The following is a 62,048-nucleotide window of genomic DNA, read 5'->3' as shown; positions in this document are numbered from 1 at the left end:
TCTTCTTATATCTATTAACCTGCTGGAATCTGAATCATAAACGAAATTTTTCTGAACCATTGGATTTTTTTACTTGCCAGATATTGTTTTTTGCCACCTTTTTGGTCATGTATCCCAATGACATATAGTGTTTTACAAATAACCTGAACTTTGTTACAAAATTCATTCATTTTACAAAATGACTTAGTATTTTTAGTCGTTGTATATAATGCCTGTCAAGGTTAAGGATTTTATAAATTGCCAGAAAATTTGCCTAAATTAAAAAAAATGCCTGTAACATAATTATATAACATTTGTCATGATTTCATAACACGAACGCACCACTTCGGCAAGGGTTTTACTGCCGGTTGGAAGAAGACCAAAGTGATGTAATTAGGAAGGTTTTGACAGTAAGAGTACAACTCTCCTACTTTCTTTTTCTTGTGAGACGGAGCCAGTTGATAGTAATCTGATTATCATGAAGTTCGGGGGATATCCCAGATCCCCTTCTTAGATGTACACGGTAGATGCTTCCTATTTTATCTCGTTTAGGTTAAATGTTTGAATCTCATCTTACGTCAATAATCTAAACAGACTCGTATGCAATGGCTGCTTAATAGCATCTTCATAATGAAAGACAAATACATGTTTACACAACAATCCAATTTAATGTAAATGAAATCGGTAACAAAAAATTTTGAACTGCTTCTACTCTTCCGTTTATATTTAAAAAAAAAAACAAAAGTGTTTTGATTTTGTTTTAATCTGAAGTTGACCCAGCTTTAAAAAGAATAAATAATTAAATGAATTCTCTATTCTTCATGCTTAGATGTATATTTGGATTGCATTATATTGAATAGTTTAATCGTTTTATCCCATTATTACAACAGGTAATTGAAACATTTCCTTTTGATTCCTTGAAACCAATGTTTACATTGAGAAATTATATTCCATGAGAGTTATGATCCCACAAGCAATATTGAATACACAGCAGGCAAACATTATTCATTTTTGCTTGTTCGATGATACCTCATAATCAGAAATGTATGATTAAACGGATTTCAAAATATTAGTTTTACAAACATGTTTTGTTTTTAATCTTTGCAAATGATTTCTATGATCCTAGTATTATTCGAAATAATTTAGATTCGCATTGGATAGAGTTTTTCTGTTAAATGTAGTTTTCCGGGATATTTCGTCAATCCCTTTGTTCGCAGATAACACCATATTTATATGAACTTTCAAAATCATGCCAATAGAACTCATAAGTGGATTCCATTCCAATACAATCTCCAGTTACACCTCTACTGTTCGGCTGAATGTTGTTTGTGTCACGGGTGTCCCAGTTATTGTACAACAGGGGTGTGCCATCCACTTGTAACCAAGACCCGCTTGCGAATTGTCCAGCAATAAAAATTCCAGAAATAAAAAGGTCATTATTTATTACATTGACAATGAAGTCCTGTTTTGTTTGGCTGTCTATCTCAATTATCGATGCTGAATGTTGAGAACATACTTGACCCGCGTCGACACAATGCATACTGTTGGATATTACCATGTAACACAGATTAAGGTTCCGTATATATATAAATCCAATATAAACATCACACCATGGTTTGAATATCACGTAATTCAAGTTATTCATTGGTAAAACTGTAAGTGGGTACGATATATACTGAATACAGGTCTTGCTTTGGTAAGTAATAGAGAGACAATTGTCAGACAACGCACATTCCGAGTAACATTCGAGTCGGGAGCGTACGAATGTGTTCATTAAAATTTCACTTGAGAGAAAAGAAGCTGTTTTTATATTAGGTCTGAGAAGAGCAAATTTAAACTGAAACAGCTCGTTTTCCAAACTTTTACTAATCAAACTAAACATAAGGATAAAAATCGCAGTTTGTGATACCATGATAGCTTTAAATGGAAATATTAAATCCGTTTTTTAGTCAAATTTTCACCACATCAAAATATTAAGCTTCAAATGTACAAATTTAAAACATTTTTTTAAAAAAGAAGGCCTATTCCTAAATTGCACATGCTCACACAAATAATTTGTTAGCAATTTAATAGCAAAAACAACAAAGACTAATATATATTGGTTTATGATCGAAGGTTGATAATTAGTAAAAACGTTTGATTGCATTTGACACAATGTACGTCGGAACTCCATCAATATAATGCATTTAGCATGAATTGGGGCGGATGTTTTTAATATATCTTAGTATTAATGATATTGGTTTATGTATTAACCCATCTACTTTTTCTTTACGATCTTTTTGTCATGTTTTGCTATCAAAATATTCTATTTACTTCTCATTAGGCCTTTTCCTGTTCTCTTGATATGCAACTATAAAAGATAAATTTAACAATAAAAAACAAACACTCCATTAATTGTAGGTCAAAGTATGTAGTCCTAGTTAAAATATTGACAATAATGTCAAAACATAGCACTCTGTAGCTTTATAAGGATACTTTAAACATCGATATGTTCCTCTCTGTTTATCATGCAATGAATGATTTGGTGTTATCTTTCAAAGGCAACTATGAGCCTGATGATATGATATTATGTTTTTCGACACTCTAAAATCGGTTGTTGTACTCAGAGTAGATGTCATACAACAACGTCATTCATTCTTAAAATATTTAAAGACATTGATCTGTTAAACACTTGTAAGAACATTTTATTTGAATGTTATCTAATTTGTTTACATTGTACAAACAATCCTTCGAAATGTTTGTATTTACAGAAATGTGCAAGCTCATTTTGTACTCCATGAGGGGCCTGATGGGGGGGGGGGGGGGGGGGGGGTCTCATCACGATTCACGAGTTGTTTTTTTTATCAATCACGATTCACAGAAAATAAATTTCCATGATCACGGATCACGAAAATATAAAAAGAGTATCCCCAATCAATCTCGATAACAGAGATTCAGAAGCTGGTTGTTTGTGTTGTAGATTGGTTCAATTAAGCTACAATCAAATACATTACTGGCTCATTACTTGTTTACGTGTTGAATTCTCCCAGGTTCTAAATTAAATCGTTAAAAACAGTCACATTCTGACTTCTTGTATTGTATCATATAATATACTGGCGTAAAATACCACGGATCCACGTCTGTGTTTTATCTTGAGACTAAACTCATAGACTATATAGTATATATATTTATTTTGTAAATAAAATTTACTGCTGAGCCTGATTGTTCTCCCACTCCTGCTGGTTGTCCCTTGAAGAAAACTAAGACATTCTGGGGTGTCAATAGCATTGTCCGTTTCTTCAGTGTCGTCCACATCTGATTCTGAATCATATTCAGAAACTTGATCGTAGTCCTTGTTACCTTCTTCAGATATTGAAGGAAATGTGATTTGTTCACTTGTGGCACTGTAAGTTGCATTTTTGTACATATTAAGTGGTAATGTGCCAGTGTTGTACATTGTCGTTTGCTGTCGTACTGATCTTTGTCGAACACACTTTCCAAAGTCCTGGGCCCACTCACGCATTTCTCTTTCCTGGTCTTTTGACAGCAGGGCTTTTGGTTTCAAGTGCTCCATAGCACTCAGGGACGACAATGGCATGTCATTTTCAGGAATAGGGTAATAAGAGGAGGGATGCGTAAAGTAGTAGGCAGCCCACAGAACACTCCTTGTTATTCCCTCATACACCGTATTGCTTAAGTTCCGGGCATGTTCTAACATTGTTGGTAATTGGCATTTGAAATGTCCAAGAGCAAGTAAGTTTCAACGCATACAGTGAGACACGACAACATGTTTATGGGAATTGATGAGTTAACTGACGTTATTTGACTTTGCAAATAACCCAGTTCACTATGGATCATGTCTACGGACTTCAAAGTTTTCGATGATATGGTTCCATCTGGTCCATTAAGTTGTGATCATGGAACTCTATATTTCCGTAATGGAAAAAAAATCACGAGAACGAAATATATGTCTCAATCACGAAGAACGAACATAAAACTCCAATGAAAACGATTCACGAACAATGCTTTCATCACGAATCACGAAAAATAAATCTGTAGAAAAACGGATCACGATAGCGAAAATGCGCCGATCACGAAGAACGAAAATAACCCATCAGGCCCCTCCTCCATCTTAACAACAATATATTAACGGTACTCCCGAGAAAGATATTGTGCCAAGATGTGTATCATACGTTTAGAATGGTGCAAATCAAATACCTGAGTTTTACATGTTGATGTGTATATACAAAAAAAGTAAAATAACAAAAATACCGAACTCCAAGGAAAATTCAAAACGGAAAGTATCTTATCAAATGGCAAAATCAAAAGCTCAAACACATCAAACGAATGGAAAACAACTGTCATATTCCTGACTTGGTACAGGCATCTCCTTGTGTAGAAAATGGTGGATTAAACATGGTTTTATAGCTAATTAAACCTCTCACTTGTATGTCAGTCGCATATAATTTCATTATATTGATAACAATATGTGAGAAAAACAAACAGACATTTCTCGTTTCTCGTTTTTTATATAGATTAGACCGTTGGTTTTCCCGTTTGAATGGTTTTACACTAGTAATTTTTGGGGCCCTTTATAGCTTACTGTTCGGTGTGAGCCAAGGCTCCGTTTTGAAGACCGTACTGTGACCTATAATGGTTTACTTTTATAAATTTTGACTTGGATGGAGAGTTGTCTCATTGGCACTCATACCACATCTTCTTATATCTATATAATAGGTAAAATTGTCAAAAATTAGGGTACAGTAGTCAACATTGTGTAATAAATCTTGATCACTATAAAAACAAATAACTATTTCAAAAAACAAAAACAAAATGGCATATAGACAATTTAACGAAATCTATAAGGCTATTGTTGTCAAAGGGGGTAAATTTTGAAATGTTTATAACGCTGCAAATGAATGAAATGATGCTTAAGCAACTATTTATTGATCAAAGATATCAATGTACTATTCGCCGACCGTGCGAGACCCTCGTGGGTAGTCAAGGTCGTTAAACACCCCTCTAGTAGCAGTATGTACTAGTCATTCAAAGAAAATGAAGAAAAGTTAGAAGTATTGCAACTTCAAAGTTCAAATGAATGACTGTTACCCTAACTCCTCCTTTTTGAAAAGAAAACTTTGCCATTTTGTGCAAAATATAAAATATGCTTGTGATTCCACGTAAAACATTTCTGAATAAATTTTTGGAAGGGATGTTCTTATGTTTTGTCCACGAACAACAGCAACGTACCGTACAAGTAACAAAGGGATTATATGTTTAATTGCTGTTCATAAAACATTCAAAATAAATCGAAAGACTATAATTTTCTTCTATCCGGCCTTGTTTGGCTAAGGTTTTGATGGGTGTTTTTTCAATGCTTTTAAATTTCGTCTTTTTAAATCCAAACCTGCTGACTTAACAATCATTACTTAACTTTTATGTATAGTCATGCAGACCACATTGTGACTAGTACACTTAATGTTATGATATATTATTTAACAATGTAGGAATTGTTTCAGGGTGAGGTCTCAATAATATCGAGACCCACCACATTATGCTGAAATACAATGTTTAAAAACGGTGAATGAATGCTGTTGACGACTTTACAAGAAGAACATGTATGGTAAACCTATTTGAGACTGGACTATGCTGGTCCTTGATACTAGCCAGAAATGACGTCCTTACGCGTTCATTCGAAACCAAGTATTTCAGTGTTTTTTTAATACTGTAATATGGCATACGATTACAAACTATGAAACATATCTTATATACTAGTATTCAAAGTCAAGCTTCTGACTATGATTTACATCTATGATACAGATGAAGTAATCTTAATCCTTCTATCTTGCAATCGAGATCAAACATTTTGGAAAGCAAAATTCATAAATAGTATACACCTATTGACTGGGTATGAGGGTAATAGCAAGTTTGTTGTCCCTGAGATACCAACTATTGCTCGAGGCTTTGCCTCGAGCAATAGTTAGTTTCAAAGGGACAACAAACTTGCTATTACCCTCATAACCAGTCATTAAGTGTTTTTTTATACCGAACAAAACAACTTTCTCAAAAGACTACATACACCACTTGAAAAAAAATGATTACATAGACATGTACAAGATGAACTATTAGGTTTTTTTTCCCTGTGTGGTATTTGTCAATAATCTATATACTGTAATCAAGACCAGGAATCCTTGTGTAAAAATTGCAGTATGTTTTTTCTATATAAAAAAGAATGAAATATTTGTGCTATTTCATTCCACAGACTATTTGCCAGTCAATAGTTTCAAAGACTATTACCCCGGTCAATAGTTTTATAAACATATTTCCCGTACTTTTTCATACTAATTTTTCATTGGACAACAATGACGTCATCGACTATTCTGCTTGGATTTGTGCGCTTGGCAACGTTAAACTCTGAAATATCGTAAACGTTATAATCTGTATGTATCTGTCGTAATTTCAAATTAATATATTACTTACCAGAAGCAATTGATAAAGAAAATCTACGCGACATATTTTAAGAACTAAAACATGTAATGTATTGTGTTGGTCTGTTGTCGTCTTCATAATCTGGGATTGCTTTGGTGTACGGTAAAATATTTTAGCTAATGTTTATCATTTGCACGGCAATTTTTACACAAGGAATCCTGGTCTTGATTACAGTATATAGATTATTGACAAATACCACACAGGGAAAAAAAACCTAATAGTTCATCTTGTAATCATTTTTTTTTCAAGTGGTGTATGTAGTCTTTTGAGAAAGTTGTTTTGTTCGGTATAATAAAACACTTAATGACTGGTTATGAGGGTAATAGCAAGTTTGTTGTCCCTTTGAAACTAACTATTGCTCGAGGCGAAGCCTCGAGCAATAGTTGGTATCTCAGGGACAACAAACTTGCTATTACCCTCATACCCAGTCAATAGGTGTATATTATTATACCTCAGTATGTTTTTTCTATATAAAAAAGAATGAAATATTTGTGCTATTTCATTCCACAGACTATTTGCCAGTCAATAGTTTCAAAGACTATTTCCCCGGTCAATAGTTTTATAAACATATTTCCCGTACTTTTTCATACTAATTTTTCATTGGACAACAATGACGTCATCGACTATTCTGCTTGGATTTGTGCGCTTGCCAACGTTAAACTCTGAAATATCGTAAACGTTATAATCTGTATGTACCTGTCGTAATTTCAAATTTCAAATTAATATATTACTTACCAGAAGCAATTTAAAAAGAAAATCTACGCGACATATTTTTAAGAACTAAAACATGTAATGTATGGTATTGGTCTGTCGTCGTCTTCATAATCTGGGATTGCTTTGGTGTACGGTAAAATATTTTAGCTAATGTTTATCATATGCACGGGAATTTTTACACAAGGATTCCTGGTCTTGATTACAGTAAATAGATTATTGACAAATACCACACAGGGGAAAAAACCTGATAGTTCATGTTGTACATGTCTATGTGATCATTTTTTTTTCAAGTGGTGTATGTAGTCTTTTTAGAAAGTTGTTTTGTTCGGTATAATAAAACACTTAATGACTGGTTATGAGGGTAATAGCAAGTTTGTTGTCCCTTTGAAACTAACTATTGCCCTCGGCTTCGCCTCGAGCAATAGTTGGTATCTCAGGGACAACAAACTTGCTATTACCCTCATACCCAGTCAATAGGTGTATATTATTATACTTCAAGAGTTTATTTTCTATATAAAATAAATGAAATAGTTGTGCTATTTCATTCTAGAGACAATTTGCCAGTTAATAGTTTCAAAGACTATTTACCCGGTGAATAGTTTCGTAAGTAGATTTCCCGAGCTTTTCCAACTTACTTTTCATTGGTCAAAAATGACGTCATTTATCATTCGTGTTTCTCTGACCTTTTCGCATGGTCAGGTAAAACACTGACATATCGAAAACAGGAAGACAACATCAGACGATCAAAACATAAACATAGTATGGCAGAGACAAGCAGATTTGCGTCATTAGAACCTGAAGATCTTACTAAAATACTTTATGACAGAGATTCGAAAAATGCAAAAAATTTAAATGGAGTAGCAAAACGGATAATCGGAGATTATTTACTTGAAAAAGACGGTTCATTTAAAACTATCCAAGACTTGGACCAGGCCTGTACAGAGGACGTTGTTAAAACACTCCGACAGTTTTATGGGGAGGTCAGAAAAACGGATGGTACTTTATATGCTAAAAAATCACTTATCACTCTAAGATTTGGTTTACAAAAACATTTCATCGAAACAAGAAAAGAAGACATTAACAGTGAACATTATAATGCTGCAAATGATATGTTTAAAGCCATGATGGTTCTACTTCTACTTCTACCAATACGCGGCCACCATCAATAAGTTGATTATTTTGCCACTTTTTGGATGCGCATTTAAAATTTAGACAAAAAAATTAAATATTGAATTGATTTGAATTTGTGCTATACATCATATATACAGTGAGTTTAAAAACATCTTGGCTTGATCTAGTTCATCTCATGCAGGTAAGTCTTGAATCATTCAAGACTACCTGTATTGGTGGCAGTATGTGGTAGGGCATTCCAGTCTCGTATCGTCCTTGGGTAAAAAGATTCCTTCCGCACTTCGGTCCTACAAGATGGTACTTGATATCCATTTGTGTTGATGTTTCTGGATAGCCTATCTGGTGGAATGAGAGTATTACTGGTGTCAACTTTCACCATCCCGTTGGCAAGTTTATACATCATTGTAAGCCTTGATGTTCTCCTACGGTCTTCGAGGGTTTTCCATTCTAGTTTGTTAAGTATGTCACTAACAGATGATGTGTAATGATATCTGTTTGTGACATATCTGGCTGCTCTCCTCTGACCATTTCCAGTCGGTTTTTGTCGTTTTGTTGATAAGGATCCCAGACTGTACATGCATATTCTAGAGTCGGTCTTACAAGTGACTTGTATGCAGTTTCTTTTATTGTGTTGTTATTGATGTTCAAGTTACGTTTGAGGAAGCCTATGGTCTTGTTTGCTTTAACACATATGTTTTTAATGTGTTCATTCCATTTTAAGTCGGAGCTGATGGTGCAGCCAAGGTACTTTGCAGAATTTAGAGATTCGAGGGTGTGGCCATGCAGTACATATTCTTTTATAATAGGCTTACGTTTTCTTGTTATGGTAAGAACATTACATTTATCTGGATGAAATGCCATTTTCCATTTGTTTTCCCAAATTGCCAATTTATTCAGATCTTCCTGAAGGTGGTCGCTGTCTGTGTCCGATGATATTGTGAGATATATGATTGTATCATCAGCAAAGAGTCTTACCCTTGATCGGATTCCCTCTGGCATGTCATTTATGTAGAAAAGGAACAAACTGGGTCCAAGAACTGATCCTTGTGGGACGCCCGAATCGACGTTGATTGTATCAGATTTTTCCCCTTCTACAACTACGACTTGTTTCCTGTCGGCGAGGAAGTTTTTGATCCACCTATTGGTTTTCCCTCTTATGCCATATTGATCCAGTTTGTGGGTAAGTAGGCTATGACTTACTTTATCAAAGGCCTTAGAAAAATCCATTATAAGGCAGTCAGTTTGTTTTCCTGCGTCCATGTTTATGGTGATGTCATTAATAAACTCAATTAATTGTGTTTCGCAGGACAGGCCTCTCCTGAATCCGTGTTGTAGTGGATACAGTATGTTGTGTTTGTCAGCATGGGTCATTATGTGGCTTGTTACGATGTGCTCCATGATTTTGCAGCAAATGCAGGTAAGCGAGACTGGGCGGTAATTTACTGCATCAAACCGTTTCCCTTCTTGAATATTGGGCTTACGTTAGCCTTTTTCCATATGTCCGGTAAATCACCTGTTTCATAGGATCGCCTGAAGATGGTTGTTAGGATTGGTGCATTGTCTATGGCTAATTCCTTCAGCACCCTTGATGTAGTGGTGTCTGGACCCGCAGCTTTAAATGGGTTTAGGTTGGATAATAGTTTTGCTATTCCGTTTTCTGTTATGTTCAGGTCTTGAAGTGTAGGGTAGTTGTTGTTGGTCATGTCACAACGGTTTTTGAATTCTATTTCTGTGAAGTTGGTTTTTTTCAGAAAAAGCTGATTGGAACTGCTTATTTAGTATGTTAGCCTTTTCAACTGAGTCAGGATGGAGTAGTCCGTTGTTCCTTAATGGTGGTATTTGGTTTCCGTCTGATCTTTTGTGCTTGATGAATGTCCAGAAACGTTTCATGCAGTTTGTCTTGTCTACTTTGGGATCAGGTGTTATTATGTCCTCTATATATTTCCAGTATGCTCGTCTTATTTCTCTCTGTACCAGTCTTTTCAGTTCTTTATATTTGGTGTTATGCTTAGCATCAGCTGATTTTTTCTTTTTCTTGTAATGTTTGTCTCTTTTCCGTATTAGGCGTTTGATGTCTGCCGTAATCCAAGGGTTACCGTCTTTTGTTCTAGCTGTTTTTTGCGGTATGTTGGCATTTATAGTATTTTCAAGTTTGCCTTGAAAATAGTCCCACATTTCTTGTGTACTACATTCATGATGGTTCATCTTGGTAATTTCAGTATTTATCAATTTGAGATCTTCTCTGATGTTTTCCCACTTTGCTTTTTTATATAAGGATATTTTCCTTGGCTTTTGAGTTTGTTTAGATGGTATGGTATTTAACTCTGCAAAGACAATGTCATGGTCTGATATGCCAGGTATTGTTTCGACTCTGTTGAAGCAGTTTGGGTAGTTTGTAATTATGAGATCCAGTGTGTTTGATTCTCTTGTTGGCTCCTCTACCATTTGTTGTAAGCCATGATCGTCCAGGATGTCAGTGAACTTATGGTGTATGTTTGTATGTTGTGTATTGGGCTTCAGTGATTTGGTTTTCCAGTCCCAGCCTGGTAGGTTGAAATCACCAGCTATGATGATTAAAGCATTTTTTATGTTGTTCGCTCTGGTTAGGCTCTTCTCAAGTTCTAAGTACCCATTCTCGTTGGATGTTTTTTAGGGTTGTAGTATGAGCTCAAGTATATGGCTTTGTGTCCAATGAGTTCAAGTTTGCACCAGACAATTTCACAGTCAGTTTGTAGTTCAGGTACGGCTGTTTATATATGTATCTGTAATAGCTACTAATACACCCCCTCCGCTACAGTTTCTGTCTTTCCGGAAGATGTTATATCCAGGAGGGAATATTTGACTGTCAGTGATCTTATTGTCTACCCATGTTTCGGGTCCAAAGATGATATCTGGGTTTGTGCTTTCTATGAGATTTAGTACTTGTCCTTGTTTACTTTTGATTGATCGGAAGTTAACATTTAATAATCTAAGTGGTGTTTCAGATTTCTTTGATGGTTTTCTGTTCTTGTTTTTATCCGGTGTTGAAGCATGTAAGGGTCTCATATTTTTTGAGGACGTTGGACTGGTAAGAGAGGTGTCAGACAATACGCTGTAATGGTTTGATGTGCTAAGTATTAATGAATAGCATAGTGTTGAATAGTTTGGACATCCACATGTGATACAGTCCCATGCAAGTGCACTGTCATTTGCATATTCATTATACGATTTAGTGTTCATCGACTGGCATGACACATGGTACCATTGATTGCATGTGTCACAAACTATTCCTCTATCGTCCCATGTTACTGGATGGTCACAAGTGCCACATGGATACACAGTTGACTCAGGTCCTGGGTTGAGATTTATGTCATTTGATGTTTTTATGAGTATGACTGCCAGGTATGCTAACAGTGATCTCTGTTTAGTGCTTTCGACTCTATCAAGACATCTTTTCCTAAATAGGTGGTAAGTATTAAAGGTAAGTATATCAGTTGATGTGTTCTGTTTTGCATTGACGAGTACAGGCATGCAAGTATCATTGTTGGTCAGGATACTATTGGTGTGTACCTGTTCGGTTATTTTGGCAAGTATGATTAGGTAAAACAGTATGATCATAGTTACCTCAGAATATGTGGTCCGAATTTCTGTAAGGTTAACCAAACAATCTTGGGATCTTGCTGAAAAAGAGTGCTGATGTTATGGTATATGGTAGTTATAGCATCACTTGGCCCGTGTATGCAATTTATAGTAAAGACTGATAAGATAAACTCACCTAAACCCTTTACTATAAATTCCACGGTTGTTGCTCCCTCTTCCAGTACATTCCTCTTGTGTTTGGTAGGTGCTCTTAGAAAAGAGTAAGGAGTTCTTCTTCCTCCACCCTAAGTGTAACAAGTTCAGATTCCTGTGTTATATGGTAACACTCACTGTATGTGTCTATCAATATTTGTTTGGCAATGACTAGGCTTAGGAGTTGTCCTGGATGTACTCCGTCTCTCTTGTTAATTGTAATCTTGACGGACCTACGTGTACTGCCTTTTTTACTTTTTCTGCCTCGAAAGAAGTATTTGCTGATGTTGATCGTGTTCTTGTTCAGCCTGTTATTTATTTCGATGATTTTGGTATTTAGGTGTTTAATTTGCCTTGTTATTTGAAAATCATCTGTTTTAAATGTTTCTGGATTGTTGTGGCCTTTGTATTTGCTATAGCTCACAATTGACAATATTGGACAGTCAATAAGTTTAATCTCTGCTGCTGGGTATTTTTCTACTATTTTAATGGCTCTGATGTATTGTTTTTCTATTTGTTCGATGGTCTTGTTGTCTCTGTTTCTAAGATATATATATTTGCCTTTTTTGATGGTCAAATCACAGGTTCCTGACCATAGATATATTACGATCTGATTATGGCGTTTTATTGCTTTTTCTATCCGTTCTTGGATAATATCAACGAGTTCTGATGTACGTGCACCTGCTTTACACCACGATTCGATGGGAAATTCGTTTTGTGCACAGGCGTTTCGAATTGTATAACCTTTACTGTCTGATATTAATATAGGTGTTCTTTACCTGAATCCTTTTGGTATTTGTGGTTGTTGGGCTATGTATTTTCTCAGTTTGCTGCTCATTTGAGGTCGGCACAGTTGTTTTTTTTTGCACCGGAAGTGAGGGTTGTCTCTAATGTAAACGATACAAAATTACCCGCCAAATGTCAAAAATGTTTGGTAGTTTAAATTCTGCTAAATACGATTTCCAGGTAGGAAAAGTTTATGTTTTGTATTATATGAATGTATAGCAATGTTTTGAGTAATACTATGATAAATTATTAAAGGATATATGGTCTTTGTCCTGTAAATTTGCTGAAAATTTTGAGCTGTCACAAAAAGTCGACTATTAACTAGCGCATGCGCATCCAATTTCGTAAGACTACTGGTGGCGATGAAGAAAGAAGGAAAGGCCACTGTTAATCACAAGGAGCCAATTTGTCCTGAAGACTTACAGAAATTATATAAACATGAACATTTTTCCCTTAACACACCTGAGGCATTACAGAAGAGAGTGTTTTTTGAGTATTTGTATTACTTCTGTAATAGAGGCAGAGAGAATATCCGGGATGTTCAAAGGGATGATTTCGAGTTGAAAAGAGACGCAAAAGGACTGCGGTATGTCAGAGTTAAGGTGGTACGGCAGACCAAAAATCATAGAGGGGACGACTTTACAGATGTTGATGATAAAGATGGCAGGTGTATGAAATTCCAGGTAAATTATTTATTGGTAATATTTAGATTAATAGATTAAATACATGCTGCTTAAACCATGATAAAGAAGTTCATGTTGAATCCATACTATAATGAGTCTTTCACATTTGAAGTTACTGTTCAACAAGTTAAGGTACCAGCCATAATGAAACTGCTCTCTTGGTTTTTTAAATGGCATTATTTTTTCTTGATGATGATCATGTTTCATCCGGACATAAAAGAATATACCCTACATGTACAGTTCTGCATGTTCAGTGTTTACATTGTAATATATACATTATAAGTGCGTACATGAATGCACATTTTAACTAAAAGTTTCAACTTAAAATTCATTACACCAAAAGAAAAAAAACAATCATTACAAAAAAGTACATTTGTAGCTGTGAATATACATTGTAAATTTAAAGTACATTGCACTTGACTCACTGATGAGACAGCATTATATATAAGACATGTACATGTATCTTTTTCAATGAGTTACACCAGTTGACCAGAGGTCAATCAACATAACGTAACTGACATCATCAAACATTGGTTTTTACTGTGAATAATACTGTAACATCAGCAATGTGACATAGGAAATTACGGGAAAGTGTAAGTTGTTTATTTCTTTTAACTGAAATTAAGTAAATTCAAAACTCTCTCAAAAATTGCAGGAACAATGTATAAAAAAAATCACACCAAAAAACAATTATCTGTAAAACTTATATTATCTATTAAAAGTGTCTATCCTTTTTTCCAGGGAGTGCCAATTGCCCTGTTAGATCTTTCACCAAGTATTTTAGTAAGCTGCATCCAGATAGAACAGATTTTTGGCAGCGGCCAAAGCTTGCATCTAAAACTACAATGACAATAGTCCAGTTGGAAAAAATACTCTTGGAAATCTAATGGCTAAAATAAGTGAAGAGTGTGGTTTGTCTCGACGATACACAAATCATTGCATACGCACTACATGCATAACTGTTTTGGATGAGGGGGGTATTGAAACTCGACACATTATGGGACTTAGCGGCCACAAATCTGAATAGCAGGTATGTCCTATTGCAAGCGTCTCAGTAGTACTAAAAAATATGAAATGTCAAACATTCTGAGTGAAACTATTCAGAGTGCAACAAGTTTGAATGGTGAATTATCAGAAAAAAGAGTTAAAACTCAGGATACAACATCAATATGTGATAATGGCTTTGACTTACTTTCTAATGATGTTGAATTTGGTCAAATATTACAGGACATTTCAAGCTATGAGTCAAATCAGACAAACATTCAAAATATTGTTCCCACCTCATGTAGTTCAACAGTTGGTGTAAATAATAACTTGTTTTCCATTGCCTGGATTTTCAATACAAAACATTAACAATTCCAATATACATTTTCATTTCGAGAAGTGAGTAAATTCAGTCAGTCAGTAACTTTAGTGAGTCAGTTATTATTCAATATGTTTCTTGTTATATTTTGTTGAAAATACAGTCATTAAACCATACAATGTTGTTTACTATTTTTTTAAGATACCATATGCATCAGGAAACTAAACTGGTGAAATTTGTCAATACTACTGTGCATGCACTTGTACAATGTACAAACAGTATGGTATAGCTCTGCTAATTTAGATGTGTCAGAAGGTGTTTGAAGATTTCTTTGAAAGTTGTGTTGTTCAGTATAATAAAACACCTAATGACTGGTTGTGCGGGTAATAGCAAGTTTGTTGTCCCTTCGCATACCAACTATTGCCCTCGGCTTCGCCTCGAGCAATAGTAAGTATCTCAGGGACAACAAACTAGCTATTACCCTCACACCCAGTCAATAGGTGTATAATAGTTTAACAATCAACGGGCCACTCTTGAAGCTCATGTTAAAATATCAATATTTTGAATCAGGTCATTCGTTAATAGATCAATTCCACTGTGACCGTGCCCATGCTTTTAGACTGTGTAGTTACTCACTTAGTTCTAAATACTTTGACGTTGGAATATATATATTTAAACTGAGTAAAATAAAGTTTACCAACAAATATTTCTAATGTCATATTCAAGAGATGTTCACATTAGCTTAAAATGTAACGACCGTGACTACTTGTCTTGTTCAGCAAATTCCTGGATCCAGAAACTGAATGTAAATTTCTATTCTGTGTTTGAATTTACAATTATAAAGCTCCGCGATCAATTTTAAAAAAACCACTCAAAAATAAGAAAAATTTCATTATAACTTCCGATCAGTTTTTATCGTAAGATGTTTCGTAAAAAGGGCCTCTGTTCTACAGATCTATAATTTATTTCACACCTCTCGGATTTTATTGACAAAACAATAACACGATTGTTTATATGCGGTTATACAGACTGGCTATAAGATTACAAAATATTCTACATTTTTCTATTGAAATTATTCAATAGGTTTTTATGATACCTATTTGGTAAAACACAAAAAGAGGCGAAAGATACAAAAAGGGAAATCAAAACTCACAAGTCAAAAAACAGAAACCGAAAAAATCATGGCAATTACAAAAAATGGTCAAAAGACGAACAACAGTGTCCAAAACACAACCTAAAATCCATCGACTGAGCTTCACAATCCTGACTAAAATCCAGGAGAGTAAGCAGGTTTTTGGCATCCGCGTTTCAAAGAATTGAAAGTAGGCATATATTTGTCATTTGCCTTTATATTCCTTAAACGAATCAAGAATATTTAACAAAACCAGCAATGTATACTCAGTGAAACATGCAATTATTTGTATTGGCATTTTGCATTTTGCACCCAGTATTTTAACTTGGTTCAACGGAAAAGATAACTATGGCACTCTACTTTCATAGGATTACATATCGCTGTATGAAAAGACTGATTACACCTTTATTTAAGGAATCGAACTTTTTACAATCACAATGAATATATATATAACAGCTAAAGTTGAAATTTTGCATTAGGAAATACCTCTTTTTTTTAAATTTGAAACTTGCCATACCCTGTGAGTATGTATAATTGTGTTTACTTGTAATAACATTAACGGTTCCAATTTTTCTGCACCAGATGTGCATTTCGACAATAAATGCCTCTTCAGTGATGCTCGAGGCCAAAATATTTGAAAATGCATAGCTTATTAAAAGGTGAAGAGCTATCAACCAAAAAAGGACAAAAAAGTATAGCCAAATCTGGGCACGGAATCAGAGCGTTGTATGAGGGAGATATATTCCTTAATTTAAAACAATTTCAAAAATTTTGTAACAGCAAATTTTGATAACACAAAATCCTTATTTTCAATCCAGTACCGAAGTACTCGCGACTGGGCTGGTGATACCCTTGGGGACTAACAGTCCACCACCAGAGGTATCGACATATTGATGTTTGGTTCGAATGATTCTTAACGTGAGCAAACTCTAAGAAATGTTTTAGCACTTTGTGATCTCTGTCTAAAAACTATAATAACCATTTCTTTTAAGATTTCTCTTATTTCCATTGGTTTAAAATATCCCTGTCTGATATTCACTACACATAAAAATATATTAAGTTTTACTATAAGATGGAGCACGCAAAAAGTTGGAAATTATTAGTGTTTCAACACCCTAAGGCAAAATTGACTTTAGATGGATTGGCTGTTATTTTTATGTCCATTTTGGTCATTTGGCTCTTCAACTGTTTCATTTCATATACATCGCTGGCTTTCAAAAATATTAAGCTTTGATCGTTTCTCCGAAAGGACGCATGAATTATAAAGTTTTACTGTAATGTTTTGGCGGTAGTTTAATTTTATTTGGTGATAATAATAAGTTTCAATATCTAATATAAATGTCTTAGTAAAGATAATATTGTGTGTACTGAATTTTCACATATATACCATATAGCCATATATACACATTTCATATGTAGTGAATACAAATTACTAATATACTATATTTAATGAAAGTTAGAAGAAATACTATAATTACTAGAATTTTGAGTTGTCCTAATGTAATAAATAAATGTAGATACAGTTTTCTTCGCAAATATAAATAAAACTTTTAAGAGACTTCTGTGTCGGCTTTTGTCGTATAAAAACAATACTCTTACACCAGGATACAATAACACTCTTGATAATGGAGAAAGCGGATCTAAATAACTAAAGTAATCAGCATCTCTAAGTGAAAACATCGAAACTGCTCAATCGACTTTTATTTCCTCTACAGTATGTTCTCATCCCAGAAAAGTGTTATAAAAGAAGTGTATATTATAAGTTATATGGTTTGCTATTGACACCATACGAATCCGCAATTATATCTTATGTAAATCAAATCGTTGGCAAAAACGATAAGCCGCTGCTTGTAATTCGTTTATACCTTTCTACATGTTATACAGTGTTTTCTCTTCGTATTATCTGAAATTAGCTCAGTTTATTTGTGAATTTTCTATCTGCCTTTGTTTGACTGAACAGTGAACGGGGGTGTACTTTAAGGTCTTATTTGGCCTCAAATATCAAGTCTATTAGTTCAAGAAAGAAAATATGTCATCAAGTGAACTGATAAATTGAAAAAGGTTGATTTTGTGACATTGTTCTAAATGAAACTTGCAAAAAAAAAAAACGAATTTAGGCTTAGGAAACATAGAAGACAGGTCAGACATGCATGTTATTCGCCACTAAAAAAGATAATGTTACACTTAACTGCGGTCAAGCTTAGCGAAAGGCCGTGCGACATAATCAGTCAAACAAACTTTATTAGATCAACTCGTTAAGGAACGAGTGTTGTCATTGGTCAATTCAAACCTTCGACCTCAAATAAACTCAGTTAAGCCCCGCCCAAGCACACCTGCTAAAAAACAAAACACGCGTACTATAAACGATCGAAAGTTGAATGATCACGTACATGATTGTGTACTTGATTATCTCAAGGCGTTCTAAATTATATACATGTGCATGTGAAATTTATTTATATCATAATTGTGTGCAAAAGTTCTAATAAGGTCCTTTTATTTTTAATTAAATTTTTTTTTTAACAAAGACTCTTAACAGTTTTCAAGGCGAAATATATTGAAACCAACTGTATCCTCTCAAGTAGTTCTGGACTAACCCCGTGCACCTTTTCTATCTGTTGAGTTACATCATCATGTGGTTGCAATGAGATCAAATTAGGAAATATGAATGAAAGGACTCGAGGCTGTTGGATAAACGTAAATGAGACCGTAATTAACTACACACATAAATAAGGTTTTGTGTTCAATATTCATATTCTATGGTAAGTAAATCACAGCCTCCTCCTCGACCCTTAAACTAATCTTGCGTATACTAAACCTTTTTTTTTTATTAATATGAAACTACATAGACATATGAAAATAGAATCACAAATGACAACTTAGATTTACATATCATTTCATGGCTTTTAAAAACTAGGAAGTTTTGGGATTTTATGGATTTGACTTTGGATAGTGTTTTTTTCTTCTTTATATTCAGTTTACTCTGGGACATAATATATTTTAGTATAATAGTCCCAGGTTTACTTAATTTTGAAAAAAAACGAATTCTAAGTAAATTCGGAGCAGGTAACCATGCTTTCTTTAGAGGAAAATGGAGATACCAAAACACTGGCCACAATGAAAGGAAATGTACTTTACACATGTTTGTAACTCCGGCGATGTAGGTGATGAAAATATTTACATAGGTTAACATAGAAAACCAAGTATTTTGTCAACGAACTCGCTGATTGGTAATGAAAAACAATCAATTGAACATTTCTAAAGAAATTGTGTTCATTCATTAAATGTATTATAAAAAAAAGTGAAAGGTGGGTCCCTCCTTGTACATTTATTTTGTCATCCTTAATTTCTTTATATTTCGTTTAACAGTTTATTGTACATGCATTATTTTGTACTTCATTTAAAATAAGCATACTAAATTTGTTAACCTTCAATTTTATGTCTCTCGGTAAATTCATTCAATTCCAAGTTTTGGGAGAAATGTGCAACCCATCATGAATTATTTTTATTATGAGATCTTTATTACATGTAGCTACAACATTGTCGGGACAATAAGGTAGGATATAATTGTATCCCGTCAGTGTGAAAGAAATTTAAAAGTGGTTCAATTATTTATCAGTATAAATGTGACACATGTATGTATCCTTATATTTTCATAATCCGGTACATGATAATTGGGTTGTTGCATGGAGAACATTTATAAATAAAAAAAAATATCACAAGGATAATATTTCGACCCCGTTATTTTTAAATAAGGCGACAACACAGCAGTACACAAACCTGTTTACGTTCGTAGTAAAACATAGTAGATTCCATTGTCGGTCACCTGTGTCAATTCACGTGCACACTACGATTGTTGTTGTATTTGAATGGGACGTTACAAGTTGTTTGTTTGTGATACGCCAGAGTGTTATCAATGAATTACCAAATGCTAAACTTGACTGCAGTTCAGGGTATAAGGTTTTCCTTGTCCACGCTAGCTCTACGTGTTTCCAGTCCCGAAAACCATTGTTAATTGGACTTCTTTAAATCGAAATTGTTAGAAGATTGAAACTTATGCTAATAGTTGCGTCACAAAAGGAACACCGATACATGTACGCAAAATTTAAAAAAATGTAATTTCTATCTATTCATTGTTTGACTATGATGAATTATAATTAATTGCGGGGTATTACACACTACATGCAAAAATTAAGAAATGGCTAGGAAAAGGGGTATTTTGGGGATTTATCGAACCTTCTTCTTTGGATAGCTTTTTATTCAATAGTTTGAAACATATCATCCTTAACTAAAATTATATTATTGAAAAACAAAATATAAACGTGCCTACATGCAGTAAGAAATAGTTTTCAGGAGTATTCTGTTAATCTTTTTGTTCGCAGATGACACCATATTCATATGAAGTTTCATAATCATGCCAATAGAACAACTGATTGGATTCCATTCGAATGCAATCTCCCATTGCACATCTACTGTTCGGCTGAATGTTATTTATGTCACGGTTGTCCCAGTTATAATCAAATTTGATAAAGATAAAGATTTATGTAAATTGGTTGATGCACAGCATTGCAAAACATCATCTGAAATGTAAAAAATCAATATTGGCAATTAACTCATTGACAAATGATATTTTCATTATTATGATATATTAAATTGAGGAGACAGTAGTTTTTCAGTGTTCGAATTTCGTAATTCGATTAGGAAGAGCCAAATCAAGATATCATTAAAAAAACTGAAGGGATCACATAAACTCCAAATGGAGCGAGTCCCGGTGGGTCGACAGGGAAAGCGTCTTCTGCTATGCATTTATCACTAATTCACGATCAGCATAAATGTCACAATCGGATATAGGGCACATTCGGTAAAATTACAGATCAGACGAATAGACCGGTTCCATAAGAACTAAGACCGCAAAAACATATCGCTAGTGAGTTGAGACACCGACACATCGTATCAGTCAATCAATTTATAATTGTGACCGTGAATCTTATAAGACATGTGATGGACCGGATGTTCCGGTTATTAATTTAAATAACAGGTGTTATCTGAAAATTCATGTTTCATGCTTCTTAACAGTTTCATTGGCAATTGTATTTATTTTTAATAAGGTACTTTTCAAATTAAAGAAACAAATATCACATTGTAGACTAAAATGAAGACCCAGTTTCAATAAAGGTTCTCTTTGGGCACTCTGGCTGCCTCCAATGATAAAAACTGAACGCCACGAAATAGCGCAATAGTGTAAAACACCAATCAATCAGTCAATAGTAGCAATTATGAAAAAGTAAATTGATATATTGTATCTCTTAATTATTTCATAAGTTACTTAAGTTCATCTCAGTCTATGTTTTATGATGCTTAAATCCCAAAGCAAGTTTAAAGATTTACTTGGTTAAGTTTTGCAGCTTAAGATTACAAAATGTAAGGTCATCTATTGGTATTTGATATATTACAGATTTCGTCTGAATGGCAATATTGTATGCAAAATTTTCTTTAACTTAGAGGTAATTCTTTTGGATGCGTCATTTTTAGTGATTTTGTAAGTACTCTGTAGGAAACTAATTAACTTGAAACTTACATTAATTTTTCACTTTGTGTAACAGCTGCAAAAAAAAATAGCAACATTTTCAGGCATAGGCGTTTTTGAAGCAATTTTGTGCTTCCTCGAAAATCATGATAATTTTTTATAAATCTGTCAAATATGAATACACATGCAAAAGGAAATGTACATCAATGAGGAAGCACCAACGACGAGAGAAGTCAAAAGTACAAACAACAATTGTGTATGACCTGTAAACAAGGCAAATGTATGCCACATATGAAAAAACATTATAGGATTATTTTTTTTAGAGATTATTGACATGCAAACTTGGATCGATTAATTAGCATCTGAATAAAACTCCTTATAATTCTCCACCAAAATGTTGTTTTTTTTAGTTTATCTAAACGTTATAAACATTAGGATTCAACTCATGTGTATGGAGCATGAAAAGATCACAACAAAAAGTAAAAAAAAAAAACAAATATACAGAACTCCAAGGAAAATTCAAATCGGAAAGTCCCTTATCAAATGGCAAAATCAAACGATCAAACACATCAAACGAATGGAAAACAACTGTCATATTCCTGACTTGGTACATGCATTTCTTATGTTTCGTGTAAAACACAGAAAACGACCGTGTTTACATGAAAAGGTTAGGACATTTATTTCGACAAGGTGGTATGTACAAGTGTAAACCAAAGAAAGCATTGTATAATGCCCTATGAAAAAATGCTCAAAGTTACTGTTAACAAGCGAAAAGTACTGATCATGCTCAATAGAAATCATACGGTCTAATACTGGTTGGTCTACTAAATAGTAGATGTCATTGCATTGCACATTCCCCAAACAAATACAAGTCTGTCCAGCATACGTAAGAATATTTATATTACATTCTATTTTATCTTGTATCAAATTATGTATTGTAAGAAAATAATATGCGTGTTTTATACATAGGACTTATGTGGCAAGTTGATGCTTAAATTTAGTTTTAGTAAAAATTATATGTATAGATATTACCTGAATTACCATTGATGTCCAAAAATGTTAATTTTGAAAAGTATACGACACTACAAAAGAAAATTTACAATCTAGTGACAATACTATATCACACTCAGATAGCAATAGAAAAGTTGCCAGTAATGTTTCAAAGAGAAGAATATATTAAGTCACTCGTTAACTTGAAGGTGTTAGACAAGCTTAAATATTTCAGATGATATTTCTCCTATAGTGTAATCATCTATCTTAAGAAAAAGAGCCGTAAGATACCAAGGAGACATTTGAAATGTATGAGTCTCCATGGGAGAAACCAAAAGCAACGCAGACAAACAAGTTCATTAAATACTAAAGAGCAACACGCGCATCACTATCTTGAACATATAAGGAACCTTTTACCAACCAAACTGCTCTGTAGAGGTGTTCTTCAACCGTCTTTAAATCAACGATTTATCCGACATTTCTGTTCTTTTTATATTGGTTATTTGACTGTTGTTCAATATCTTATTTACAGATGACGACGGATATTTTCCAATTATCGTAACCAGAATCCCGTCGTCTTTTCCTCGAATGTGAAATACCGATTGAGACTTATCACCAGCTTTGTGCTTACATGAGCAACACTGCGGGTGCAGGATCTGTAACCTTTCGAAGATTACCCCGTTTTGATAAGGTTCGTGTTGCTCAGTCTTTAGTTTTCTATGTTGTGTTTTGTGTACTGTTGTTTGTCTTCTTGCCGTTTTCCGTTTTTGCCAACTTATTGTCAGTTTGTTTTTGACTCATGTGTTTGGCTATTTCTTTGGTAACTTTCGCCTCTCTTTTGTAGGTATGCCAATCACATTGTAAATAGTGACCTAAATATAGTTTGACATTGAAATAAAGTACCCAATGTTTCTGGCTGAGCACTTAACGCAATAAATGGAATTTTGAAATCCATGCTGTTGACCTCAATGTCAAAATCTCTAGAACTATGTTAAAATCCTCTTAGACTGGACTATGATGATCATTGACTAAAGATTCAAGTATTGTATTTTAAGATTCTCATAAAAAAAAACTGTTTTATATGAAATAGTTAGCCATTTAATATTAAACAAATAGAATCCATTTGCGGGTATCCTCTTTTAAACGAGTCTGGACAGGTTCTAAAAATCTTAAAATGACATAAAATGAACTATGCGTAATTTGTGTAGTAGATTACCACATGGGACCATTATCTATTTCAATTTACTTCTATGCAAATGTAGAAGTTGTTTTCTTATACAATTAAGATTACTCAATTCATCTCGAATTTTGAAAATCCTATCATCAAATAAAAAATACATATAAGATCCGTGGATGCAAAATTTACAAGTATGAATCCATTCGTTTGACGTGATTTTGCCAATTGATAAGAGAGATTCCGTTTTGAGCTTTCCTTGGAGTTTGGTATTTTTGTTATTTTACTTTTTTCTGATATGTTTCATTCCCTGCGTGTTTACTTATTTAGTTTACGGTTAAACGATTATTATTAATGTTGAAAGGGTTTGAAAAATGTTTTTAATGGATAAAACTATGCGAGTACTGTCCATAAACTTCAAAAAATCTCATTGGCCATTCTCGTATATAATGTTATATGACTAGACCAGAGAGACTTATTGTGAAAAGTAAAATCACAAAAATACTGAACTCCGAGGAAAATTCTAAAAGGAAAGTCCCTAATCAAATGGCAAAATCAAAAGCTCAAACGCATCAAACGAATGGATAACAACTGTCATATTCCTGACTTGGTACAGGCATTTTCTTATGTAGAAAATGGTGAATTGAACCTGGTTTTAAAGCTAGCTAAACATCTCACTTGTATGACAGTCGCATCAAATTCCATTATATTGACAACGATGTGTGAACAAAACAAACAATAATAAACATAATGTGACTTATGTCAAAGTTGATATCTTTTGAAAACGTTTAATATGAATGGCAACCGATATGCAATCTTGTGTTATGTCATAATTTTTAACTTTTTTTTCAAATATAGTAAAGATCTCAAATAGATAAAGGCTTTTCCATAGATAGAATAAAATAATCTTTATTATAATAAACAACGAGACTCTTTTGACTGCTGGTTGAGTTTTTCTCTCTTGGTAATTGACATTTTGATCAAAACAAAATCTTGATGAATAATTTATGCTTAGGGTACTTTTTCTAAAACAATCGCACCACAAAGCAGGATAGTGATGTGGAGCTGTATAAACAAACTCTGTTTAATAAAGGTACAGTTGCTAGAAGGTCTCGAACAATTTACAATGTATTAAAATATCACATATTGCAACGTAATCAATAATACGTACCATGTCAGATATAAATCTATAGAAAGCACCATGAAATACATACTAAGGGAGGTAAATCCCATAAAATCTAACAGATTCTAATGTAAAATTTATGCATATTATCTGTCCTGATAAAACTGTCAAAAACTCGTTCCTTTTACTGCACCAATTATTCAATTAAGTTATAAAAAAGATCATTTTTATTATATAGTGTATAAGGTATGTCCCGTAATTTCGATTTTGAATGGTTCTTATGTGTACCATGATTTTAAGGTTAACTATACCCCTAATCATACAGAGCTTTAGCCAAATAGGTCAAATATTTTCGAATTTATGGTTTACTATGCTTTTCATCTTTGTATTTGATTTTGGCCTTCCATTTTTTTTTATTCGAGCGCCTCTAATGTTTCTCATAACACGCACATCTGGAGTATTAAATCATCAACCTGAATAAAGGTGTTTTATTATTGTTATCCTCCTGACACAGAAATGTTCCCTATATCGTATTGTTTTTATTTTTTATTTTACTTTTGGTTTTATTGGTCATCAAGATTATGTGTCAATCACCACTGGATAGAAATGCACATCTGGTACATCACATTTATTTTTTTCGGGATCTTATTATTTTGAAATTGGTTTATAAAATCCTTCAAATGAAATTTTATTTCTTTACTAATTTCAGACATTTTGGAATAAAATGAAGTGAAAAATCTGCTCACCTTTTAGATTAATGTTGTTAATGAAAGTTCTAAGAAAAAAAATCGTTGTGTTTATTGGAATATTATACGTGACATAATCATAAACAATCAAGCTAAAAATATTACTTTTATAATTACTCTATGACAAAACAAGAGATATCGAACATAATTATTCCTTGTTAATGAGAATCCATTTCGTAGTTGATATGTCAATTAAATTAAAAATAGCTCATGTGAAAATATTTCCAAGAATTGCCACATTAACCATGCTTTGTAATCATAAATATAAATGATTTTGTGAATGTAAATGACGGTAAAAGATATTTAGATAATATAAAAAGAAAAATTTTATATAATTATAATATTTCTTATAAATATAAACATGAAATAACTTTTTAAACAATTAGAACTTAAACGCATAGTGAAAGATAACGCTAAAAACTCTGTTGTGAAACCACAAGGCCCCTTATAAATATTTCGACTGCAAAAATTCGTGACATTGTAATTATAGAAATTATCGAATTGGGCATCTCGTGCAGTAAAATTGGTACCGTTAATGTTATTGTCATAATTAACATTGACAGAGCTCGAGAAGTATGCTTACATAAAAATGGTCGTCATTGCCAACCGATCTTTTTTTAACAATCTATGTACCTATTTGATCTATTTCCCAAAGACGATCCACAATCAATCTACACTACTAATATTGAGGTCGTATGTGTTGCTTCTTAGAGCAGCTTCATACAATTTGAGCAGGTTCATATGATTTGAGCAGGGTCACATAATTTGTGCAAGTTCATATAATTCTTTTCTTGTTATTTGATAATGCAACCAGCACTTTTGTAACATACATTGACTGTAATAGAGTTAGTATTAGAATTCAAAACAGGTCACTGCAATACCTCAATAGAAAAATATTTTCGTGTGAAAAATTAAAAGTAAGCAAGATTAATATTTGAACAAAGCTTTTAATTACCTTTGGAAATTGTATACAAAAAGGATTAATTGCTAGATAGACAGATTTGAAACCCTAATAATATGTTTAAAGTCTGACAAAATATTATATTACTGTGCAAGTACAGCTCTTTTTATCTCCTTTATTGTCAGTGCAGTTGTTATTGTTTGTAATGTTTGTCTGTTTCTTGGTTGTCTCCTTTGTATTCTTTTTGTTATTGGTACCATTGCTGTTCTCTTTCATATTGGTTAGGGATGTATTTCCCTTAGTACTATCTTTCCTTCCAGTTTTATTGTTGCCACTGGTAACAGGGATTGGTTGGTAGTCATCGCAAGTGCCATTCTTTTTTTGTTTTTCCAACATTTCTTTCTTTTCTTTTTTCACTTTGTTTAAAATTTTCTTCTCTTCAGCAGCTCTGTTTTTCTGTAAAAGCAAAATACATGTCAGTTGAATCTATCTTCATTTTCAACAAGGTCAATTATATAGTTTCTCATTGTATGGACATTTTTGTAATATTAAGATATGATGTATCTCGAGATGAAATTTCTTAAAATTAGGTATTCTTATCATGCTTTTTTATTGAGTAAATTGGAGTTCAAAATTGAATTTTTCGTAATGACGGTGACATTTATACACAATTTCAAAGTTTCTAAAAGAAGTAATTTTGGCACTTGAGTAGCCAAATTGTATTGATTTAGAAGCTTTGATAAATTTTCATTATGATGAAAATAAAGAAACGTCTCTGAAGCTTTATTTCATTTCAAAACTTGATCGACTTTCCTGTTACATGCTAAAATATATCAAATTTACTTACCTTTATCGGGCAGTTTTGCAAGGTTCCTATATTGTCATTTTCTAATATTGTTATATCCACTTTTTTGAACTCTAGTGGATAGTTGTCAGATTGGAATCATACCACATTTCCTTATTCTTATTTCATATGAAGTGGTTTAATTTTTTATGTGTTACATGGTTTATTTCTATAATTTTTTCCCTAATTATGGCCTCATACTTTTCGTAAAATTACTTCCGGCGTGTTCTGCAAAAAATTCAAATGTAGTAAATAATTATATATACATAAAATTGAGAATGGAAATGGGGAATGTGTCAAAGAAACAACAACCCGACCATAGAACAGACAACAGCAGAAGGTCACCAACAGGTCTTCAATGCAGCGAGAAATTCCCCTACCCGGAGGCGTCCTTCAGTGCACATGAGCTATTTTTAATTTAATTGACATATCAACTACGAAATGGATTCTCATTAACAAGGAATAATTATGTTCGATATCTTTTGTTTTGTCATAGAGTAAATATAAAAGTAATATTTTTAGCTTGGTTGTTTATGATTATGTCACGTATAATATTCCAATAAACACAACGATTTTATTTCTTAGAACTTTCATTAACAACATTAATCTAAAAAGTAATATATGTATATATTATAAAAGGCAACAGGAAAACCCCGAAGATATGCATGCTGTTTCGTAAGGAAAACAGTTTGCTTTCTATCTCATTTGATAGTAAATTTGGTGCAATGTTTTATTTTTTCAGATTTTTAGTCACGTGAATAGATCCCGAAACGTTCATATTTGTATTTACATTTATTTCCTCCTGACAGTAAGATGAAATGTTGCTTGTTAGACTATTTACCGGATTTGTAATAACATAAGCAACACGACGGGTGCCACATGTGGAGCAGGATCTGCTTACCCTTCCGGAGCACCTGAGATCACCCCCCGTTTTTGGTGGGGTTCGTGTTGCTTAGTCTTTGGTTTTCTATGTTGTGTCATCTGTACTATTATTTGTCTGTTTGTCTTTTTATTTTTGGCCATGGCGTTGTCAGTTTGTTTTCGATCTATGAGTTTGACTGCCCCTCTGGTATCTTTCGTCCTTCTTTTGTAAGTTCCTTTTGTTTTTTTAAGCACTCCCGGTTTAACAATAGCATTTTCCTTTTAATAAAATTTAAATACAAAATTCAAAATACATGGGCTACTTTCACATTTTAATATATATTTTTTTTGTCAAAATCATAAAGTGTGTTCTTTAAGACTTAATTTGTTTAATAACTTTCATATAAATATTAAACTTTCAAATTATTCCGCCCCTGAAAAGAACTAAAAAAAATGATACAAAATGAAGTCCACAAATAAATCATTGCAACTTATATGATATATAGACTTTTACAGGAATATGTACCCTAATATAAATTTACATGCGGAAGTAAACTTTTTAGAAATGCGGAAAATTCAAAGGTAGATTAACTTGAATAGTATTTTTTTTACCTGATACTGTATAGCTTCTACTGTGTGAGTCATTTCTTTCTGTTCAGCTGCTTTCTCCGCCGACATCTCAATCTCGCCATGTTTGTACTGAATTATAATAAGACAAATGACCACATGGTGTCAGACTTAAACATGGATGTTGCTTTTATCTTCTCAATTTCATGAGGACGAATGAATGTTAAATTGATATAAAAGTTCCTATATTCGTGTTGTTATCCTTAAAATGTATGTTCATGGTATAATCATGTTTCAATTACAGTTGAAACTATACCAAAATAAATTAAACAGAGTGAACATTTCATAAATGGTTATTATTTGTTGGGTTTATGGTTTAAGTGGGATTTGCAAGTGTTTGGCTAATAACCTAATATTTCTAACGACACATATAACCAAAGAGACATTCAGAGGTCAACATACAGTTATCTTCTTTTCGTGCATTCAAAACAAATTTCAGTTTTCAATTTAGAAGTTTGAAAAAATGCGAAATCGGTAAACTCGGACTGAATGATACTCAATATCAAATCAAAAATAAGTTGTGTGATTGTCAATGAGACAACTATACACCAAATGCAAAAGGTCGTGCATGTTAGCATATTTCGGTCACCGTACGGCCTTCAACAATGAGTAAAATCCATAACGTATGATAAGCCACAAAAGATCTCGACCGGCATGACAAAATGTGAACAATTAAAATGAAAACCGAAGGTTGATTATGCTGAAACAATAAACGAAAACAAATATTGCAGACAACAAATAACGACAATTACTGAATTACAGGCTCCGGACTTTAACCAGGCACATAACGAATGTTGCTGAGTTAAACATGGCTGTGAGCTCTCAATCCTCCCCAAACCTTGGACAGTGGTTAATCAGTTGGAAAGGCTCGACTCACCAGATCGACACGAAGCACAAAACAATCAACAAAAAGTACCGATCTGAACTACTGAAAAGTTCAAGACAACTACAAGAAATGAATAAATCATATCTTCCCAGTCTAGAATATGAATCACAACACATCCAACGGATTTAGTGTAGCGCCTTTCAAGACAGTTTGAGAAAAGCAGAACCATGTACAAAAATATAAGTATCGTCTAGATGTAGGATCAAAAGTGCTAATAACTGCATAGCAATTCATGTTTAGTTATATTTTAATTTATTAAAAACAAAATCAATATTACTACCAATAAAGAAAATGTTCAAAAATTTTACACTAATAAATTAATTTTAGTCAATAAATTCTTATGTCATGTTCAATCTTGTAGTAAATTTTCAAACTTATCCACTGAGTTACATTCAGTACTGTTCAGACAATTCGCTTGTAGTCAACCCAGTATTGTTTATTAGCATTTCAGACAATACAGTATGGTTTTGATGTGTACAGGTAAATAACAACTACAGAAAAGTCTAAACATAGACTGAACAGATCTTAATTGACTGCAAGCAAATTGTATGAACAGTACTGAATTTTGACTGCAAGCAAATTGTCTGAACAGTACCGAATTTACCACAGTGAATAACTTGGTCACTGAATCTCCTTGATCGATACCTTTATATCCCTGTTGATTCCCTGACTCAGCAAGTACTTTCCAATCGGATCCTGGGAACTGTCAATACTCAACGACAATAGGTCTTTCGGAGGAGGTCTGGTTTGGTACATTTTGACATGAAGATCGTTGAGACTGATGTCCTTGTACATACTGTTTCGTATGTTCTCTACTTTTGATAAATCTCCGGCCTCAATGGCGAACTTAAAGTCCATGTACTTTTGAAGCAGATATACCTCTATTCCAAAGTCCTTCACTCTTTCTTTGTGTATAGTGCCCTGCATAGATTCAGCAATTTTACTATAATCACTTGGTGTTCTTCCTTTCTGCAAATATTGTATTGATTATAAATAGTCTTAAACATGTTTTTTTAGTGGTGAATAAATAAAATTTTGCTTATAAAAATATATATAAACTCAGATTCAGGATTAAACTTTTGTATGCCAGACGAACGTTTCGTTTACAAAAGACTCATCAGTGACATTTGAATAAAAAGAAATAAAAAAGGCAAAATAAAGTACGAAGTTGAAGAGCATTGAGAACCCATATATTAGGGTAATTAACTGTAAAATACTAACTGAAATCTTGTTTGAGCGCCATGGATGCACGAAATTAAAAAAGTTTTTAACTTCATTTAGGAATCGGCAATTGCTACTTCTCCGCTTATCACAAGGCATTTCGAAGTAAGAGATATGACGGGTTGTTTTGCAGGCAGAATAATGTGTCCGGGTACGTTAACATGTCTTCCTTTGGAGTTTAACCTTGTGAACCTACACGTTAAAATTCCGCGTGTCGGTCTATTAAAGAGTGCGGACGAAATTGTAGATCATTAACATGTCCTAATATACATGCCACTTAATGATTAACATCAATACATCATCATCATTTGTTGTCCATATTTGACACTAAACACTTTTAGTCTATATCACTTTCTTTACGTTGTTCAATTGTTAGCCTTGTTTAAATTTCCATTCGACTGTATCGTTTAAAAAAGGAAGTAACACGGTGTGATTTCAGGGCGCACGACACGTGTTGCTGGAATATTCTCATCACTTACACTCTATAACAAATTAATGAAATATGTTTTTTTACAACCAAACTATAAAATGTTATGAAGGTCAAAATACACAAAAGCAAGAAAGAAAAGATTAGTAGACTTTTTATGACTTTTAGGAGTGTGCAGTTGAAAGTTTTTGGGAAGTCCTCGACAAATATGAATACGATTTCAAGTTATCCATATGATACTATTACTTGAAAAGCTTGTTAAATTGGTTATAAAAAAAGACTTTATCACATTATGGAATCTGCTCCAGGTCGAACCCGAGACAGTTAACCAGAATTCACACTTAAAAATTAACCCTATTTAGGATTTTCCTTCTCAACAAAACTAGAAATGTTTGTGCCAAAATTGTAATTCGCATCTTTTCACAGGTTTTGTTTACATTCTTTGCATCACAGTTTGATAATTTCAATGTGTGAAATTCTTTTAGCATTCCTGAGCGGTTATGAGATCATCATCATCCACCTTAATTTCTTCTCGTTTTTGCATAGTGACATGGATATTCTTGTGAAGGAGTACCTTGAATTTTGCTTTACCCCAATATAGTAAGCTAGATTCTTGTCATCTTCTCGTTTCACGTAAGACCGCATTTGTTGCTTGTAAACATGGCAAGGAAATTAACTCAGATTCGCCAAACATTTACTCCACCTAAAATGAGGGGTAATTTTAATCTGATATCGCCCCAGGTTTAGGCATTCACACTTACTAAATTTTACCCGGATTATCTAATTCAGGTAGAACTCGAATTAAAAAGGCATAATGTGATATGGAAACCAACGTTAAAGGAAGTAGCATTTAAAAAAGAATTTAAAAAAATTAAAAGTAATTTCTGTGTGATGGATAGATAAAATATGACAACAAATATGCAAACGAGAGACTCGGGAAATTAAAACAGTGTAAACATGTTGCCTATCCTACCTTGTCTCGCGCAGAGGGATCCGCTCCAGCTTTCATTAGACTTTCTTCTATATCTTTTCCTTCTTTGAGACAAACTGCCCAGTGTAAGGGTGTTCTTCCTCCCTAATGAATAGTTGATAAATTTAAACCACAAAATGTATTAAATAAGCATATTGTTAATAATTTCTTTACTAGTATCACACGTATGCGTACTTGTCAAAGGCATTTGTCTAAGTTACTTCTAAGAATAAGGCATTTTAGTCATTTTGTCTCTTAAAATTGAGGTAAAAAACTTAATCATGAGCAATACCCTCTTCCTCTTTTCCCATGGTTTTGTCGATTTCTCTTCGACTTACGAGTTTTAACTGTCCTGTTGGTATCTTCCTCCTCTTTAAAACAAAAGAGGCATAAAGTAAAGAAAAATAAATATAGATAAACTTATGTCAGTGTATGTATGTTCAAGTGTTGCAACTACACAGGAATATTTCACTCACATGAAGTTCACGTGAATTTAAATTCATGTGAATCTCAAGTGAAATTCTGAATCGCATGATTTTCACCTCCATCGAGCTTATACGTGAAACTCACGTGAAAACAGTTTATGTGAGTTTCACGTGAATCGCATGTGAAACTCGTGTGAATTTCACGTGAAAATCACATGATTTTTTTTAATTTAATTAAAATCATGAAAAATACAATATTTTTTTTTGGAAAAGTTCATGTGAAATGCACGAAATATTTCACGTGAAATTCACATGAAAATTTTCACGTGAGTTTCATGTATAAGCTCGTTTGAGGTGAATCCCACATGAGATGTTTTATGTGAATTTCATGTGAAATTCACGTGAGCAAAATTTGCCTGTTTATAAAAAAATAAAAAAAACAATATTAAACTCACAATATCTTTTAAATGCACCATCTCAGGGTACTCTTTAAGAAAATATTTGATTATGAATCTCCTTTCAAAAAGTACTGCTTTGTGCAACAGTCCTCTACCACCTTTGTCCCTAGAATCTGCTAACCGGTTTATCATGTGCTGCTTGATTTCGTGTAGGTTTCCAGTTTCTATAGCAACGTGAATTCTTCTTATTGTTCTCTGCATACATGTAAGAAAAGGATTATACAAATGCTATATTTCTTAACTTTTATGATATCTTTACAATTTGGCTAATAGTTTGGAAAATCTCTTGTAGCATTTAATATTTCAACCTAAGGGATATAATGTGATATTCTTCACTAGTTATGTGCCCTCTACTTTCATGAAAGGAGGTGTTCAAACCAGTTTAGATGACGTGTCACATCTACCACTTATATGGCCATATATTTTCATGTTCAAGTTAACTTGGTATGGCGGGAATTTTGGATTGCTTTTGGAATCGTTATTTTCGCCTGGAATTGCCTTAAAGTTATAAATATACAAGCCTTTCATGAATACATGTATGTCAATATTATTGACAAAAAAAAAAGTACTGAAACCTTTAGTCCATTATGGGCATGAGCTTACACCAAAGTTAAGAACATTGGCAGTGGTTGTCTTTGATTTTTCTCAGATGTGATGTTCTTTTCTTTTGGAGAATTTGTTAACTGTTGACATCAGATCGTTGTAAGTCTCTTTAAATTTACTCAAAGATTATTTACACTCGGGGTGATTTAGAAGCTGACATATTCTACAGACATTTGTTTACTGTAGCCTGCATGACATATAGATTATTTTTGTCGTTCGATTGATGTCTCAGTGACATTCATTTATACTCTAAATATTCTTTTATTATAAAAAAAAAAAATGGTAACGTATGTCGTTATGCTCAGAATTTTAAATTGCGGTCTCCCTATTGCATGTTGCTCATTATAAAGTTATATATCTCAAAATGATCCGTTGAATGTTTTTCCACTTTTTCTACAAGAACATGATGCTTGAAGGCCTAAAGCAAACATGGAGGACAACATATTTCAAATACACCGGACCTGAAATCGTATGTCGAGAGACTAATTTTAAGATTTGATTGATTGATCGCAATTTATTATTTTTAATTAATTCGAAAGATAAAACATCGCCTCGTAATACATTTTTTTATTGTTGGCATTTGGTTTTTGTGAATATGCAGTTTTTATAATCAAATTTTAACGGAATTATATGTTTTACCTGTAGCTCTGGCAAACTTTCCAAGTACTTCACGACATCTTCCTTTCCTTTTTCTGAAACTACCTCTATTATTGATTGTCCTCGCCTATTTTCAACTTGGTCGTAATCATAACTATTAAGGCTCAGACGTTCTAACATAAGCATATCTCCTTCTAATGCTATGTCGATTAAAACTTGATCAACAAAAGCGAGCTTCAATCTTAAATTGTCTTTACCTTCTGTATAGTTGTTAAGGTAAATAGTGTCACGCAATGTACGTCCATTTTCGTCCCGTTCGAACAGGTTCAAACCCTTTGAAATCATAATCTTCACTATCGCAAATGGAAGTCTCTTTTCAAAAGCGATATTACATATGGTTGATGTTTTATCTTCAACCAAGGAAAAATTGGCATATGGCAACATTACCTCTAGGACGTCATACGCGTCTTCTGTTGTTGGCAGTGTTCTCATTACACAAAGGAATAAGGGTTCAGCACAACCAACTTCATCAACGATGACGTTTATATCCGCTCCAGATTTTAAAAGCTTTTCGAGACACCCCGTTAGATGTAACAGTGCTATCTCCCCTGCTAGTGGCATAAAGAAAACGGAATTATCTTCCCCGATATAAGTGGCATTTTTTATATTAACGTCCACATTTGGATCCTTTAAAGCTTTCTTTATCGCCTTTTTATCTTTTGCCAGCGAGGCATATACTAACTTCATTGTTTTAGACGATTTTTCTATCATATTTGCCGTCTTTTCGTCTAAATTAAGATGTACTAAGTTCATTAATGGTTTCCCATATTTGATTTCCTCAAGATTACACCATGAATTGACCAATCGTAGTACCAGTTCATCTTCTCCTTTGTCGACAGCATTCCATAGGCCTGGATAAAGTAAATCAACACAGATCTGTGTGTCTCTTTCATCTTCATCTATTAATTCTTTAATTTCCTCACCGTTTGTGTTGTTAATTTTTGGATCAACACCTATCATTATGAGAGCTCTTACTAATTTTTGCATTCTAGTCTTCTTGACGGCTACATGGAGAGCAGTTTCGCCATCTTGGTTTTTCACATTTGTTTTAATTCCTGCATTGGAAAGTTGAAAGATAACCGGTAAAAGAAACGGCGCTTCCTGCTTCCCAGAATATCTATTTGCTATTACATGGAGAAAAGTCTCGCCTGTTTCACTAACTACATTAATGTCTTCACCGTTTTTAATTGCTCTTAGTGTTGTTGATGGTGTGTCGTCATTACACTCGTTTATTGCTTGAAAAATTTTAGTTATATCCATACTGCTTCAATGACGTCTCAGTGATCCATTACCAATTAGAGTATAAATTCTTAGAATAACCTTTTTTTAGATTGCTTGAAAAATGTTAGTTATGTCCATAATGTTTCAATGACGTTTAAGTGATCCGTTACCAATAAGTGACTAACTTCTTAGTAAACAAATAAACATTTACATCATATGATTTATCAGCCTATTTACAGAACTTGCTGCTGGGATACTTAGAAATATTTAGAGCTCAATGTCTCGCCTTTGCTTTTTTGAAGTTTTACATAACTGTTTCATTTACTTAATTCAATATACAATTGGAATATTGAACAAACAAAAACCTAATGTAAAGAAAACTTTTTCCAACTTTCCTATTGATTTATAGAAAGTTAACTTCAGTTCCAATATTGCTTATTGATAAAGGAAACTCAATTCAAATGAAAGACTAATAACATTTTGAAAAGAAAATCGATGAATACTACACTTATCTTGTTTAAAGGAATTTTAGTCGTTACTGCTATTTTGATCTGAACACGATCTGTAATGTCTTGCTGACTGTGACAACGTAAATTTTTGATCAGATTTATGCTATGTCTATGAAATTTTCTCAGAAAATTCACTTTGTTCAAATTATTTGGGTTATACCGCAATACAGTTTGGACAGTTCTAACCTCTCTTTAGAATTGTCAGAATGATAACTGTCATAGACACTTTGGGATGAAAATGTAATTTCAAGTAAAAGATCTCGCTCACAACGAATCACGCGAGACCCCAGAATTCCAAATTGTAATAATTATAGCTTTGCAGTGCTTCAGCGGTGTAATTTATGTCAGACAATATTACACATAGTTTCTACTACAAAAGGCTAATTGTTTTTAAGATTAACCAACATTTTACGTTTCAAAAACATAGAAAAATACAAATCTTCTACAATTTCCTAATAGCTCGCAAGACACTTTAGTGACAAATTCATCGCAAGAAAGTCGTGTGCAATTTCGACAGTTCCAAAAAGTACTTCCGTCAAAGCACATAGCAAAACTATTATTGAGAAAAAGTGAATTTTGCTATGATAATCAGTTTGGACTGGGAAGAGAGATTTCACGAAACACAATTACCATCAAAAGAGCCTTTCATAACCGCTGAACAGGTGAAGATATTTTAGAGCAGGATTCTGATCACGCCCCTGAAGTTTGGAATACCATAAAATTGAATAATGTGGGTTTTTTTCATGATGTATTATATGTAACGACAAATGTTCTGCTTTTAGCTGAACGATTCAGAGACATTACCATGGAAAATTATGGTTAAGATCCACGTCATTCTTTACAACTCCTGGTCTCGCCTGACAAACAGAACTGACAATGAGTGGGGATTCGCTTAAATTTATTACAGATTCCTTCATTTAAAATCTTGAGAAATTTGGAACCAGAGAGTTTGAATAGCTCCGCGAACCAAAAGTATGAAAATGTCAACAATAAATATATGAATGATTTCGATCCTTCGAACCCATCATCTCAAATACTATATATACAGACTGTGAAAACCATACTTCAATTTTTTAAATAAGTTAGGATGTTCATACATACTAAAGTAGTTATCAAAGGTACCAGGCTTATAATTTGATACACCAGACGCGCGTTTCGTCTACTTAAGACTCATCAGTGACGCTCATATCAAAATAGTTAGAAAGCCAAACAAGTATAAAGTTGAAGAGCATTGAGGACCCAAAATTCCAAAAAAAATGTGCCAAATACGGCTAAGGTAATCTATGCCTGGGATAAGAACATCCTTAGTTTTTCGAATAATTCATACTTTTGCAAACAATTAATTTATAAAAATGACACTATAATTGATATTCATGTCAACACCGAAGTGCTGCCTACTGGGCTGGTGATACCCTCGGGGACGAAACGTCCACCAGTAGTGGCATCGACCCAGTTGTGTAAATAGTTATCAAAGGTACCAGGCTAATAACTTGATACGCCAGACGCGCGTTTCGTCTACGTAAGACTCATCAGTGACGCTCAGATCAAAATAGTTAGAAAGCCAAACAAGTATAAAGTTGAAGAGCATTGATGACCCAAAATTCCAAAAAATTAAAGTCTAAAGAACGAATATATATACAAACAACCTCATGCCAACGTACGGCCTTCAAAATTTTTAAAAAATAAACTAAGTTTTAACAAGATTTTGCAAGATTTAGTTTACGATGTGTTTGAAATTACGAAAAGAAAAGCCGAGTCTACTGGTAAAATCTACATATGCTATCAAATAAAAACCAGATGACCTCAAAACAAGTTAGTTAAGAAAGATCATGATCAGAGTATATCTTCACTTTAGAGTTTCCTCTGATTTCGATATAAAAGTACGTACCTTTGTAAATGTATATATACATCAGAGTAGTTTTAGTTTTTACCATAATACATTTGTACCGTCACAGTACCCAAATTGCACAAAGTACCCGTTCTGCACCCATTTTGTAAAATTAATCGGCGGAAATCTTATAGGTTTCTTAGAGACTAAACAATATATGCCTTAATAATGTTCCATTATACATGTCTTTCAACATAGCTAAGTGTATTCAAATATGCACAAAACGATCACATTTTAATTCAACAGATGAAGTATTTAGTGAAAAGGTAAAATCTACTGAAACGTCACTTGCAACATCCAAAAAATTTATTTTTTTAGAATGAGCAATTTAAATTTGTCACAGACATCCATTTCTTACAAAATACTAATAAGAATATACTATTTTCACATTGTTTTACAAATGCGGAGAAATAAAACAAAGCATCAGTTATGCGATTTTAAAGTTAAACGTGTATGCAATTTAGGTATTCCATATTAAAGAATCTTGAGTCGTGTGTACGTTGGTTTAAACCTATTTGTCTATGATTCGGTATGGATTCAAAACACATTTGTGAAAATTTATAGTAAATAAGTATGCATCTACGAAATAAACACAGATTGGAAGCTATTTTCTTCTTCTTAAAAAAAAACGTTGTTCAGAAAATTGTCAAAATAGGTGTAATGTGAGTACCCTCACGTTACACCAGTATGTATGGTATTTTTTTCTAGTTTTTGTTCGACCAATAAATAAATGCAATAGTAGATAGTCATAAATCGATTTAACTGAAACAAATCCGGGTCACAAACCAAAACTGAGGGAAACACATCAACTATAAGAGGAAACAAAACGGAACAACAGAAACACTGAACTGCTACAAAAACAAACGCCAACATACATAGACACGGACTATGTGATAGCAACCGCCATTAATCTGTTCTTTAACTCATTATTTCTTACTAGGCTTGTCATTTGGTTTTATAAGTGCAATTGCTACTATCATTTGAATATGTAAGTATTTGTTATGAGTTCTTCGTAAATACTACACACTGAACAATGCTTATCATACAGGTTCAGTTTCAAGAAATTTCCCCATTGTACAAATGGCGCATCCATATCAGATGAGGGATACTATGAAACTACCTCACCTAGCGGTAGTGTGAATAAGATGTTGAAACAAACATAAATAAAAAAATTCGAAAATCTGCAAGGAATTTAAAAGCTTAGTCTCTTCCAATGTGCACTAAAACTAACGGTACCAACTGATCTCTCCAAAAAGTGAAATAACCATCTATGATTATCAATAGACAACAAATCTATGCCACCTTGGTTTTCATTTTCGAATGACAAGTATTGCGCACACTTCTTGGACCATTTTGAGATATTACAATCCCTGTCACCAAAACGCATTAGTTAGTGTGATATTCAACCCATGCTAATGTTATCAACACACACGTTTTTACGGTCACCATAATGCAGACTTTTATCGGGTAAGAGTTTCAATTGATTCAATGCGTGCTTTATTATTTTTTATCCATTTTTAAATCAAAGCATCATAACAGATGTGGCATGCGTGAGACATGATATGCTTACACTTCCGGAGCACCAAATGTCTATTTCGGTTTAAAATGGTGTTCGGATGATACACGTATTTCATTTTCTAAATACACTCAGATGCTCCGGTAAGGTTATCAGTTCCTGTTCTCCTAGTGACACGGGTCCATTACTTGCTTGCATTAGAGCATACTACTTTTTTTTTGTTTCTTTAATAGCATCAGGACAAGATGAGCAAGATTCTAAACGGAAATATAACATGTATTTTACTATTATCTTCAAAGTAAATCAAAATAAGAATTTTAACGGGGATGATTTTTTCAGTCCGTCGATGTAATGATATTTCGACCTGAAGTAAATTTTGAAATGAAAGCATGACCATTTTGCATATTTTAATTTTTATTTCACGAATAATACAATAAAAGTAATATATTATGTTTTGCAATGTACAGAAAATATAGCATTTAATAAACAAAGAAAGTCCTAAGCAAAATGTAGCTCTATAACCTTTCAAACTTAGCGCTGTTTACTTTTCAGTTGTCCTAACTTATATTTCAATGCTGCATGTGTTTCACTATACAATAACACTTCATCAATCACTTCATAATATTGGTCAAGATAATTCTGCAAAAGAAATATATATCAAACATTTAAAAAAAAACCAAAAAAGATACAAATGAAACTTTAAAATTAGAAAATGAATATAGACTTATCTAAAGTAAACAAATCTTGTACTGGACTATTGAGAAAAACAATGATCGTCCCTTGCGCTTTCATTTTTAAAACGGTCCATTATGATTTTAACCTTGTTCAGATTATATTTTAGAAATAAATGCAGTAATTGTCTCCATAACACATGAAGAAATGATTAACCTATACAACTTTAATGCCGTTCCTTGGATGTAGCATGCGAAGACTATATCTTCTTTCCGAAGCACTTTATTGCGAAGATATATTTGGTAGTTATATAACATATGTTATTTAATTTTGCGTCAACTTCTGTTGGTCTTCACATCTGTCTAGTTGTTCTTGATTTGATTTGTTTCGAACGTATATTTTCTATATTTTTCTTAAACAAAGGCGGTTTCATATATTTTACTTGATGTGGGAATTGCTTTCAAAGTTTTAATTTGATCGAAGATCTATTTAAATCTTTTATATTTGAATTGAACACATATTGGTTTAACAAAGAACTTCAACAAGTATGTTCGAATCACATTACCCTTGGTACACATATGCAATAAATAACCAAAATCCAATGAATGTGTTATAAGAAGTGTGATTCCTATTATATTCATTAGTACATACATCTACGGCTCGTCAATTATAATTTTATGTACTTTCAGTGTCATCTATATTCCTCTAAGGTTTTTCTTGCATTATATGGCCTTTTTCAATTTCAACTGGTTTAAGCGAAGCAGTTTTCACTTTGTTGTACGTTATTCGAATGTTTAATCCCGTCCATTGTACTTGTGAATCTAACCAATGACGAACAAGTAACTAGCATATGAAACAATAGAAAAAAATAATAGGTCTGTAATTAATGTTAAATGACTCACTGCAGATGTACACTTCACCATTCTCTCCCAGACATCCGTTAACAATGTGCAAAAACATTCTAAACAGTGTTCTGATTTAGTCTGAGCAAACTTCATTAGTATAGAATGGATATCACATGTCTTCAGAAGTATTAAACGAGCAATGATCCCTGTAAATCTGGTAATAAAAGATCGCCTTTATATAGAATATTCATCTGAATCTCATATATCGTCCTCATCGGTTTGAATTCATTTGATTTTCACAAAATTATTAAAGGAATGTCTGCGTCTTGAAAATATATTTCTTAGTTGCCATTTAGTGTGTGTGTGTTTTGTTTTTTTTTTCTCTCACGTGGACGAAATTTGTGCTTTAAACTTATCAAGATATTGGGGATTGTGTTTCGAAAGGTAACTTTTCTCGTTATTCATAACTTAATGTGAAGGTTTACAGATGACTTAAGCATAAGCATTTGATTGACTTATTTTTATATTGTTATCATTGTTTAACAACAATTTTTTTGTGATCTCGGTAAATCTGTTTTAATCACTGACATAGCGATTACCAGCATTGCTTATTTGTTACCACATACTGATCTCAATATAAGTCAGATCGGTCCTTTTGACTGAAATCATTTTCTGCTGAACTTATCAAAAATGAGATCAGACCACTTTTCACGACAACTCGTTTGAGAAAATAAGTTAATTTCAACAAGTTCTTTAATGGAAAATTTACTAGTCAATGTTAATTCATTCTTTCAAAACTTTTTTTGTTGATAACCTGGTAGTATTGAAGACGATGGTACAATGTTGGGATAACTTGTAAATCATTGTTAGCTGTTTGAACTATTAATTTTCAAAAGTCGTTGCAAACTTAGAGTGTCAATCAGTTTCCATTTAAAGCTTCTGCATCGTCACATATTTCTATACTAACATTTCTAGTAATACAGTCAGAAGTAAGCAAACCATATCTAAACCTTAACTAATAAGACCAGGACCTTATCAGCCCTTAACGCATGGGTGGGGCACTTGATTAAAATTAAAAAAGTAACGTTGCATTTTACCTGGCTATTTCTTCTATCCTTCTGTTGTAAGACTAAAATAGAAATGACAATTCCATAAACACCAATTCAAAATTTAATCTATAATATGTTATAAAAAAAAAGATAGTTTGTGTTAGAAACGAGTTTAGTAATTCATTTCATTTTTGTAATAATTTTCTAGAAAAATCTGTTATTCCTCAGAAATTTATCAATAATAATCATTTTGATAATTAAAAAGCCATCTTCTTCAAACGATAAGCGAAGAAAATAAAGTTTACCTCTGTAGATCTACTAAGAATTCCCTGTTCTATCTCCTTTGTACATTTTTGTCTATATGTAGTCGAAAATGTAACACTTTCACCAGGATCATTCCTTGACTGCACCTTTGCCTATTTCATAGAAATATGTATATGAATAAAGACAGTTTAAGACTTATATGAAAATGTATTTTACCAAATTTTGTTTGAAAAAAGTATTGATAAAGTATTTTTATTGATTTTGTTCTTCGACTTATCCATTAGAGATAACAACCAATACAAAACAAACCCAGTGCGATCCATACATGTACTCATACTAACTTAACGATTTTAATAACTACTTGGATCCTACTATAAATTTAGTACAATCCAGGATTATCCTGGTACAAATCTGGGGAATCTGATTTCTTCTAGAAGATATTTGAATTCTGATTTGTACTGGATTTAAAAAAAAGTTTATATCAGAATAGCAATATTTCCAAGTAAAAAAGGAATTGAAATTTGTTCAGAGAGAATTGTAGATCCTACTCAGTTCCAAGTTTATACTGTTACATTAACATTATAAATACGATGTTATTTTGGTATAAGAAGAGATACAATGAAAGTACCATTATTTTGGGAAAAATAAATGCATTCCATAAATGACAAAATATATCGGAGATGATCATGAATAAAGAATACAACTTAGTTTCAATTCAATCTTGTTTCTAGAATGGCCGGATTAATCGATTAAAATGCTTTATCGGAAATCTTTATACATGTACATATACAATCAATACGATTTGATAATGACGTTTTGTAGCCAGCAAAAAATTATTATCACATTAAAAACAATAAACTTTTGGTACACAACGATCTACGACACTTTTACATTATATATATAGAAAAGTTGTACAACTTACACGTGATAATGTGCGACAAAGACTTGTACATACTGATAAACAACTCGGTTCATCGACTGCCTGAAATTTAAAAAAAAAACTAAAGATAATACAACAGGAACCCCAACCGAAAATCGTGGTTGAACTCAGGTGCTCCGGAAGAGTTTCACATACTGAAATGACTGAAAAGCGTCTGAAAGTACTGGAGAAAATCCATATCACGGCTTTGTCACATCATATTTGTTTGAACTGGCTGTGATCATTTTCGTACAAATTTTCAGTGATATCACTATTAAATGAATTTTAATCTTAAACGGACAATTTGATCTCAAAATCTTCTTAAAGGTCAGAACCTAAAAATCTTAAGTATTGTTTTATATTTAAGATATTTTTTCGATAAGCTCCTTCTAAATTCAGTACTGTTCAGAAGTTTTGGCTTGCAATCAAATTCAAATGAAAATGATCACAGCCAGTTCAAACACATATGATGAGACAAGCCGTGATATGGACTTTCTCACGTACTTTCAGTCGCTTTTCAGTCAGTTCAGTATGCTGTTGTTTTGTTCGGGTAATAAACAAGTACTGAACAGTAAAAACATAGACTGAACAAATATCAATTGATAAATCTATACAATTTCAACCTGATTGATTGACTATAAAATTTTGTCTTTCATTTATATACAAATGTAAATTTGTATTACTTGATTGTGACTCGCTTAATCTTTTACAATCTAATTATGCAGAAAAACTGATAATCGAGAAGAAGTGACATTAGTGTCGAGTATTATCAGGAACCATATCAGAAACCATATAACTACACTTCTACTATTACTCAATGTTACTGCTTCTAAAAAACAACATTCTAATATAATTCAATCACATTGTACCATTTTTCCGTAGCGATATAAAAAATAATCTGATTGCCAACTGATTTTCCAATAAGGGAATAAAGTCTATGAGGTCAAATTCCAAACGATATGTTATTCACTTCTAATAAGTCTATTCTATACAAAAAGAACGAATCTTATGTTTGCAATTTTATTATCAAAATGTTAAAAAACGGCAGGTTATCTACGTTTTATCAAAGCATTAGTTACAAAAAAAACTTACCGTATCAACAACCAAATTCACAATACGACTCAAAGCATCCTCGGTATTGATTGGAAGATCTGATATCACCTTTACAACCATAGCTGAATCACATCCGTGTTTCACCATATTAATTGCACCTATCGCTTTACGCATTATTTCCTAAATGTAAATTATATAGATACACAAGTCAGAAGTAGAAGACTTACTTGCTAAAACTAATGAAAAAAAGACGGTGCTAAAAGTTTTAGGTAGCATGTCTATAAGCTGGAAGGGAACATTTAGGGTATCAAAGTAGTGTGAAAATACTTGAACAATTCGTTTCAGAATTTTAAATGCATCTTAAATGAAATGTGAAGGGGGAACTGCATAGCACATTAAACACTCACTATCCATCCATCAACCAACAGCCGCCTTCACAAACGGACTTGTTACCTGAGTTGCAAGCAATCTCAACAGGCGGATTGCGATAGATTACTGAGCGTTTTAATACTAATTTGCAAATCTTCCAAATCATTTCCAAGACTCTATCACGACGATTTTTCGTTTCGAAAATAACTTGCAAACGTTATACTGGGAGTACTATTTGCAAATGCAGTGCTGCATGTGTCACAGTAGAGTGTGATTTTCTTTCCAAACTTTACCCATATACCAGCCTGGAATCAAACCTGGACCCCCGGGTACAGTAAGTCACCGCTCTGCTACTGATTGTAAAGCGTTGACCGAAGCACATTTCGTATGAAGCGTGGAAGCCAATCGAAATCAAGGTTTCTAATGAATCATACATGTAATCAGATACATAGCTGTTGGAACTTTGCTACAGCGAAACGGAAAATTCACAATATGAACATTGAAATCATCTCCTTTTGTTGAAGTTTAGTTCTCAAAAGACCCTTATGTAATATACGTCTCTGATGTAATGTAATTGATTGTTTTTTGATAAATATCAGTTCGCTAATTTAAAAGTTTGCAGCAGGACTGAAGTGCTTTTTCTAATGAATCATGTACAAGTTTGTTTTGGGCATTGCACAAGGTCGTGTATTTCTGGCCCCCGGGTACAGTTAGTGACCGCTCTTCCAACTGAGCTTAAAGCGTTGTTATGTTTAAGACGTTGCCGTATGAGATTTCTGTAAAGTACAGGCATTGCTATTAGAGTATCGGACGACACGATTTTGTATTTGGCTGGTCCAGTACTCTAAAGCTTGTTTACATCAACATTCGATTTTTGGCAGTACGATGAGACTCGTTAGATATCTATGTAGTGTTTTGTTAAAATTTGTTTGCCGTTTTATCGTTTAATCGGGTTGCCGTTTTTTTTTTTGACATAGTATAGTCCTTCGACTTATGATTTTGTATCATCCCTTCGGTTTCGTTCACCTCTATTTATACCTTATTGTTGATCACTGTTTTGTTTTTTGCTTGTGCTTTTATGTATTGCATGGTTATCATATAGCCTTTAGTTCAATGATTGAGATTTAGATGAGACATTTGTTGACGGAACGCTCGTCAGGCGTATAAAATTCTAATCCTGGTTTCTATGATGAGTTTGTACATACATAAACACACTGCAAGGTTTCAGACACATACGGTAAACGATTATTTGGACGATGGAGACAAGCATGAAAAAAACACAATCTAAATTCTGAAGTCGATTCACATAGAAATAAAGAATTTCAACAAATAAATAAGATAAAAGAGATTTAAAATTATTTTCCGTCTCCAAAAATGCCGGCTAATGAATATTAACATATATGATGTGGTGAAAATAAATTAAGAGGAAAAAGTGAAATAAAAAAGTATAAGTGTAACAATAATTATCAATTCGTATTGTGTCTTGAATATATTTGAAATATTTCCAAATGGACGTTAAACAACCCCCCCCCCCCCCAAAAAAAAAAAAAACAAAACAAAAAACAATCAATTTGGGTGTAGGAAATAATCATTCATCCGGAATTGAGCATTTTTAAACACCTTATATTCTCATAGAGGTTATTGTTTAACAAAATTAGGATTCAACAACTTAATTTATTGTACAAAAATCTTATAAATATCATCTATACATTTTAGAGTTTTAATTATTTTACCTCTGTACTCATCTGTGGTTGTATAGAAACGGCACCAGGGTGAGCATCAGCATCAGGTAACGGATTTCGTTTTGGTTTAGAACGAACTGCAGGTTTGTCTGTAGCTGGTATCGACTGCTAGAGGGACGAAATACATCATTGCAACTGTTACCTTTATAACTATTCTCACCTTGTATGGATTTGTTTATCAAACTTTATATAACTGATTGCCAATTGTCATAATTCACTTCATTTTCACAAATTCTGATAAAATCATTTTTTTTCTAAACTAGTTTGATTTTTTTCTATTCGGCCTATCAACTGGCAGAACAATAAGTTCAAATAATTTTTTTTTTACTACTGGTTCATTTTCAAAGCTTTAGATTTTGGTGCTTTCTAATTTTTTATATATACGAAATTTGTTTGGTGAAAAATTGTCTCATGATTGATTCTGTTAGGTTCATAAAAGCTGGGTTTTTTTTTTTTTGTTTTGTTTTGTTTTGTTTTGTTTGTTTTTGTCTACAACGATCGCATATTACAGTTGCGTTTTATTGATCTAGTCTTTAAAGGGGGAGGATGATACACTTAGAAATTTCTTGTGTTTACATTACCTCGGGCAAAGTTGATAACCCATGGCTTTCAAATATTCGGCTTTGAGCGTTCCAGGTGAAGGTACATCCAGAAAAGCGCTTCGGACGAAGCGATTTTACGCAAGTACTTAAAACCTTCCATCCTTTATGGGTGGATTTTACATAGATAAATAAAATCGTATAATATAAGCAAAATGAGGATGTTAAATTTGATGTATGCCTTTTTGTGCTTCTTCGTTACATTTGTTTGTTTTTAAAGTGATTAAGATGATAACACAATGTTGACTACTGTACCCCTATTTTTGACATTTTTACCTATTGTGTCTGTTTATTTGTTCACGCATCGTTGTCAATATAATGGAATTTGATGCGACAGTCATACAAGTGAGAGGTTTAGCTAGCTATAAAACTAGGTTCAATCCACCATTTTCTACTTAAGAAAATGCCTGTACCAAGTCAGGAATATGACAGTTGTTATCCATTCGTTTGATGTGATTGAACATTTGATTTTGTCATTTGATTGGGGACTTTCCTTTTTAAATTTTCCTCGGAGTTCAGTATTTTTGTGATTTTACTTTTTATAGTGTTGTTTTCATTTTTTTAATTATATAAATTTGGCTATTATAGATTGGTAACTTTTGGTTCTATATATCCTAACGTTTCTATGTATTAATACATCCTTACCTTACAAATGTTTGTTTTTGAGCGGGTTTTTTTAAATCGGGGTCTAAAAAACTTTAAACTTAGATAAAGCCACATTTTCATATGCCTTTCCCATGTCTCGCACCTTGTCTGTGTTTCTCTTAGTTATAAAGTGATGTGTTATGTCCTTTAGATAATTGGATTAAGATGGCAGTAACAATCTGAGTTACTTTTCAAGACTGTATGATTTCAAACTTGACCCATGTCCATGGCTGAATCCTTCTATAGGGTGATTTAATCGCTCGGTTGGTGTATTTTATTCGTTTTTCAAACGCTCCAGTTTATTCGAACTTAATAACAGTTACTGATAAAGTCAAAAACGTCCTTGTGGTTTTAATTTTCAATTGATTCTGAAGAGGGTGGGTCTCTTGTTGAAGCACTATTAATCTTCTATGCGAAATTATGTATAATATATATTAGTAACCTCTACATTTTTAAACATACCATGTCCGTTGCACGTTTTACATATCCAGGAGTAAAAGTAAATGGACGATATGTAACAGGCGTTCCATCATACTAAAATATATTAATAATTATTTAAACAATTTGCGACATGATTGTTTGACTTATGTGATTCATTTAAGTTTCTTTAATTTTCTAGTGCAATGTTTTCTTTATTAACCAATGTGTTTTACTAGTTTTGAATGATTATTCTTCTCTAATTCGGGTCCAATAATTGAGTTAATTAAAAATAAATCTATTTAAAGTAAATTGTGAGTTGTATAATGTTAAAGGGAACAACCTCCACCTATTACTACATTTCTTGCTTTACGGTCCTTGATTTGCAAGAACTGTTTTCCGTATTTAAATTCCTTTCTATACGGACGATTGCGGGGGTCAGTATATAAGGAAAATTTAAGGCGCGGTTGACCAATGCGACGTTCGTTACAAAAAAGTTACGATATATAAGTTAGTTTTATACACTATTTCCCATCCACCCACACTAATAACCTTCATAAATACTACTTCCCCAGTTCATATCGACATGTGTGGTGCCTCGGTGGCCGAGTGGTCTAAGTAGTTACCTCTGTAATCACTAGCCAGTCAACACTGAGGTTGTGAGTTCGAACCTCACGGGTGCACTCGACTCCAATCTTAATTGACTAGGATTGTCAGTTTTCCTATCGAAGGTCGGTGGTTTTCTCCGGGCAATCCGGCTTCCAACACCACGAAATAGCCCAAAAACGGTGCTTAAAAGTGGCGTTAAAATCACAAAAAATCAAAAAATCAAATCATATTAACATGTGTATTTTGAATTTTGATGCATTTATGAATGTCTGCATGTAGATATGTAAGAAACTATATTAAATGCGATCTTGTAGTGAACGTACATTCCTACACTGTGTTTTGTTTTTTTCTTCAATACATAGTTAAGAAAAAAAATATTTTCGGAGGAGTGAAGCGAGGGAGAAAATAACATTCCTTCTGGTAAAAGGTTCAATGTTCAGTGATGTATTTAACTTCGCAAATTAAAACTAAATCTCGTCGTTCATCTTTGTATGTAAAATTATATCCCATATAATAGAAGTGCTTTATAATTTTAGTTCCAAATGGAAGAAATATTTAGAATATTATTTCCACTGACAAAAATATTACAGTTACGGAATATAGGGCATAGACTAATTTTTTCCAAACGGAAATTATATTATAGCATTGTTTATAAAACAGTTTCCCCGGGCACTTTTATTAGGAGCAAAAAATATATGTTGACACATGCTTTAATAGTCTACAAACGTCATCAACGGAATTTAATAGGACTGTTTATATATCTAAAACTATGCATTTTGTAATTTCATTAAATAATAAGGGTTATAAAGCATATATATGTCGATTCTCAAACGTAGATTTTATTTGTAAAACGTTGTTGATCTCAATATATTTTTTAAATAATAAAACGTCTCTATATCCGACGAATCAAAATAAAAACAATGTCTGGGCGTTGCAGTTGTCGTTTTAATGTTTTTTATGCAAAATTTGTTATCACTTTTTTTCAATTGTGTAATCGACTTTCTTTTCTATTAAAAGTGAATAAACTCTGCACCCTAATAAACGAACAACACGAAAGACCCTCTATTGTGTTTTGAATAGATAAATTAAATAGGAAACTTTTAAAGCATGAACCCTTCACATAACTGCTACGCCCAGATCAAGCTCTAAACAATAAAAAACCTACTACCGAAACTACTTGTATTTCTGGTATATGATCAATGTTATCTGGTCTACGTTGTGAAAACACAGACCTCCGGAGTCTCAATAGATATTTTCTATCATAGGTTATTCTTTGCACTGAAAAATATATCATCTTATGTTTATTCACTTTTTCTGCTAGTTTCCACAAAGAAATTAATACTTTCAGAAACATAAAAAAAAAAAGGAAATATATCCATATTATATTCTGAACATTAAAAATGATAATTCAAGCATTCTAGAAATACAAGAATATAAATCAGGTCGTTGGTTTTCTCTTTTGAACTGTTTCACTACTTGTCATTCAAAGGCCTTTCGTAGTTTTCTATATGGTCTTAGTCTTGCCCATTGTCGAATGCCATACAGTGCCCTATAATTGCGTACATCTTCGTCCTATTGTCATAAGCATTATACCACTTCTCTTTTGATACTAAGAAGTGTTGAATAGAGACTTTCAATAGATCACATACATGAACATTTTTATATTACATAATTGCATTTGTACCGATTTTCGGAAATAAACTTCTTATGGAACGTTCAATGCATTAGAAAAAAACATATTTCAAGCAATGCATTCAAACATGTAAATAAACATGTCTTTAATCTTTTGTCAATTTACGGAGTTTATAGTTACTTGATTTCATAAGAGAAAAAAAAAAACAATGGTCAATATCTCAAGCATGCCTGCATATGATTCCTCCAGTAAGACATATGGCAAATATTCATATATATGCTAAACAGTCGTAGATTTAATATCACTTACAATGACAATGCGTGAAGTGTATGAGAACGTATTTCCAGATGGTACCGAATTTGAGTTCAATAACTTATTTTGCATGTAAAAACAGTGCATCCTATCATTTTAACGGATTGCATAAGATTTTGATGTTATGTCCTATTACTAAGTTTAGGTCCGGTCTAATGCCAAGCTGCAATCGTTTACCAAATTTATCACAAGGTATGTTATCAAATATGACAATACCAAATAATAGGCGACACCATTAGAAGCTATTAATTATTTAATAAATCATCTGAGTTTGTTTTGTTTTCTTTTGTTATTTTAGTTTTTGATGTTGTTTTTTGGGGTTTTTTTGTTGTTCAATTCACCCAAATAAGGGTCGATACATCCATATGTATTTGCCAATAGTTTTTGAGTCTCAATATTCACAAGAAAGGCGAAACATACCAAAGGGATATTCAAAATCAAAACTCGAAAACAAACTGACAATACCGTCGCAAAAAGCAAACAACGACCAAAAAGACAGACAATAGTTACAAAACACAACATAGAAAACTAAAGAGTGAGCCGGAAAATTAAAACAAAAATCAAAGATATGTAATGTACCTTTCGTCGCGGCTACTGAAGTGTTTGACGAACATCTGTCAGAGAGAGAAGGTTTTGAGGACTCTTTATTTTCATCTAACGTTGGTGCTGGCGTCATGAATCGATCTTTTCTGCATACTTTTGGTTTTTGAACGTCAGAATTAGTTTCAACAATATCAAATGTATGGACAGACTAAAAATTAAACGACATCAATTCAACATATATTTTTTAATACCTTAATTTTCTTTTGTACATTTTTTTATTCCAGTCATGTGTTTTTTTGGGACATAATATACATTTATATAATTAAAGTTGTCTTTTAAAATGTCTAACATTTGACACCAAACATATTGTACAATAACAATGATATCATTTAAATGTATAACAAGAGCTATCATAGTTGTCCCCATATGTGGGACGGTTGATAGCTCACCAATATTTTCAGCCAGCTACGTTCTTTTTGTTTCTGTTCTGGGTAAGGAGTCTGTTGACAAACGGTTCTTGTTTATTGGCGTCTGTTATAGTTGTTCTTCCTACAGTATTAACAGGAATCTTCTCTTTTGAATGTTTTATCGTTTTGTAATCCTTAAAACTTTTATATACTAGTTTACTTAATGGTATAGGTTTTGCTCATAGTTGAAAGCCGTGTAATGAGGGGAAGTTGTTTACAATCTTGTTCATTGCTCTTTGTTGGCGAGTTGTTACATTGGAAATCCAATTGCATTTCCTGTTTTTATAAATATTGGAAAGTAATACAATTATAACGGGAGAACCCTTAGTAGAATACGAGCACGAAGTAGTAATACCTGAGATACCTTTCCATTTTCCTTTAATTCATCATTGAAATAAATTTATTTGGTAAATTTGTTGCGTTAATTAAAGGTGATAAAATACAACAATCGTCTCTAAGAAACAAATTAAAAAAAGGTTCAGGCTGCATAATTTACTAGGCATTACGAACTCTAAAAATGTTTTATTTCTATAATACGAATTTTGAATACACTAAGAACTTACTTGTTTGTTTTTAACACTTCTTGTTTCATCGGAAGGATACACCAGTGGCGTCGGAAAAGAAGCATTTGAACTAGAATACGGATATGCTGTTGGATAACGAGGACCAAACAAACCGGGTTGCGGATCCATTATCACTTGAGGTTTATTGTGATTTGAAACTGGAGCAACATTTGACATGAAATTCACATGTGGTTGTTCTGCTGGGAATAACACTGGTGCTGCTGGGTAAACAAGTGGTACAGGTACCGTTGGTTGGTAAACCGGATTATACCCTCGGGTAACAGTAGACGCAATAGTCTGCTGAGGGTATAGATATGATGATGAAGGTTTAGGTAATTGACCAGTCGTATATGTAGATACATCTGTTGGTACGGCAGTTGAGTTAACTTGCATGGGGTAACCCAATCCAGAGATAGGTTTCTGTTGAGGATCCGTTACATGCAATGGGTACTTGTTTGCAAATCCCAGTTGAGACCTTACTGAAGGCGTGACTGGTATGTGGACAGTTGTTTGTTCTATACTTGTTGCATGTGGATAAGACTTTGATGAAGTAGGCATAGTAATGCATGTGTTGACAGGTAGATTCTCGCTATTCGTCATTGGTTTATGTGAAATATTTATTTCGCCACTTTTAAGAGGAACGTTTTTAAATATCATTCCACCGTTTCCAGTAGTTTTAATAGTATTTGAATGTAGTGCATTTTCCTGCAAAGTAGGAATCTTACCAACGGTTTGTTGCCTATCCCTTTTCATGGATTGTTCTTTAAGATTACTAAGTACATTTTCTCTGGATGGAATAAGGGGTTTTGGTTCGGTTGACTCTTTGCGTGGTTTTTCAATCTGAAAATTCAAATGGAAAATTACTTCTACAATAGTTATAGAAATGCAATTCAATTCAACCTGAATACTGAAATCACCCCTTTTGTAAAGTTTTTTGTTCTCAACTTAGTAATCAATTTCTAGATATATGTCTACATAGGAGTCAAATTTAGCTGTATCTGTGATATCCTTTATTTCAAGTTCAATGGAATAAATGCTTTTAAAACAGTTACCTAACTTTGAATTATTACGTGAAGTGAGAGGAGGAATTCATCTATATAGGGCACGTGGAATAAAAGATAAATGTTACTTTCTTTTTATAGTCTACCTATGATGCTCCTGTGTGAAGTCTGTCTCATATAACATAGATACAAGTCAACAAGACGAGGACCAAAGTTGGCTTCCATTGAAATGTCGATTATTTGTAGAAAAACACCTCCTTCAAACGTAAAAATATGTTGTCAAAAAAACAAACAAAAAAAAAGCATCTACATAATGTCAGTCTCAGAAAAAAAGTTTGTTTGAATCAGAGTATTTTTTATGCTTATAAATACCTCTTTGATATTGTGAAGAATTCTGGAATTTAGTTGCGTTTCTCGATTGTGTGCAGATATTTCACTTGATTTCCCTGCACCTTCAATTTTTACTTCAATAGGACTTTTTGTCAGTCTAGCTTCAAACTTGGACTGCAATTGATTTATAGATGTTGCATCTCCGGTGCTTTTTTCATTCAACATATGGAGCTTTGGAGAATTAGGATCCAAATTACCTTTCTCAGAAGTATTAGGTTCAAACCGCTGAAAAGTATAATTGTTGTGTGACTTTCTTAAAGGATTTGATCTGTCATTTTGCTTGCTGAGTGATTCGTTGATTCTATCGGCTATAGCTGATTTATTTTCTAGCATTGTTGGAGGTACCCATACTTCTGGTGCCGCCTCCTCTTCCTCTTCGCTCCCCTCTGATTGATATGTATAGACTTTATTACGACGTGATTCTTTCATTTCCTCTCCTAGATAATTTGTCTTAGAGAAGCCGTCTTTACCATGCTGTAGATTTGTTAAACTTCGATTTGCATATAGTTTAGTCCCTATATCAACTCGCTGTACCTTGAGACAAAAAAGATCCGTGAACACTAAACAACTTATTTACGTATATCATTTTACTTGAAATAGCTCTGTATCTACTAACTCATGTTTGATTGCACTATACAGATCTATTCATTAAGTATGTTGCAATATTGAGCTGCTTTAAAAAAATGTTATTAACAATATTACTATTTAAGATTAAAATCAATGTAAAACCTCATTTCGTATGATGTTATATATATATTAGTCAACCTATATATCCTGGTGGTTTTACTAGCCCTGTAACGAGTGCTTTTTTCTAGGTAGATATATATAAATTTTGAAATTGATGCTTGACAAATTTTTAAATGATGTACACATATTTATTTAAGATATCAATATAATTGCAGCTATCTTAAAAAGATTGAGGAGCAAAATCGTTCTTATATCTATTCGTCTTCCTAATAAAAATCTTCAGTTGGAAAAATACTATTCAAAGATGATTCTTCCAAAGAAACGGAATGGAAAACTTTTCTTGTATTTGTTTGAGTCAAATGTTAAAGTTGATTAAAGTAATTTTAAATAAATATACTTTAAGAATTAACAACAATTTAACTTCAATCCTATAAACTCTACATTGCTGTTGAAGACAATTTGATGCGAGACACAAATGTTCAATCATTAATGAAAGTGAAATAGTGAAATAACGATTCGCTTTTAGCAGCCAATTTGCTTTTTTTTCAAAATAAGCTAAGAAACATCACTGATGAATTATTCACTTACAAGTGAATAATTCGACCTCATTGAATCCGTTTTCATGTGACCTTTAATTCAACCCCTTCGCTGGACATGAGTTACGCATGTATTCAGCTATTAAAAGGAAAAGAATCTCAACATTTAAAATGAAACAAGGATAAACCATTTGGTTGACTGATTCGATCAACAAAAAATCGTTCTTATACAGGTTAAAACGATGATAAACATACTTTTTAACCTACAATATGAAATCAAACAGACCTAGAATATCCAATTACACATGGCTCTCTATTCATATTTATGTTTATATCGAGTTATATGACCATCGGCAGTCTTCGTATGTCATCTATATGGTTAATTAGATATAATACACACGAAATGCTGATACATATTATTGAGTCCATGTATTGTTAATTGTTTATTTTAGACTTTTTGTAATTTAGATATACGTTTTTGTATGTAATAAATCAAATATGAGAATTTTTTTTCTAATCGGTGAACATTAATTTGACAGCTAGTGCCCCTTAAAGTGTCACTTTTCTTTTATTTTGAGTAACTTAAACGTTGCATACTCCGTAAAGTCGTGCATCATTTCAAAATGAGGATATGATACAAGGTTAAATTCAAAATTCGGTATGTTGTTATTTATTTGTGTAATAGAAACTAGAGATTTTGACCAACATTAATATTCTTACTATAGTCGTAGATTTTGGATTAAGTTTACCTTATCCGCCGCATAATTATTGCTCTTGTTTAACGATGCTAAGGTCAACATTAAAGCTATAGTATGCATGCAGCAATCACTACCCCTGTCAAAATAATTCACATAACAAATAGTAATTATTTTTAACACAACTAATACTTTATCTGTACATATTTAGCTTTTACATATTTAGGTTAATCAAATTATATACTGGTCTTTTTTAAAAAGAATACAATAACCCATAAATAATATTAATACGGCAATAAAATGATCCAAGTTTAAACAAATCATAAATTTCCTACATTCATAAGATATTCTTTAGTAATTTATTTCATGTACTGTTGTTTATCTTTATTTTCGTTTTTTGCCATGGTATTGTCAGTTTGTTTTCGACTTATGAGTTTGGTATCCTTCGCCTCTCCTACTTCTAAAATTTATCTCCAGTAAGATTTTTTACCATAGCACACCAATGCGTTTGAATGTCCTTTTGGAATCTTTCGCCTCTCCAGTATATATTTTCTAAAACATTGCTACTTCTAAAATTTATCTCAAGTAAGATTTTTTTTTTACCGAATGTCACTCAGATGTCTAGAGACACATATGCCTATAATGTATGCAGAATTTACTCAATATAGATATTACACAAATAATTTGAATTGACTAGTCGACAATGCAACGTTTGTGGTATATCGTGAAACAACAAATAATCAGCTTTTATAAGCATTATATGAACATCACCTGGAGTTTTAATTGCACAATTTCTAGTATGTATTATCTTCTATTGTACATTTGTCAATGGCTTAGGGTAAGAGAAGAGACGTTCATTAATCCTCAACTGTATGATGCTTAATTACCAATTATGACTCATTAACGTATTTAAACTAACGGGTATCTTTTTTGGGAAAAGAACTGCTAACCCTTTTTGGGCACATGAGTATATGGTTTTTGGTGAGGTTAATGTTTATAGTTTCAGTCTTTAGTTTTTTTGTGAATTGTTTTGGTGACTGTCGTTTTTTGTTTGTACGTTTTTCTGTTTTGCAATGGTGAAGTTTGTGTTTTTGTGACTTATGATATTTGATTGCCGCCTCGGTATCATCTCTCTCTGTATTGGAATTGTATTAAAACTTAAACAGAGTGAAGGTAGGAACGTCTACATAATTAATCATCTCATGATATTCAAGCACCATACTTTTCCTCGAATGTGATATATCAAATTAAACTAGTCATCGGGTTTGTATTTACATACGCAACACGACGGATGACACCAGTGAAGCAGGATCTGGTGTATACCCTTCCGGAGCACTTTAGATCACCCCCGTATTTTAGTGGGGTTCGTGTTGCTCAATCTCTAGTTTTTTATATGTTGTGTTTGTAGATTGTTGTTTGTCTTTTCGTTTTTTTTTTCGTTTTTTTTTTTTATATGTAATGGCATTGTTGGTTCGTTTTCCTCTTATGAGTTTGACTCTATGCCTTTGGTTTCTTCCGCCTCTCTTTTTTAATATCAATTTCAACAAAAACTTACTCATCACATGAACAACCGGCTGTCTGTATACATCCATCATTTTGAATTAAGGTCCACACAACCTCTAAATTCGTTTGACTGTTTTTACTAGACATACAATTACATGTAACATAACAAAAGCCTTCATCTAGTTTATGTACTTTACATTTTTTTATGGCATTTCCTTTATATAACAAGTAGCTATCCTCCTTCTGTATATTTCGGAATCGCTCAAGATCGAACTCAGCAGACGATATTATGTACGCATGTGCTTGTACATGATCAACTGATGGCAAAGATGATATATCATCTGACCAATTTGATAACGATTTGTCTTTTATACCTGGAAATGTGAGGTCTTTTCCGTTATAATTTATAGTTCGTTTACTTATTTCAGAAGGGGCGGTTGTCTTATGATCAGGGATTTTACTGTCAATTACAGACTTTGCCAATTTTCTTAGATGCTCCAATGGTTTGTTCTTGACTATGATTCCTTTTCTTCGAAAGAACTGCCTTATTTCATCTGTTGTCCATGAGTCGACTTCAGATTCTACAATTGTACATTTTCTTGATTAAGCATTTATTTTTATGATGATTTCGGAAGTGTCTGTTTGATAAATTTCTATTGTTTCTAAAAGTGCATAAAGACAGATGAAATAATGTTTGGTAAAGAGAAAAAAACTTTTGGTTAAAAATTACCAATAACATGCAGTATATGTTTCAAATATGTAGTGCATGCTGTAAGTATATACATGTAGCATTTTCATAACTCATTTGGATTGGTCAGTAGTGTCTTTGGAGCTTATTTGACATTGTCTTGAAAGAAGTATTATGAATAAGAACTTTTGAGAATGTTCAACCTAAAAGAAAATCTTCTGACATAGTCATGAAAGGAAATTGAACTGAAATCACATCTCAACATTAGAAGTGGCAATAACTTTAAGATAAGACAGTCTTAAGAACCACACTTTTTAAATCTCAATTATTGTGTGCTACATAGTTCGAACCGTCGAAATGGTGAGTTTAAAAGACACTTGAAATACTAAAAGTATAAAAAAGTTATAAAATAATGAAAAAAATTATCTTTTAATATCAAATATTATGCAAATTTTTGCTACTCATAAATGGAAATGTTATTTGAATAGCAAAGTCATATTGAATATTTAAAACGGACGTAGAATATCGAAATTTTACTTTGGAAGTGGTAAGAGATAATCCAAAAGTGCTTAGATGAAGAAAAAAAATATGTACCTTTGACTTTTATTACATTTTTAAAAACTATAAATTGAAATTCTGCATGATTTGTGTTCTTACATTACTCATACAAAATGGATAATTATTATTTCGCATTGTGAACCAATACACTTAAATCTCATAGTCATATCCAAGCCCTTTTGGAAATTTTGATAAAAAATATCATATTCTTGTAATGTTTGTTCATTTTAACAAAAGCAATGTTTGTGTTATATTGTCTTGGAATTTAGTTTACGACTAAAAGATATACCTTATTTTCTGTATATTTAGGTACTGGCTGATGAAGAGAACAGACTGAAGTTTTAACTGTAACTTCTTACATGTGTTTTAAATATAAACAGAGTGACTTATTTTAATCAAGGTTCATAATTGTTATCAGTGTATTGATTGGTTGCTGCAGCAAAAACAAACAACTAAAACAGAATAACCACTTTAGTCTATTTCTCAAAGATCTTTGGTTGTTGTTTTTTTTGTTATATATTTTTTCTTTTGTTATCTTACTTGAAGGTTCAGCTAAGGTCTGTAAGTTCGACAGAGCGGCTTCAGCTTGCTTGATTTTTGACAGTAATTCATCTTTTTTCTTCTGTTTTTCTAACTTTTCTTTTTCTTGCAGGATTTTTTGCAACTTAAGTTCAAGAGCTTCGACTGATTTCTCTTCATCATCCGATCCTATAAAATCACTTCCAACTATTTCTTCTTCATCACTCATATTTCTGTGAACATAATGAAAAAAAAAATGAGAAATGAACCCATATTCGACCAATATGTGCGTTGCAACATGTGGAAAAGGATCTCCCCTTCCGGAGCACCTGATATCACCTCGATTTTTGTTGGGTGCATGTTGCTCAGTAGTTTTCTATGTTGTGTTTTGTAGACTGTTAGTCGTCTTTTGGCCCTCTTTCATTTTTTTGCCTTGTCTTTGTCAGTTTGTCTTCGAATTACTAGTTTGAATATCCATTTGGTATATTTCGACTGCCTTTTGCAAGTCACGAGAGAATCAATATTTAACATTTATGTATTCAAAAGTATCATTATCATTTTATTTTTATTTCACTGTTCATAATGATGTTTAATCATTGTATCTATTTAGGTAAAGAAGCTAACATCGTAAAAAATTAAAACAGAATTGGAAAGTTTGTCAAGAAGACTTTAACCAGACATTGAAAGATAAACATACTTCCATGAGTATCAAAGATCTTTAAGAAATAGACTTCTTCTTTTTTATATTCCATAAGTAGCAATAGTAAAGTTTATGTTATTGTGTCATGCTCTAAATTACCTCTATATATAGCTAAGGTTGACAAATTATGAATAAGATAAGCAAAGAACGACCAATGGTCTGTTTCTGATAATAGTTGATACGAGTAACAACTTATCATAATAAGGAAGAATGCTAAAGACTGCTGAAAGCTTATTTAAAGTATTAAATCCCCTTTACTTGACATGTCTGCGGTCTTCCATCTTTAAATATCAGTATAGTCTGTCTGATCTGTCATTGAACCGATTGTGTCCTACTCCTGAATGTGATATTTTGAAGGAGTGTGGATTTGCATGGCATGGCAGTTAATGCATACCCAGCAGGAGACGCTTACCCTGTCGATGCAACCCGGTCTAGCTACTTTTGTAGTTCATGTGATTCATTCAGTGTTTGTTACTTGAATTAGTCTCTTCTACGTCGGTTTACGAGATTTGAACTGTCGTCTTAATTTATCATTTAGGGGCCTAGGTGGCCGAGTGATCTAAGTAGTCGAATAGTTAAATGAAAAATATATAACAATTATACGGAAAATTCCAATTGTCTTTTATCATCTAGATGGATTTTATTGTTTTACTAATATAGGAGGTTAACTACTAACCAATCTCCAAAAAAAACAACTCATTACTTATGAGGTATGCCCCATGGTAAAATATGTAAATATGTAATAGAAGTTTATTTAATGATAAAACATAATAAGAAGTCTAACTTTTTTATCACTAGCCTATCAACACTGAGGTAATGTGTTCGAATCCCGTACGTGGCAAGTGCTCTCGACTCCAATCTTAATTGACTAGGATTGTCAGTTTTCCTACCGAAGTTCGGTGGTTCTCTCCGGGCATCTCCGCTTCCTCCATCTATAAAAACTGACCGCCACGAAATATCACAATAGTGCTGAAAGTGGCGTAAATAACTAACTAATCAATCAACTAATAATTTACCATCTAAATTTGATGATGCAGAAACCACAAGGGTTTCATGTTCTACGTACAATTGTATCTCTCTTGGATTTTATTCTTTGATTCGTTAAATATAGATTCTTACTTTGGTACCAGTTGACCATCGGATTTATCCAATGGAGATACCGTTAAATTATCGAATTTTACAGTCCTTTAAAGTCCGAGTCTTTGCGATGAAAAGACGCAGAGAGACATTTTAATGGTCGATATTAAAGAAAACATGCACAACCCCTTAATTTGTAAGATTATTTGGAAAATGGTTATCTCTTTTAAAGATGCAATGAAAATAGTGATCAAGATAAAGATTTTTTTCAAGCCCTTCAACAACAACAAAAAATAGCTGTTTCCTTAACAAAAACCCAACGCGAGATTTCAATGTCGCCAAGTAAACTACTGAATCCGACATAATAGTCATGTAAATTACATTGATGGAATTAATTCACCATACAAAGAATCGATACTTTATAATACATTTATTAATATGTCGGCAGGTCATAAGTCATATCAAGCATATTTCTAAATATATAATTTGTAGAGAAGATATTCTCGAATAATATATATATATATATATATATATATATATATATATTGCAAACAATAAAACACGTTCATCAAAAAAGAAATACGTTTATTCGACATTCAACAACCAGCAAAGCACGACCAAATTTTTATCTAAAATAGTGCATACGTGTGTGCTAGGTAAAATGAGCAACGAGTAATCAAAATGATATATTATAATAACGAGAGAGTATTTATATAATGCCAAAACCAGGACGATAGTCCTTCAGTCAGCTAATGAGATTCTGAATGAATATATTGGAAAAGAATCGTTGATCGTTCTAGAATGTCTAACTAACAATAAAATGGCGTTTATTATGTTTAGTTTGTTTTATCTTTGCCGCAGCATATAAATGAAATATGGTTGCTCAAATAGAGTGACTGTACTCATTAACTGGAAATCCATTGTTTGTACAATCAATATTAATTTACTTACTTTCATTTTCAATTCTTCAATATCCTTCAATTGTTAGATCATACTTCCTGTTTCTACAGCCATTTTTAAAATCGTTATTTCTATTTTCGGAAAATCAAAACAGAAAATGTAAATAGGACAGGTATTATCAAAAAAAATGTCAGGTGTTGGGTGATAAATTGGATAGACGCTGATTAACAAGTAGCATGTAATGAAGTGGATCAAAGATTAAGATATGTTTCTATTTTTCTCGACGTTTATTTACTTTTTTTTTTATAATTAAGTACCATATTATGTCATTGTATACCATTATCTGTCTGTAACAGTTACATGTATTTATTTTCGCTTTAACGTAAACATGGTAAACCCTTCCATAGAGAACGGGGGGGGGGGGTCATTAACATTACTCAAAAGAGAAAACCTCTTCCTCTTTTTGATATCTTCAAAGATTTGGAAATGGAAAAGCTTAACTTGAAATTCTGTAAACACTTTTTATGCGTTACTAAACTCTGTACAAACTTTGCA

General features: G+C 32.8%; 2 protein-coding genes across 6 annotated transcripts; both read right to left on the bottom strand.

Moving 5' to 3' along the window:
• Window positions 1-26,317: 26,317 nt before the first annotated feature.
• On the bottom strand, window positions 26,318-33,353 carry LOC127719926 (uncharacterized). Its single transcript, XM_052226300.1, has 5 exons — window positions 33,142-33,353; window positions 32,265-32,366; window positions 30,289-30,612; window positions 28,743-28,829; window positions 26,318-26,881 (listed from the first exon to the last, which is right to left on the bottom strand). The coding sequence occupies exons 1-5, from the start codon at window positions 33,343-33,345 to the stop codon at window positions 26,564-26,566; spliced, it is 1,035 nt and encodes a 344-aa protein (XP_052082260.1). The 5' UTR covers window positions 33,346-33,353; the 3' UTR covers window positions 26,318-26,563.
• Window positions 33,354-39,930: 6,577 nt separating this feature from the next.
• On the bottom strand, window positions 39,931-61,743 carry LOC127719907 (uncharacterized). 5 transcript variants are annotated; one of them, XM_052226267.1, is made up of 16 exons: window positions 61,545-61,743; window positions 58,838-59,049; window positions 57,104-57,632; window positions 55,603-55,687; window positions 53,613-54,164; window positions 52,240-53,079; window positions 51,246-51,417; window positions 49,887-49,999; window positions 48,158-48,229; window positions 46,443-46,556; window positions 44,380-44,520; window positions 43,291-43,350; window positions 42,410-42,520; window positions 42,153-42,184; window positions 41,113-41,269; window positions 39,931-40,177 (listed from the first exon to the last, which is right to left on the bottom strand). In XM_052226267.1, the coding sequence occupies exons 2-16, from the start codon at window positions 59,043-59,045 to the stop codon at window positions 40,070-40,072; spliced, it is 3,294 nt and encodes a 1,097-aa protein (XP_052082227.1). In that variant the 5' UTR covers window positions 59,046-59,049; window positions 61,545-61,743; the 3' UTR covers window positions 39,931-40,069. The 5 variants fall into 5 exon arrangements, with proteins under 5 accessions (XP_052082227.1, XP_052082228.1, XP_052082226.1 ...); XM_052226268.1 differs by having other exon boundaries at window positions 49,890-49,999; XM_052226266.1 differs by having other exon boundaries at window positions 46,443-46,559; window positions 49,890-49,999; window positions 61,545-61,740.
• Window positions 61,744-62,048: the final 305 nt, after the last annotated feature.

Source organism: Mytilus californianus, unplaced genomic scaffold, assembly GCF_021869535.1.
Source record: "Mytilus californianus isolate M0D057914Y unplaced genomic scaffold, xbMytCali1.0.p SCAF_11, whole genome shotgun sequence".
Taxonomy (NCBI): domain Eukaryota; kingdom Metazoa; phylum Mollusca; class Bivalvia; order Mytilida; family Mytilidae; genus Mytilus; species Mytilus californianus.
This window is presented reverse-complemented; position numbering and strand designations above follow the sequence as displayed.

Coding starts and splice junctions, on each gene's coding strand:
- LOC127719907 (XM_052226265.1), bottom strand. CDS start 59,045: ATGAGTGATGAAGAAGAAATAGTTGGAAGTGATTTTATAGGATCGGAT. Junction 42,521..43,290: donor TTTGTCGCACATTATCACGT/GTAAGTTGTACA, acceptor TCTATGAAATAG/GCAAAGGTGCAGTCAAGGAA. Junction 40,178..41,112: donor TGGTGAAGTGTACATCTGCA/GTGAGTCATTTA, acceptor TTTCTTTTGCAG/AATTATCTTGACCAATATTA.
- LOC127719926 (XM_052226300.1), bottom strand. CDS start 33,345: ATGCAGAGAACAATAAGAAGAATTCACGTTGCTATAGAAACTGGAAAC. Junction 30,613..32,264: donor ATCCCTCTGCGCGAGACAAG/GTAGGATAGGCA, acceptor CAATATTTGCAG/AAAGGAAGAACACCAAGTGA. Junction 28,830..30,288: donor GAATCAACAGGGATATAAAG/GTATCGATCAAG, acceptor ATTATAATTCAG/TACAAACATGGCGAGATTGA.